The 72089-nt window shown below is 36.9% G+C and overlaps 1 protein-coding gene across 2 annotated transcripts; it reads left to right on the top strand.

Annotated features, from left to right (window-relative positions):
- Positions 1-38231: 38231 nt before the first annotated feature.
- On the top strand, positions 38232-56728 carry LOC105035440 (uncharacterized). Of its 2 annotated transcripts, none has more exons than XM_010910996.4 (6): positions 38232-38667; positions 39293-39488; positions 39762-39834; positions 42686-42735; positions 56218-56326; positions 56433-56696. In XM_010910996.4, exons 1-6 carry the CDS (start codon positions 38343-38345, stop codon positions 56436-56438), a joined length of 759 nt encoding a protein of 252 aa, XP_010909298.2. In that variant the 5' UTR covers positions 38232-38342; the 3' UTR covers positions 56439-56696. The 2 variants fall into 2 exon arrangements, with proteins under 2 accessions (XP_010909298.2, XP_010909297.2); XM_010910995.4 differs by having other exon boundaries at positions 38234-38667; positions 56218-56331; positions 56433-56728.
- Positions 56729-72089: the final 15361 nt, after the last annotated feature.

Genomic DNA, 72089 nt, shown 5'->3' with positions numbered 1-72089 from the left:
CTCCTCAACTGATTGCCTTGCATTGTCAGAAATATCCTTGTCCTTATAGAGGCTTCTTTCTTTGAAGATCACGTCCTTGCTTCTGATGAATTTTTTGTCTTGCTCGCTCCAAAATTTGTAGTCAAATTCATCAGTGCCATACCCAATGAAAAAGCACTTCTATGATTTCGCATCGGCTTATCTCTCCTTTCAGCATTCATGAGCATATAAGAGACATAGCCGAAAAACTTCAGGTGAGATAAATTTACTGACTTCCCTATCCACTCTTCTTCTGGTAGCTTGTTGTCAACAGGAACTAAGGGACCTCTATTTAATAGGTAGGCAGCAGTGCTAACTGTCTCAGCCCAACACATCTTGGGTAACCCAGAATGAATTCTCATGCTCTTAGCTCTTTTGTTCAAGGTTCGGTTCATACGCTCAGCTATCCCGTTCTGTTGTGGTCTGCTCGTGATGGTCTTCTTCATCTTAATTCCACTTGCTACGTAGAACTCCTTGAACTTGGTGCTGTCATATTCGCCTCCATTATCTAATCTCAGGTACTTAATTTTCTCGCCAGACTCTTCTAATTTCTGAAAGTAGAAAATATATCAGATTTATTCTTCAAAAAATAAACCTATACCTCTCTGGTGGAATCATCGATGAACATCACATAGTTTCACGAGCCTCCAAGGGATGTGACTAGAGAGGGACCCCACACGTATGTGTGTACAAGTTCCAACTTTCTTGTCTTTGGTGTTCTGTGAATTTTGGAGAAACTGACCTTCTTCTACTTTTCAAAAATACAATCCTTGCAAAGACCAACATCAAAAGACTTTAGACCTATCAGCTTGCCCTTTTTTAACAGCACTTGCATTCCTTTCTCGCTCGTGTGACCCAGTCTGCAATGCCACAACTCTAAATCTGCTAGTGCCAATGCCACTGAATCCTTGGCATTACTCATCATGTAGAGGGTATCTATCTTGTTTCTTCGTGCTATCATCATAGCACCTTGGGTGATCTTCCAAGAGCCACTAATAAAAATCATAATATATCCCTCAGCATCCAACTGTCCAACTGAAATCAGATTTCTCTTCAAACTTGGGACATATTTGACATTCTTGAGCTTCTATACCGACTGATTCAGCATCTTTATGTGCACATCACTTTTTCCCACAACATTCAATGGCTCATCATCAGCAAGATAATTTTTTTCAAAATCTCTGGCAGTGTAATTCAGCATACACTTCTTTTGTGAGGTGGAATGAAATGAAGCTTTGGAGTCTAGGATCCATGACTCCATCAGACTGTCCATGCTGAGGATTAGAGCATCAGCAACTACCTCTGTTGTTGCATTGACAAATTCTTCATTTTGTTCTTTATCCTTTCTTGCCCAGTAGTTCTTCTTGGTGTGCCCTTTCTTGCTGCAGTGCCAATAGCCATCATCTTTTGATCTTAATTGGCTCCTCTGTTTAGACTTGGATCTTGTTAGGATTGATGCCTCGAGATTCAGCTCACATTGAGCCTACAGCGAGGTTCGTGATGAAAAATGAAGTCCAACGAGACCAAGATCACCCGAAACGGAGCTTGGATGGAGGAGATACAAGCTTTTGAAGTCGGCACAAGATTCGAGGCGGTAGAGGACCGCCGGCGACCGGCGGCAGGCGGTAGTGGCGCGGTTGCAGGCGACGGTGCGCAGGACGTGCGACCCACGCGGGCGCGCGGCCCAGGCGCGCGCAGGCCCGCGTGCGGGAGCGGGCCGGCCCAGGCCCAACGGCCTGCCTGGACCTATTCTCCGGTCCACGGCTGGGCTTGTGGACCTCGTGGGCGTTTTCCACGTATTTTACGCAGTCCACGGTACTATTTCATGGACCGATCATGATCGGACGGCCCAGGGAGTTTCCGATGACGATCCGACAGTTCAAGAGGTTGATTTGGCTTGTTTAGGACTCTTAAACCTAATCTAATTAGGTTTTAAATCCTGCTTAAGCCTTTAAAAAGGCCTGTGACAACAGAGAGAGGTGGTTGGTTTTTTGCGCTGTATGAGAACCCAGAGAAGAGAGAGGCGAAAGAGTTGCTGTGAGAGAAGGAGTAGGGCTCCTGGACAGCGATCGCCAGACACTTCAGGGATTCAGGGGGTCTTCCAAGAGAGAGAGAGCTTTTGTGAGGGGAACTTCTAGTAAGAGAGAATTGGGTGTACAAGGGTTGAGGGTGAGGTCTCCTCTTGTAAAATTTATTTTTCATAGTGAAGTTTGCATGCCTCATGGAGGCGAGCCCTTTTGTGGCTGATCCACGTATTTTGATTATTTTTCCTTTTATTTTGTTTCTTCTTTCTTCCTGCTGCATCGCGTGGTACTGAAAAGATCTTGAGAAGTGGTGTCCTGACCAGACATCCACCCAACAAGTGGTATCAGAGCAAGGTGGTACAAGGACGCAGATTATAGTGGTGGTGAGCAAGACTAAAGATGGAGAAGACAGGAACAATCAAGATGGAGATCAACAAGTTCGATGGTAAGAGCAATTTCTCCTTGTGGCAGGCAAAGGTGAAGGACGTGCTCATCCAACAGGGGTTGATCGATGCTCTCTTGTGCGATGAGAAGTCGACCACCATGGAGGTGCGAGATCGGAAGCAGCTACAGATGCAGGCAGTGAGTACCATCCGCATGTACCTGGCGGATGAGGTGGTGATCCATGTGCTGAGCGAGACTTCCCTGACGGTGCTGTGGTCGAAGCTCGAGGAGTTGTATATGGTGAAGTCTCTCACCAACATACTTTTTCTCTGGAGGCAGTTTTACCAACTGCGGATGATTGAGGGACAGAGCATGCAGGAGCATCTAAGCCACTTCCAGAAGATCCTCACCGACCTTCTCAGCGTTGGCGAGAACGTTGAAGAGAAGATCAGGGCACTGGTTTTGCTGGCGTCGCTTCCCCCTTCGTACAAGTCCTTGGTGACTGCTCTTCTAGTGGGGAAGAGCACTATCAAGATGGATGAGGTCACCATGGCGATACTCCAGAACGAGATTCTCAGGAGGGAGAACGCAGCTTCGAGCTCAGGTGGCGGTAGCTCAGCTTTGGTGGCTTCTGGAAGAGCAGGAGGTGGTAGACGGAGCGACAAGAGATCGCAACGAGGGCGGTCTAAGTCCAGAAGGGACTTGAGCAAAATCAAGTGTTACCGGTGTGAGGAGTTGGGGCATCTAGCCAGAGATTGCCCTCAACTTAAAAATCGGACGGTGGCTGCTGTAGCGACGACCGGCAGCGATTCAGATGGAGATGTCCTGGAGATATCTGACGAGATATCTAATTCTTCCCAGCAGTGGATATTAGATTCTACATGCTCCTATCATGTATGTTGCAGAGAGGAGCAGTTTGACTCCCTGAAAAATAGTGAGGGCACTGTATATCTGCCGGATGGTTCGAGCTGTGCGATCAGAGGCATTGGGACGGTCAGCTGGAGGATGACGGTGCAGTGAGGAGATTGGGAGAGGTTCGATACATACCCAATTTCAGGTGAAATCTTATCTCACTTAGCAGACTGGATTCGAGAGGCTATAGGATGGTAGCTGGTGGAGGAATCCTGAGGGTATTACGCGGTGATAGGATTGTGCTGGAAGGGAAGAAGGGGAGCAGAGGACATTATTACCTAGCAGGGAGCCCAGTGTGAGATGGAGCTTCAGGAGCCAGGCGGAGCCCAGAGCGAGGTGGAGCTCCAGGAGGTGGATCAGGCACGAGACAGGAGACTCGGGAGGACGAGAGGCGACGTCACAAGGTAAGATTCCTATTGCCGCAGGATGATGCCCCGAGTAGGTCTCAGGTCAGGAGGAGCACAGCATACGACAGAGATTGGATCGAGCAGCCTGGCTCGACTCCCATGTTTGCCCATCCATGATCAGCAGGCGATTGCCCCAAGGCATGGGGGCGAGGAGATCCAAAAGCTCTCGGAGTTTGGAGGAGGCCGAATATCGAATCGAGATGAAGATTGTTAGGATTTGATGTCTCGAGATTCAGTCCACATTGAGCCCACAGCGAAGTTCGTGGTGAAAAATGGAGTCCAACGAGATCAAGATCATCTGAAACGGAGCTCGGATGGAGGAGATATGAGCTTTTGAAGTCGGCACGAGATTCGAGGTGGCGGAGGACCGGCGGCGACCGGCGGCAGCAGTGCAGCCGCAGGCGGCGGTGCGCGGGATGCGTGACCCAGGCCCGCGTGGGATGCACGACCCATGCGGGCGTGCGGCCCAGGCGGGCGCGCAGCCCAGCCGAGCGCGCGGCCCAGGTGCGCGCAGGCCCGCGCGCAGGAGCGGGCCGGCCCAGGCCCAGCGGCCTGCCTGGCCCTATTCTCCGGTCCATCATGGACTAGGCGGTCCACGGCTGGGCTTGTAGACCGCGTGGGCATTTTCCACACATTTCACGCTGTCCATGGCACTATTCCATGGACCGATCGCGATCGGATGGCCCAGGGAGTTTCCGGTGACGATCCAACAGTTCAGGAGGTTGATTTGGCTTGTTTAGGACTCTTAAACCTAATCTAATTAGGTTTTAAACCCTGCTTAAGCCTTTAAAAAGGCCTGTGACAACAGAGAGAGGTGGTTGGTTTTTTGCACCGTACGAGAACCCAGAGAAGAGAGAGGCGGAAGAGTTGCTGTGAGAGAAGGAGCAGGGCTCCTGGACAGCGGTCGCCAGGCACTTCAGAGGTTCAGGGGTCTTCCAAGAGAGAGAAAGCTTTTGTGAGGGAAACTTCTAGTGAGAGAGAATTGGGTGTACAAGGGTTGAGGGTGAGATCTCCTCTTGTAAAATTTTTTTTTCATAATGAAGTTTGCATGCTCCATGGAGGCGAGCTCTTTTGTGGCTGATCCACGTATTTTGATTATTTTTTCTTTTGTTTTGTTTCTTCTTTCTTCCTGCTGCATCACGTGGTACTAAAAAGATCTTGGAAGGTGATGTCCTGGCCTGACATCCACCCAACAGATCTCCTACGACCTTTTTTGCGTTGTGTAGTCCTTCCTCTATCTTCTTAGTAAGCAAAGCAGAACCAGAGTTTTCTTTGGATTCTTTTCTTCTGATATCTTCACTGAGAATCAGATTTCAGATTTTTTTCAAATTTTAGCTTGCTTGAGCCATAAGAACTACTCACTGCTGTCACAGTAGCACCCCAACTCTCGAGCAAAGAAGACAGTAAAATTAAAGTACGAACTTCATCCTCCAAACTAATATCAACAGAGCTTAATTGTCTAGTAATCAGATTGAATTCATTAATGTGATCAGTAACAGACGCACCTTTAAGCATCTTCAAATTGAATAAACGACGCATAAGGTATGCCTTGTTGGAGGCTGAAGGCTTCTCATATATGTCAAATAGAGCTTTCATCAAATCACTGTCATCTATTTTTTAGGATGTTGAATGTGACGTTCCTAGCCAATGTCAACCGGATGATTCTCAGAGCCTGGCGGTCTAGTAAATCCCAATCTACTTGTGACATGTCTTCAGGTTTCTTTTCTCTAAGGGTAGATGAAGTCTCTTCTGATACAAATAATCCTCAATCTGCATCTTTCAGAAATCAAAGTCTTTTTCATCGAACTTATCGATTTTGACCTTTCCTTCATCTCCTGCCATCACTCTCACTCTTCTCCTCAAGCTTGGTGCTTTGATATCAGTTGTTTGGGGGTGATGGGTAGTGGATTACGGTAGTCGCAGGAGAAAGAAAGAAAAAAATTGAAAAAAATAGACAAGTACAAAATAAAATACAAAGAATTTTACATGGTTTAGAGTCTCTTGCTGCTACATCCACGACCGTATGGAATATATATTTTTCTTTTATGTAATAGCAGGAGATTTATAGGAGTAAAATAGAAGAAGAGAAAAAAATAAGGGGAAAAACCTCTTCCTCTCTGCAGGTGGCACCTCCTAGAAGAAAATCCTTCCTCTAGCCTCGTACACTTTCTCTTCTTCTCTCTTGGAAGAAATCTTTCTTCTTTTTTTTGTGAACACCTCTCTTCCCTCTTGGAAGAACTCACACACACCCTTTACAAAAGGCACTCAAAAGATCCCATAGACTCTCTCTATTATCTCTATCACATTCTATTTCTCAGATTCTGCCCACAAGCCTTTTTAAAGGTCTCAAATCAAGCCAAAAATGAATTTGTATCGAAGTAACAATTCAATCACAACTCCAAAAGCCTTCCAACCATCCGATCGAGCTTTGATAAAATTCTGACCATCAGATCACACCAGATCAAGCCTTTGATCTCCTTAGGATGACTCATAGCCATTGGATCTTCACCAACGATGATTGTAGCCGTCGGATCACGCAAAAGCCTCAAAAATAGATGGAAAATGCTCTCCAATCTATCGTGGACTGCGAGAAGCGCTTGGGAAATGTCCGCCCAATCCATGTCTCCTCTCATGCACTGACGATCTGCGATGGACTGCATGAAGTCATGGGCCATGCCCTGCACACGCCTGCTAGGCCTCTCCCACGGCCGACCTGCATGCGTTGGCCTGTGTGCATGTCACCTGAGTCGGGTCGTGGCCAGGTCTGCTGGGCCTGTTTCTTTTTTTTTTCTTCTTTTTTTTTTCTTGCACATGGGTTTTTGCTTTTGGGCTTTTTTCTGGCTTCTTGGGTCTTAATTCTGTGGCCAGTTTGGATGGATTAGGCTCCACAACCCAACAAGGGGGTGAGTCTTTTTGGAAGTGTTTGGATCAATTTAAGAACCTCTTTAGTCAATGTGCACATCACGGAATAGAAACATAGAGGTTATGCCAAATCATATATGAAGGTCTAGACCCAAGTTCTAGAACTATGCTAGAGTCAATGTGTCAGGGCCAGTTTATGAATAAAGAATCCAATGAAGCCTGACAATTCTTAGAAGACCTAGCAGAAAAAGGTCTGCAGTGGGAAGCAACTAGAAAACCTATGCCAACAAGAGGTGGTATACACCAAGTCCCAACATTCCTAGCAGTAGAGGCCAAAATATTGACCTTGACCCATAGAATTGAGGCCCTAAAACTTCAAAGACAATCCCAAGTAAACCAAGTTGCTATACCCATGTGTAATAGATGTAGTGCATCTGATCATGTCTTGGAGGATTGCCCACTATTAAGAAGCCCAACTGAAAATAGTATAGCACAAGTCAATGCCGGCTATTAGAGTCCCATAAATGATTCTTATGCACAAACTTATAACCCAAGATAGAGGAACCATTCTAATATTTTTTTGTCACAAGGGTTAAACTCAAGTGGAACTGCCTTTAATCAGCCCCAACTAAGGCCTAATCAAGCTTTGAACAACCCACCAAGCTTTAATAATAATAATAACAAAAGAAAACTTAATTCTTTAGAGAAGAGCCTAGAAATCCTAGTTAAATCTAATATTGAATTTATGTAGACAACTGGCCAATTGCTAACTAATAAACACACAAGTGATAGCCCAATTAGAAATGCAATTAGGTCAGTGAGCCACTACCATTAGTGATAGAGAAAAGGATAGATTGCCAAGCCAATCCGAGGTTAACCCTAGGACTCAAAATAATCAGAAACCACAGTAAGGAGCCCAGATCAACCAATTAAATACTATCTACACACTAAGATCTAGAAAATAAATAGATAACCATATGGGTATATATAAAAAAATAATAGAAGAAATAGAAAATCTACTATCTGAACCTCTGTCTGACCAAGACCAGACTGAAGAACCTAAAAAAACAGAACCTGATTCACCAGCAGAGCCCTCACCAAAATTAGTTGGACCAATGCCTAAGGTTATTGCACCATTTTCCAATAGACTTAGGTCCAATCGAAACTCAACCTAATTAGATAAAATTTTGGAGGTTTTTAAGCAAGTTAAAGTAAATATTCCTTTATTAGATATGATCCAACAAGTCCCAACGTATGCTAAATTCCTTAAGAACTTGTGTACTAGGAAAAAGACCATCAATGTACCTAAGAGAGCCTTCCTACCAACCAGTGTGAGTTCATACCTATCAAACCATGTGCCGGTGAAATATAAAGATCCAGGGTCTCCCATCATGTCATGCATTGGAGGAAAAACCCTCATTGATAAGGCTCTGTTAGACTTAGGGAAGAGTGTAAATATACTATCATATTCAATTTATAAAAAATTAGAGTTGGAGGAATTAAAGCCTACAGGAATGATCTTACAATTAGCAAATCAATCTTTGAAAGTACCAAGGGGAATAGTAGAGGATGTGTTGATTAAGGTCAGTGATTTCATCTACTCAGTCAACTTCATGATTCCAAAAATTGAATCTATAAGAAACCCAAATGGCCATATATTAGTCATACTAGGTAGACCATTTCTAGCCATAGTCAATGCTCAAATCAACCGTCGAAATAGCTTAATGAAACTCTCCTTTGATAACATGTCAATAGATCTGAACATTTTTAATTTGATCGAAACAAACCAAGTGACTTGAACTAGATACAGGATAATGTTTATAAGTCCATTGACCTTAGTGATGAAGAATTCGACATAGAACTATAGATGAACCAAGATTGTGAAGAATTTGAGGAGGTCAATGAAGTAGCTGCAATCAGTATGGAACCTAGATGGGAGCCTCTAGTTCAACCATTGTCCAGACCATTAGTGGAGGAAACACCCAAGTGAGAATTAAAATCACTGCCCAAGCACCTGAAATATGCATATCTAGGCCCATCAGAAACTTTGCGAGTAATCATTTCAGTGGACTTAGATCCCATACAAGAGGGAGAATTATTGATCATCCTTGAGGAAAATAAAGAAGCATTAGGATGGACCATGGCTGATATAAAGGAGATTAGCCCTTCGATTGTTCAACATAGAATTCATCTATTGGAGGAAGCTAAGCCAATTAGAGATCCTCAAAGGAGACTTAACCTAGCCATGAAAGAAGTTGTGAAAAAAGAAATAATAAAACTCTTTGACAATGGAATAATATATCCAATCTCAGACAGTTCATGGGTAAGCCCAGTACAAATGGTACCCAAAAAGTCAGGAGTCATTGTAATTCAAAATAATAATAATGAATTGGTTCTAACTAGAGTTCAAACTAGATGGAGGGTCTGCATCGATTATAGAAAATTAAATACGGTCACCTGAAAGGACCATTTTTCTCTGTCCTTCATAGACCAAATGTTAGAATAATTAGCAGGGCATAGCTTTTACTATTTTCTAGATGGACACTCTAGCTGCAATCAGATTCCTACAGCCTTTAAGGATCAAGAAAAGACTATGTTTACCTATTCATTTGGAACTTTTGCCTACAAATGTATGCCCTTTGGGTTATGTAATGCACTAGCTGCTTTCTAAAGGTGCATGACTAGTATATTTTCAGAGATGGTTAAATAGTTTCTAGAAATTTTTATGGATGATTTTTTCATCTTTAAATCTACCTTCACTAATTATCTATATCATCTTAGATTAGTTTTAGAAAGATGTAAGGAGAAGCACCTTATTTTGAATTGGGAAAAATATCAATTTATGACTAAGGAAGGCATAGTCCTTGGTCATGTAATTTCAAAAAGGAGCATCGAAGTGGATAAAGCCAAGGTGGATTTAATTGAAAAACTTCCACCACCAAAATCAGTAAAAGAAATTCGCTCTTTCTTTGGACATGCTGGTTTTTATAGAAGATTTATCAAGAATTTTAGCAAAATAGCTCGACCATTAATGAATTTATTAGCCAAAGATATTAATTTTACTTCACACCTGAATGTCTCGAGTCTTTTGAAAATTTAAAGAAAGAATTAACTACAGCCCCAATTGTTCATCCTCCTATTTGGACTCAATATTTTGAGCTTATGTGTGATGCATCCGAACATGCCATAGGAGCTATCCTAGGTCAAAAGATCGATAATCTACCATGAGTAATTATGCAAGTAGGATTTTAAATGAAGCACAACTTAATTACTCGACCATTGAAAAGGAATTTTTAGCTGTGGTATTTGTACTAGAAAAATTTAGGTCCTATCTAGTGGGGTCTCATGTAATCATCTACACAGAACACTCGGCAATTAGGCACCTTCTCTCTAAAAAGGATGCTAAGGCATGCTTAGTTAGATGGATCCTGCTATTACAAGAATTTGATCTAGAGATCAGAGATAAAAAGGATACTAAAAATATAGTGGTTGATGACCAATCTCGTTTAACCGATACACCAACTGAAGAAACACCTGTTAACGAGTTCTTCCCTGATGAACAACTGATGTCAACAACCTCAGAACCATGGTATGCCAACATAGTAAATTTTCTAGCCACCGACCAAATTCCCATGCACTGGACCACTCAAGATAAGAACAAAGTTTTCTCTCAGGTAAAGTACTTTATTTGGGATGATCCATATTTATTTAAATAATGTCTCGATCAAATCATAAGAAGATGTGTCCCAGATCATGAAGTTGGGAGATTTTATCCTTCTGGCATGACCAAGCTTGTGGTGGTCATTTTGGAGCTAAAAAGATTGCAACTAAAGTGCTCCAATGTGGATTCTATTGGCCTAACCTATTCAAAGATGCCTGTGAATATTATAAAAGTTGTGTTAGATGCCAACAAATAAGATGGATCACCAAGAAAGATATGATGCCTATGAATCTAATTTTAATTGTAAAAATTTTTGACATGTGGGGAATAGACTTTGTGGGACCATTTTCAAAATCTTTTGGGAATGAGTTCATCTTGGTAGCCATAGATTATGTCTCTAAGTGGGCAGAGGCTGTGCCATGCAAGACCAATGATAGTAGGATTGTTGTAAAATTTCTTAAAGAAAATATCCTCTCCAGATTTGGTACTCCTAGAGCCATTATCAGTGATCGTAGAACCCATTTTTGCAACCGACCCTTTACATCACTAATAAAAAAATATAATATTACCCACAAACTGGCCACACCCTATCACTCACAGACGAGTGGACAAGTTGAGGTTTCTAATCGATAAATCAAACTCATCCTAGAGAAGACTGTAAGCACCAATAAGAAAAATGGGTCGTTTGAAATTGATAGATGCATTATGGCCATATCATACATCTTTCAAAACCAACTTAGGAATGTCTCCTTATAGGCTCGTATTTGGTAAACCATATCACTTATCAGTAGAACTAGAATATATGGCAATGTGGGCCATACAAAAATTAAGCATAGACTTGGATGCGGCCAGAGGTCAAAGGAAATTACAAATCAACGAACTTAAGAAAATTAGGAATGAAGCCTATGAAAATGCTAAAATTTATAAAAAGAAAATTAAAGCTTTCCATGACCAAGCAATTAGTAGAAGATCTTTTAAACCTAGACAAAAAGTTTTTTTATATAATTCTAGGCTACACCTATTCCTAGAAAAATTAAGATCTAGATGGACTAGGCCTTATATAGTCAAGGAAGTCTTCACGCATGGGGCCGTAGAAATTAAAAACTCAAGTAATGGTGCCACTTTTAAAGTTAACAGATAACAATTAAAACTACTCTTGGAGCTGGGCATGGAAGGAACTGAGGAGGTGATGATCCTATATGAACATCCATGATTAAAATTCTGTAGTTTGACTGAAGACGTTAAACTTAGTGCTGGTTGGGAAGCAACCCGATATTTATATTTTTTTCAATCACTTAGTTTTTATTTTATAAAAATTTAATAAACTGAGGGGAGAACATCATCAATATCAACCAATTGAAGAAGGACCTGCAGCAAGGACACATCAGGTGCTTTCCTTCTATGTTACATTTTTCATTAAGCTTTTCTCTTCTTCCATTGATTATAGAAATTAAGTTGGGGAGAATGACCAACTTAAATTTAAGTGAATCCTCAAAGTATGATTAGAAATAATTAGCTTTATGTACTTAAACTTTATTTTGATTAGAAGTTGATTAGGCACCTTAATTAAAAAGTGATGAACATTTAGATAATCTTAAAGATACTAAGGAGCAAATTATTAAAAAAACCCAATGAATGGTAGGGTTTAGATCAAATTTTAAGAGTGATTCCAGAACCCTCTTCTTACCGATCTCAATGAAGAATCTACTCCATGGGATTTAAGTGGAAAGATCGAGGTATGCAAAAAGTTTTTCTTAGTACTGATATTGAGAAAAAAAAGAGATTTTAGTATTATCTCACTGAGTAACCAGACCCTTCACCTAAGTAAGCATTGTGATTCGCATCAAAAGGTGAGGATGTAAGAAACCGATTGCAAGCATTTAAAAAGAAAAAAAGAGAGAGAGAATAATGGAACTATACTGTAAGAAGATATTACACTAAATCCATAGCAAGTTACAAGACTTAAAGAGTGAGGTAGGAGGTTGGTGAATGAAAAACTCTAAAAATTTATATGGGCTTCACTCAACTGCTAGATTGATAGAATTGATAATCCGATAAAGTATCTCTTTGATAGTCTGACCGGATATCAGCTATCTTTAGAAATGCCTAAGATAATTTTTAATTTAAGGATGAGTCGGTATATATTGCTGATTCTTTTATTTTACTCGAGGATGAGTAAAGTTCAAGTTGGAGAGTGTGATAAACAGTTAAATTAGGATACTAAAAACATCCGATTTATGATTAATTGATCATTATTATTAAAATTTTGATATTTTTTATCCTCTTGTGCAGGTAATTAGAAGATTGGGCCTAGATGATCAATTAAGCCTTAATTTGGCTCAATTTGAGGTGAACTGAGTACACAATTTAAATTCAAAATCAACCAGCAAAGTCAAACCCAAAAGAAGCTAACAGATAGCCCAAAATGAAGGCCGAGAGGGCAAAAAGGAAAGGAGGCTGGGCATTGGGTGCTTGAAATTTGAATGGAGCGAGCATTTAATGGAAGTGGGGACCCACGGGTGCATGAGGTGCTTGAAATTTGAATGGATGCGGGAAGACACAAATGAAGAAGGATGTGCATGAATGGGCCAGGTCCATGCGATTTTCACATGGGATCCGCACGAAATCAATGCACTCTCTGTGGGCATTCATGCAGGCTGATGACGCGTGGCTGAGGAAAGAGTGGATGCGGATGGGATGCAGAAAAATATCAATGTGAGCAGAGCTTCATGCGGAAAGAAGCCTGGGACGTGGACATACCATTTAAATTTCAACCGATGCACACAATTGAAATTTCAACTTGCGCACGCGGATTGGATGCTGGGAGTATGCTAAGATACTGTTATAGCCCAAACCAAGCCCACTAAAGCCATTAAACAAAAAAAAAAAAAAAAAAAAAACAGAGCAGGAAGACTCCCGATCGGAGTCTTCCTCTTCTCCGATCAAGAATCGGAGTCCTAGGGCCATTGAAAGATCCTAGGACGAGCTCTATAAGAACCCTTCCCCTCTCCTCTATGGGTAGACCCTTCCGTCGCCGTCGATTGCCGGAGATTTTTCTCCGATTTTCCCGTTTGAAGCCGTGACTCCTCGACCCGTGTTCGCCGCGATTTCTCGCCGGTGGTGGTCACCGGAGGTTGTGGTAAGGTCTCCCTCCTCTCCCTCTCTTCTCTCCCTTCTTTCCCGTGCCTGTGTGCACGATGGCCAGCGACGGGTGTCACCGGATTTAGTTGGAGAAAGAAACCCCCCTGTAAGCCGCCTCTTTCCTCTGATTTTCCGGCGCCGACGGTCACGCTAACCGCCGGCCCTGGTCTCTCCGAACCCGGGAGAGTCGGCCGTTGCCGCCGGCCACCTCCGGCCATAAGATGGCCGTGATCGGCCGATCAAGGCACGGGGACCTCTAGGTCCCCTGTTTCGGCCCAATGAAAGCCGGGAAGAAAAGAAGAAGAAGAAGAAGGAAAAGAAAAAGAAAAAGAAAAGAAAAAAAAAAAGAAAAGAAAAAAAAAGAAAAGAAAAAGAAGAAAAAGAAAAGAAAAAAAAAAGGAAAAAGAAAAAAAAAGAAAGAAGAAAAATAAAATAATAATAATATAATAATAATAAATAGGATTTTCTCTTCTCTCTCTTCAACTTGAATTAGTATTTTTCTCTCTCTAGAATTGGATTTTCTCTCTCTACTTTCTCTCTCTAGAATTCTCTCTCTAGATTATCTCTCCTAAGATTTCTAGAATTTTGAGAAGAATGATGATGAATTTAAATGATCCTCGTGATGGATTTTTGATCCGTGATCGTCGGACGGTACACCGACATCCACTTTGATCAGATCAAGTATTTTTAGATTTTATTTCTCATGATCTTATTTAATTATCCACATGATAATTTTAACATGATTTGATATGATCAATCAGAATTTGTTGAATCATATTGTCTGAAGAATTCAAGATGGATTTTCTCTCTCTAGAATTTTCTCTCTCTAGAATTTTTCTCTCTAACATATTCTCTCTCTTGATTGATTCTCTCTCTAAAAAAGGTTAGTGAATGAAGAAATTCTTTTAATAAGTCTGATCTGATTCTAATGAAGAACCTTGATCCATGATTGTCAGACAACGTACTGGCACCCACTCTAATCAGACCATGAATCTTTAGATTTGATCATCCATGATTTCGATCTAGCCATGACTTGATTTGATCACATTGATTTCACCAATCGAGATATTGGACCCATCGTAATGTTGGATTGTGTCACCTGATCAATTCGAATTGTACCTCATGAATTTCTCTCCTCTGATTTTTTCTCTCCACTTGATTTTATGAAATCGATGAAGAAACCTTGGTCCTATCACTTCGAATCCGATTTGATCTGATAGTCAAACTTTGGATCGTTTAGGTCTTAATTAGATTTTGATTAGATGAAATTAGATGATCGGACCCAATCTAAACCGTTGAAATATAGAATTCGTATTCTTTCTAATTATTCAAATTGATTCTGTATAGGATTGTGGATGTTTGATCATGGGATATCGCGATATGATCTACGAACAGAATTTTTGGAAGAAAATTTATAGAATTTTATGGATTTATTGGAATGCGTTCGAGGTAAGTAATGTTTCACCTTTTCTAGATTCATCGGCAAATTATAGTGTATTCTTCTGATATGATTTTGAAACGATGCATGAATTGGATGAATGGTATTTTTGTTATGAAAATATCTTATTTGAAATGTTATGATGAAGCATGATTGAATATATTGATTTCATGATGCATTATATTGATTGATTTCGATACTACATGATTATATGTTTTATTATCGAAATTAGAATATGAAACATGATTTATGAAGAATTATGATATAAGAAACAATAAGAATTGACAACCTGACTATGTTGAGGACCCCGCCAACGGGGGCATATACGTTGGCAATTGACTGTCCTGAGGATTTGGTGGCATGTCGCCAGATAGACCAGCGACAAAACCGCTAGTTAGACCAGCGGTTCCAAAGGACTTGGCTGCCAGATGATTCGCAGCCCACCGCAAGCAGATACGCGGTATTATGACCCTGCCACAGGGATAATGTGGTCATAGCTCATGGTTGACGAAAAGAAATCGAAGAACAAAAGAAATTGAAATCCCGAAAGAAACTTGAAATTTCGAAAAAGAAATGAATTTGACATGAATTATATTGCATAATTGAAATTGATTTCGAATTGATGAACTCTATATGCTTATTTTCTATAAATGATTATTTATTATATGCCTGATGAAATCTGTTGAGAAGTGATCGTTGCTTACTGGGCTGTCTAGCTCATTACCTCTTATTTTACTGTTTTTACAGATGTTGAGGAATTAAGATGATACAAGATATTAATAGAAGAGTGATCAGAAGCAGAATCTTCGTACTTTTATTTTAGGTTGGAAGGCTTATTGAATTTGATGCAAAGCCTTTGAATTATTGTTGAATTTATTAAGATATTAAAGAAAAAATTTAGATCGTTATATTTTGGATTTAAATTATTGACTAATTATTCCGCTGTTGTTTTAGGATAGTATGATAAGATGCCTTGCATGCTTATGGGAAGAGTTTTCTATGAGTATGCGGCGGTTGCCATGACCCTCGATTCACAATCTCGGGTCGGGGGCGTGACAGATACAGACACCTAAAACGTGAAAACAGAACTCTATTTAAAGACCTCTGAATATTTTATTTTTTTATTTGGCCACCACCATTCTCCATGCCTCCACACAAATCAACCGCCTATAGCCTCCCATACCACGTCTAAACCCCATACACGCCACCCTCTCTTCCTTTCTTCTAAAACCCTAGTTCTAGATCTCTGCCACCTCTACAAACCAGCCATCTACCATCCTTTCTTCCTCTTCCTTGCCATCCAAAGTCCTTCCATGCCTTCTATCCTACCTTCCTCCATAAAAGCTCCACACCAAGATTCAAGTTGAAGCAATCCTCAAGCATGCACGGCTAAAAGGCTGAGTTCTGAAGAAGTAGAAGAAGTCTTCTAACATGGGTTGAAATTTTTTTTTCTTTATCCCTTGTAATTCTTTTTTTTATGCAATGAATAACATGTTCTCTTGCTTAGTTTTAATGAAATTTTATTGCATAAGATTTTGTCTTTGTATTGATTAAGATCTAAATAGACTATATATTTTTAGGATGGATCGTGATCGGGCGATACGATCCATACTCAACTTAATAGTTTATATTAGAGAAATCATTGAAAGTCATGTTCTAAATTTTTAAAAATTAAGTATTGAATAACTTATGATTCTATAGGGATAGGTCGTGATCAAGAGAAACGATTCATGTTCTAAGAAGATAATTTATAGTCATAACTAAGTTCTTAAAATTTAAATTCTTGTATTAAAAAGAATTACCACAATCATGTTAAAGATGGATTCGAAAACTGCAAAATGCCTTCAAATGATTCTTGAATCCCCAATTAATAAGTACTTGCTTTCTCTTATTTTAATTTGCTAGATCTGAATTTTAAACTTGCTGGATTCTCTTTAATCTACTTGCTGAAATTTTCTCTTTAAAGTTTAATCTGAAATTCTATTTTTAATTAAAATTGGAGTAACATAGCCTACAATCTCCGAGAAAATCGACACCCAACCACTACTATTCTAACTAATAGTAGGATCAGTTTCATTTTATCTTTAGTGCTGTAATGACGAGCATCAATAACCAATGAAAATTCACTGGTCATTCTTTAGATCAAAAGTCTTTTCTTATGGGTTATAAACCTTGGCTTCAGCTGAATAACCCCATATATACATATATCTTAAACTAGATTTTCTACTAGTTTGTAACTCATAAGGAGTCTTTTGAACTGTCTTAGTACGGACCTTATATAAAATATATGCATAGTTGTCTTTACAGCCTCATCTCATAAGTAATTGGGTAGAGTAGAATAATTTATCATAGTCTGAACCATTTCTTTTAGGCATTCAATTTCTTCTTTCGGCTATACCATTTTGATCTAATGTGTTTTGATATTACGTACTAGAATACAATGCCTGTTTTTTTAAAAATTTTGCTAATGATTTTGATCTTTATTCTATCTCTATATATCTACCGTAGTACTTGCCATCTTCTTCTAATTAGACTTCTTTAATCGTTTTTCTTGATTGTATCCCTATATTTATTTTAAATTTCTTAAAGGTATCAAAATATCAGCCCTATCTTACAGAAAGTATAGATGCATATTGTGAATAGTCATTAATGAGTGTAACAAAATACTTATTAAATATAAAAAAGATTTGTATGCAATTATATGAATGATTTTCAAAGTTTTTTTACTTATCCTGGTATCTTTTCTTAAATGTCTATGACTGCTTTGCCATTATGCAGTCAATACACATTATAAAATTAGTAAAATTCGATGATCTTAAGATCCTATCTTTCACTATCCTTTTAACTCTTTCTTTTGGAGGTATACCTCAATCTCCAATGCTAATGTCATAATGTAGAAGAGTTTTCAAAAGAATATGAAAATAACTCTAGAATCTAAGATGATCATATAGCATCTAATGGTCTTAATAAGTAAACATACTTGATTTCCAATAAGAATGGATCATCTACTTTCAATCAAATGTCTTCTTAATAAAGAATCCTAAATATTGTTGGCAATGTGCACAAATGCACTAGAGTCAATGCACTAGATGGAATTAGAAATCTTTACAAAATTGAAAACAAAAACACACAAGAGTAAAGGATATTATTCTTTTGTAGTCACTTTTCATACTTGATGCAATTTTACTTAGATGTCCTTTCCTTTTGTAGAAGAAGTATTTGATAACTTTATTATTGGCTTACACCACAACTAATGCTTTCTTCTCTTTTGCTTTTGGGACATCTTTATCTTTATTTGCTTTTCCACTAACTTAATGTGAATCAAAGTTCACGCTTCTATATTTTTCTCTATCAATCTCTTCTCCACTTGTACAAAAATTATCAGTAATTATTAACTATCCAATCTTCATTGTGTGAATTATAGAAGACTTTAAAGAGATCATACACTGATAAAAGAGAAGTAAGAATAAAATGGATCAGAAAGTATCTAATATGAAAACTTTAATATCAGATAACTGTACTATAATTTTTCTCATATCTATAATATACTCACAGATGTGGGTCTTTGTCTTGTCAGAGCTTACTGGTTTCTGCTCCACAATATCTAAAACAATATGTGCCTTATGACATAAAGGGATGGATCCCTAATGTATCATGTTAAATTTCTCATGGAGCAAATTGAGGTGATTGAAACACTCACATATCTCAAAAGCTCTTTCATTCTGGTATACTATCTATAAGTAGTGAAGATTCATCTACTCGAAACATCAGATCAAGGTCAGCACATCCTAATATGAGCATTAATCTGTCTTTCTATTCTAAAAAATTCAATCCATTTAGAGAAAAATTTTTTCTATGCTACTATTAATAATTATGGGAATAAATGTTGCAAACATGCTCATATTATCATCAAATAATGAGATTTATTAAACTTTATCCAAAGTTAATAAATTTCTTGATATTTAACTTTAGCGGACTGCCAAATGCATCATTATGTCTCTCTTTTGGGCAAGTGCCATAACATACTATTGGCTATACCTATTTAGTAATATATCATATCACGAGTGAACCTAACAAGACATGTACATTAGGTATAAGCAAACATTAAACTTTTAGGTATGAAAATATCACTCGATCCAACATACAATTCTACCATTTCATCTATCTAAACATCGAATATGAAGATGTTCTTTTGGAAGCTGATCAATATTTCAGTAGCTTAGATGCAATTGTGACACCATTAAAACTTTATTGGATTATTATCCAAAATTATACTTTATAAAAATTTTTTGATTTTAAGAGTTCGTAGTCCCTTTGGTGATCGCACCGAACAATCAAACCAAAAACCTTCACTTCCTTATAGTATCAATAAACTTTATATGTATAACAAGACAATATATAATTAGGGTACTATTAAAACTTTATTGGCTAAATTATATTGATCCAAAATCAGATATTATAGAAAATTTCTAGTTTTAAAAAAGTTCATAGTCACTTTGATGATCACATTGAATCAATCAAACCAAAAATTTTTAATTCTTTATAAACAGTGTCAATAAACTTTACATGCTAAACATGGCATAAATACATTATAAAGAATATGATAATAGGTGTTCAATGCTTTATTTGCATATAAATAAATTAAATAGCACATAAAAATACGTAATGTATAAATTTATGGATCTTTATGTAATACAATCAGATGTTAGGGACCTTATCATAATTATCAGAGAATCTTTATGTAATAAAATTTATTATAGAGACTAAATAATAATCCAAAGATATTTATATAATAAACTTTATTATATGGGCCAAATGCAAATTTATAAGGATCTTTATGTGATAAGTATTTTACCAGGGGCTAAATTGCATAATACCCCTAAACCAAATCGAATTGGCTGAACATGGCCTAGTTTAGCCAATTATTAAAAAGGGCTTATTTATTTGTGCTTGATGGATCTGGGTTTATGGGTCAAACCAGAACCCCAAATCGAAAATCCATCCATCTTCTTCCTTTCTTTTCTGATTAGTAAATATTTTCTCAATCACAACCGAGAAGGCAGAAATGTCATGACATCCCCTTCTTCTTAATTAGTGCTGGTAGTCACTGGCTCTTCCCAACCATTGACGGCCTTCTCATGACTATCGATATGCCAGCAATATTGATGGGATATCATTGGGAGAAGGAAAGGGCAAGTCGGCACTTGCCCTATCTAAACATGGCCGGTAGCCACCGAAACACCAAATCAGAAGACTGCCGCCATTCCCCAAAGCCTTCCATCAGTTTCTTAGTGAGTATGCCAGCTATAGGTAGATCGCTTGGAGATCGGTAGGGGTTAAACCGTGGCTTCCCAAAAAAAAAATCCGATCAGCGGCCATCGATAAAAGCTCGAATCAGTGGACCATCATCGTCTCGCCAAGGCTTCGATTGATTTATTCCTGATGATTAAGAGGGAGGACTGTCGGTTTACCTAGATCCGTTGGGTCCTTCCTCTCCTTTTCCCTCCCTTTTTTTTTTCTTAAATGGTTATTGCCAGAGATCGGGGACTAATGCGATAGCTTGGCTATCGGAGGAGGGCTGGAATCCGACCATCTTGAATGGAGGAGGGAGGTGCATGGCGGCAGAAGAACCACCATCATGCTCCTTTTATTCCATAATTTTATTTCATTTATTATTGATTTATTTAAATATTAATTTCAGGCTTTTTTATAATAAATAAATAATATCATAGGTCCTCTATAAAATTTGGGAATTGATCCATGACTTTGATCACTAGCAGCCAACCAAGGTGGCCCGTCAAATCTATTTCCATTTAAACTTTTTATGGGTATGAAGATTTTAATCTTCAAGCCAAAAATCTATATAGCTATGTTACAACAATATAAAAACTTTATAGGGTAATAGAACTTACATAATAACAAAGCCATTGACGCCGTTGAAGATATTTTTCATCAGCCTATCGAATCAGCCTATAACCATAGTCTACAATCACTAGTGACCTACAACCAGAAGAGAACCAAGTCAAATGTGCTCTCATTATCGTCGAGGAGCACCTTAATTTTTTCAATCTTAACTACAAGAATTTTCAATGAGGAGAACCTCACAAACTCTCGAATGAGTTGGGGACCAAACCATAAGGGATGTCCTTTTATAATGTGCCTCACCCATCAAAGGCAATATCTGAATTAGTCTCAAAGATTGAAAGATGGATGTTATTTATGATGGTTGTGTAGAGGTTAATTTTATTACAAAAATCATCAAGTATATCCTCAATTTATTGGAGGCTTATCTTTAATCAGAGTCCAGATGAATAAAACTAATTAAAACAAATCCTGACACGTGTTAGTGTGGGCTACATCTAGATAGGACTTAATCAGATAAATTCCAACACTATTTTTTCTCATAGTCTCCAAGGCCTGGGTGCAATCAAAGTAAGCAGCAAAAGCAAATTCATTTTGAAATGTAGGATATAGCCAGATTCCCTCCCTTTATGATCTGTAGAAATAATGTTTTAGCTTGGTAACCATCAAGGAAAAGCCTTGTAAATCTTTGTCTCTTCATATGGATGGACCAATCCAAAACAAGGTCTAAAGCATTTAGAGCAACAGCTTCTAGGATTGCAGATTTGTGAAGGAAGATCAATACGAGCATTATGCTTAGGCTAAATGCACCAACAAAGGGCTGGAAAAACACATAATTCTACCCACCTCTCAAAATGAAAATTGACCTTCCTCCAAGAAGAAAAAAACTCTTTTGGAGTGCTTGCAGGAGAAAAATTATAATACAGGCACAAAACTGATTCTAGATAAAGGCGACAAAAGGACAAGAGATGAATAGATGGTCAATAGGTTCGGATACCTGATCACCAAGATTGCAATCGCTGCTATCCTTATCAAGTTTCCTTTGCAGATTAGCTTGAGTATTGCTTGTTTAAAAGAACTAGCAAAAGAAAACCTTTAACTTGGAGAGGGACAATAGAATTCTAGATCACATTAGCAAGAGACCATGTAATCCCTCTTTGAATGAGAAAGTTGTATGAGAAGGTAGAGAAATGACCATTGTTTTCAAGAAGCCAAGAAATTCTATCAAATACTTCAGAAAGAGTCTTACCCACTAGCAGAGAGAAAGAAAGTCTTTCTGGATAATTCCATCATCTGAGAGAGTAACAAATCTATGCCTCCAGGATGAGGAAACAGGGTTGACGCAAGATGCAATAGTACACAATATTGATTTGTAGGCCCTATAAAGATTTGGTAATAGATATTTAAGGGGATCGTTACAAAGCTACATATCAAGCTAGAAGTTGTCTCTCACATTTTCAACGAGAAACTTACATCCATTCCAAATAGAAGGTAAAGAGGCAACAATATTTTTTCAAAGTCTAGAGCATGAGTTTCCACGTTTCCAATATGGTGAGAGTTTATATTTCCTGAAGTAGAATAACAAGAGAGCCCTTCTCCAATTTCTAGGGTCATAATAGATGTATCTCCATCCCCATTTCACAAGAAGAGATTTATTAAATAGATGGAGATTCTTTACTCCAAGTCCTTTGTATCTAGCAGAAAAAATCTTATTCCACCTGACTTTACAAGAGAGGTTTGAAAACCAGCTAACGCCCATCATAGAAAATTATGCCAAATTTTATCTAAATGCTTGCCAACCTAGTGGGACAACTTATAAAGAGAAAGGAAATGAAAAGTACAAAAAGTAGGGGTGGCAATCAGGTCGGGTCAGATACGAGTTGACTCAAAAAACTCTGAATCCGAATCTGACTTGTTTATCTAAACAGGTCAGATTTCAAAATCCAAATCCAACCTACTTAATAAACAGATCACCTAACCCAATCTGTTTAGAACCCATTTATAATAATTCATTAAAAAAAAATCAACCGGACCAACCCGATAACCTGTTTAAAAAAAAAATTAAAAATTAAAAATCTAAGAGGGCTCTGCCCTACTGATCTTCGCCCAACCGCCCTCCTCCCGCTCCATCCGACCACCACACTATCGATCGCCTCCATCTTAGCTTGACCACCATGCTGTCGACGATTAACTACCTCTACTCCACTCGACCACTGTGCTGTTGACACCGACCACTCCAGCTCTGCCCAACCCCATGCCGTCGATACGCGACTGCCTCCAGCTCCGTCCAATTGCCGTGCTAACCCTAGATCCCTCCCCCCTCCCCACATCGCTGTCGAAACCCTAACCCTAGATCCCTCCATCTTCTCGATCGTCTCCGTCGCTCCCTCACCCTCCTCGACTGGTCCTTCCTCCACTGCCACCTCCCCCTCCCCCTCCGGATCCCCGCCTCCTTTGCCTCCCCTTCCTCCACCACTACCTACCCTTCCACCGCCCCTTGACTGATCCCTCCTCTTCCTCACGCTGGCCTGATGTCCGTGCGGTCGTGCCCCACATGAAGCCCCCCATCACGCTAGCCTCTGTGGTCTTCGTCTTTGGCAAGGGGAAGAGAAAAGAGAAATGGGTACAGGGAAATGGGTAGCATGGGATGAGAACAGGAAAAATGAGAAACGGACAGCATGGTGTGTTATCGACGGGATGGGACCGATGCGATCGATTTCCAACATGCAGGTGGATGAAATTCGAAAAAAAATAGCGCAAAGGTTAAACATTACATGGGTTAAATGAGTTATGTTACAACCCGACCCATCCTGATATGACCCAACCATTTATTAAATAGGTTAAACAGATTAACGGGTTAGCTGTTTGAAATTTGAATCTGATTCAATTATTAAATGGGTTAAATAGATCAATCCATTTATAATCCAAACAGTTTAATCCAAATGCAAACCTGTTTAAGGCAGATCGAATGCGGGTCGGATTGGCAGGTCAGATCGATTTTTGCCACCCCTATAGAAGAGAGCACTACATCGATCAGGAGTAGACGACCGTTGTAGCTAAGTAGTTTTTCTTTCCAAGTGGCCAACTTGGCCTTAAGTTTTTGTATTAGGGGCATCCAATCAGAATTCGATAGTCTTCCCAGTTTCAACGGCAGACCAAGTTATTTAAACGAAAGAGCGAAGACCTTACAGTTGATGTTGGGTTCCCGATCATGCAACGGAAGACTAGATTTCAATAAAAAAAAATATGAAATTCGATAAACCCGAAATCCAAAATTCTAGGATCTCCCTTGGTGTATTCAATCAAACATATATGCCTATAAGTGATGTTTAGATATGAAACCTTAGGTCGGTGAAGAATGAAAGAAGCCGGTATCCTTTTCTTTTCCACAAGGTGCCCAAATATTCACCCTCCAATAGGTGATGCACATGAAATCAGGTTCAAGGAAACGCTCCGCAGAACCTTGCCTTATCGAATTATCCTTTCGAGAACTGTCTTGCCTTGCTAGGACTAATTCCCAGCACTCCTTCATCAATTTCTCTTAAATGGCCTAAACCCCTCTCTTAGCCTTTCAAAAGGATCTTCCTAAACCCTTGTCCTAATGGAAGACTCCTTGTCTTGAAGTCTAAGACCTTGTCTGAAGAAGACTCCTTGTCTTAGCATTACATGACCTTGTCTTAACAAGGAAGGAAGAAGCTTTATCAGACTTCTTTGATTGATTTTTATCCGGGCCAAAGGGGGGGGGGTGGTATTTTTAACGTACGAATAGATGCTAATATGTCTATTCAGAAAGGCCTTGGATCTAGTTATTAACGTATCAAATACATCCTTCAAATAGAAGGACTGTTAGTTACGTCTTAAGAACCCATATGATGTTTAAGCATCGTATGGCTTCTTTTCAATAATCGGACCTCCTTATGATTCTTTTGACCAGGTCAAACATGATCCTAGCCTTCAAATCTCATGCCATAATTAGATTAAGGCCTTGGATTTAATTTAAAACCTTAGGAGAGAATTGATATGTGAAAAGTTATGAAGAGATTTTCAGCCTTCTAGAATTGGCACCACCAAGATCCTATCTTAGCCCTCCAAATGAATTTGGACTTGGTCAAATCACTCAACCAAAGGTGAGGATTAAATCTTGACCCTCTAATCCTTATCCAAAAAGGTGATTAACATGCAGAAGGATTCTTAGCCCTTCTACATGCCAAGATAAAATGCCGTGTGCCAAATCCATGCACCAATCCTTATCCAATTTTATCTTCATACCAACTTGGTATTTTAATCCCATTAAAATTCTACAAAATAGTGTGTAATAAGATAAAGGAGGGAGGTTAATTGGCATCAAAAATTGGGATTAGATCCTTCCATGAGAAGGACTCTAATCCTCTCACACGTCACAAGCCTTCATGCGCTAAATCCCAAACACCTCACCTGATTTCCATGCCCCATTAGCCAAAGATTTTAATCTCATTAAAATCCCATAAAATTAAGCATGGAACCTCATCAAATGAGGATTAAAATGGCATAGAAATTCGGACTAAAGTCCCTTTGGAGAAGGACTTCTTGCACATGCAAAAATCTTGCGCCAAACATTGTGGTGCCTTACACCAAGAGTCCTACCAACTTGGGACTCTTGGTAAATGATGTTAAAACCATGGAAAAATTCCCAATTAAGGCTGATTAAAATAGGAACTAACCAAATTAAGTCTCATTTAATTTTTTTTGATTTATTGGAAAGGTTCCAAACCTAAATAGATTAGGTTAGGAGCTTGGGTTAGCCAACAAGTGCTAGCTTGTCAATTAGGCACCCAATTAGGATCCAATATCCCATGATTAAATCAAATAAAATCCTTGACTGATTTCTTGATGTGAGTGACCCTTTGGGTTCCACATCTAGTCAGTAGTAGGTTTGAATTTATGTCGATCCAAATTGATTAGAGTCCATTTAATCGAATTAGGTCAAATCGATGCATATCCAAGTTGTCAAATTAGAACCCTTTCTAATTGACCCATGAACTAAACTCTTTAATTCATGAAAAGCTACAAACATGATTGACGTCTAGCAACGTGTTATGCCTACTCGAAAGATAAAAAATTTTTGATAGAAATATCAAAAATATCTTTCAGTGACAAGTTACCGTGTAATTCAATCCTTCGATCATCCAGCATCTCGAATATGATTATGGATATGAAACCAAGTCAAATCCAATTTTATTTTCATATTTCTCTCAATCATAAGATGATGATTCAATTAATAAAATATTAAAAATCTTTTCTAATTTTTATTCTGCTTTGATCAAAATCTTCTTGAATCATCTCTCGATCGGAACAAGTAGGATGCGATCTCCTTTTACTAGGAGTGATCGATTCTATGTTGACCTACTCATAACTCTATACATAATCCACCATATCCAGAATATTTGTACATGACTAAGTCATGAATGAGTATGAACCAAAATTATGATTTCGTATGCACAAGGTACCATGGTGGTCTCAGGTCTAAAGACCACATGCACAACCCCCACTAGAGAAGCATCTCTTCACATTAAAATTTCATAAGATATTTCTCATGTCGGATCAATTTAGTGAACTCATTCTTTAATGAGCATCCACACCCTTGTATTAGTGTCTCACACAAGTAGCTTATGAGATCAGCTACCCTATCTACCGAGCATATATAGGATGTGCTAGTTTTTTCGAAACATCGATCCCTGACTCAATATTTCTATAACTAGAAATGTTCTAGATCAAGATTTTAGGATTTTAGGTCTCATAGGTATGATCTCATCATAACTCTAAAATCATTGTCCTGATCTATGGAATTCATCATGATCTTAATTAAAAAATAAGATGCAGCACATGATGAAAAAAAAAATACTTTTATTAATATAAAATGTCATATAAGTCTGGAAGATTATAAAAAAAATCTCTTATATACATAAGTCGATTGGCTTGTAGGGCATATTCTTTTCAATCTCCCACCTACACTAAAGCCAATCGCTCTTATATTTTAACCCCATGCAATCGAGGCGGTGATCGAACTGCTACTGTGGTAGAGTCTTAATGAATGGATCTGCTATGTTGTTTTTGTATCTACTCGTTCAATGACTATATCTTGTCTTTCGACAATCTCATGAATGAGGTGAAGTGTCTTAGAATGTGCTTGGATTTATGATGAGACTTTGATTCCTTTGCTTGAGCAACAGCTCCAGTATTGTCACAGTAAAATGGTACTGGATTCTCAATCTCAGGAAAATACCCAATTCGGTGATGAACTTCTTCATCCAGACAGCTTCTTTGATGGCTTCACTTGCAGCAATGTATTCTGCCTCAGTAGTTGAATCAGCTACAATCTGTTGTTTAAATTTTTTTAGCTCACTGCTCTATTATTCAGAGTAAAAATATATCCTGAAGTGGATTTGCTATCATCAGGGTTTGACTGAAAACTAAAATCAGAATACCCTTCTAGTTTTAGATTAGATCCCCCATAAACTAGAAAAATATCCTTAGTTCTTCTCAAATACTTAAAAATATTCTTCACTGCTTTCCAATGATCCTCTCCTGGATCAGTCTGAAAACGACTAGCAATGCCTAAGGTACATGTAACATCAGGCTTGGTACATAGCATTGCATACATAATTGATCCTACTGTCGAAGTATAAGGAACAGAACTCATTCTTTTCCTCTCTTCAGGTATCTTAAGAGATATTTTTTTAGAGAGATGTATGTTTTGACTCATGGGTAAGTAACCTCTCTTACTCCTATCTATGTTAAATTTTTTCAGCACAAGGTCTATGTACCTTAATTGAGATAAGCCTAGCATCCTTTTAGATCTGTCCCTATAATCTTTATACCAAGTATAAAGGATGCTTCACCTAAGTCTTTCATGAAAAACTTAGATGATAGCCATAACTTGACGATTGTAATATTAGGATATCATTCCTAATGAGAAGTATGTCATCCACATATAAAACTAAGAAGACAATGGCACTCCCACTAATCTTCTTATATACACAAGGTTCATCTATATTTTTGATGAAGCCATATTCTCTGACTGTTACATTAAAATGGATGTTCCCGCTCCTCGAGGCCTGCTTTAATCCATAAATAGATTTTTTAAGCTTACATATTTGATTTGGTCTCCTACTTGAGACAAATCCTTCTGTTTGGACATATAGACTTCTTTCTCAAGATAACCATTAAGAAAGGCTGTCTTTACATCCATTTGTCAGATTTTATAATCATGGTATGCAACTATAGCAAACATAATTCGAATTGATTTGAGCATGGCAATAGATGAAAATATTTCATCATAATCGATGCCTTTTTTTGTTGAAATCTTTAGCCACCAATCTGACTTTGTAGGTTTCTACTTAGCCATTTGCTCCAATCTTTTTCTTATAGACCCATTTACACCCGATAAGGGTAACACCTCTGGTGGAGCAACCAAAGTCTATACTTGATTGGTATACATGGAATCCATTTCGAATTTTATAGCCTCTGGCCATTTGTCTAAGTCCCTACTCATGACAGCTTCTGTATAGGTCAGAGATTCATTATTTTCTATGATGTGGGCTTCATTATTCTCAATAACAAATTCATACCTCAAAGGTGCATTTCACACTCTATCTGACCTATGGAGAGGAGGTGTAACTTGTGATTGTACCTTGTCAATAAGTACTTCTGGTTGAAGAATATTTTGTACTTCATTTTGAACTTCTTTAAGTTCAATATTTCTCCCACCCTTCTTTCTAGGATAAATTTTTTTTCCATGAAAGTAGTATGTCTACTGACAAATATCTTTTGTTCAGTAGGATGGTAAAAAAGGTATCCCATACTCTCTTTAGGATATCCTATAAATAGACATTTATCTGTCCTAGCACTTAGCTTATGTTCAAAATTTTTTTGACATATACTAGACAGTCTCATATCTTAAGATACTTAAAATTGGGCTTCTTTCCTCTCCATAACTCATATGGAGTGCTAGGCACAGATTTTGAAGGTACCTTATTTAAAATATATATAGCAGTTTTTAAGGCATACCCCCAGAAGGAAATAGGTAAATCTGTAAGACATATCATGGACCGCACAATATCTAATAAAGTGCGATTCTTTCTTTCAGCTACACCATTCAACTGTGGTGTATAAGGAGGGATCCATTCAGAGAGAATTCTCTTTTTCTTAAGATGGTTCAAGAATTCACTAGAAAGATATTCTCCTCCTTGATCTAATCGAAGGATTTTAATATACTTTTTAGTTTGTTTCTCAATCATACTTTGATACTCTTTAAATTTATCAAAAACTTCAGATTTGTGTTTCATAAGATACACATATCCGAATCTAGATAAATCATCAGTGAACATTATAAAATAAGAGTATCCTCCTTTGGCTTCAGTTGTCATAGGACCACATATATTGTATGTATAAGTCCTAATAACTCATTTGCCCTTTTTCATGTCCACTAAATGAAGTTTTAGTCATTTTTTCCATAAGACAAGATTCACAAGTCCCTAATGATTCATAATCATAAGGTTCAAAGAATTCTTCTTAGTATAACTTATTAATTCTTATCTCACTAATGTGACCAAGTCAGCAATGTCAAAGTAAAATATTATTTATATATTCTCTCTTATATTTCTTATTTTTATCAACATGAAAAATATTGTCATTAAGAGAAAGAATAAGAAGATCATTATTAACAATGCCATCACAGATATGCTCATTAGAAAAAGAAATAGAGCATCTAGTGCCCTTTCCATTTATTTCAAAATCTCGTTATAATAACAATGATACAGAAATAATATTTCTGATGATCTTAGGTATATAATAATAATTCTCCAACTCTAAGATCTTCCTAGAGGATAACTTCAACATATAAGTTCCTATGGCTTCTGCTTGAATGGACTCTCCTCCAATGCCATATAGCTCGAAGTCACCCTTTTTCAAAACTTTAAGATTCTGCAGCCCCTGCAATGACTGGCATATATGAGAACTGCAGGCGGTATCCAATACCCAAGAGTCAGAATTAGAAAAACTTACTGACATAATTGGATGCATCTCATACATACCTTTTGGTGCATTGCTTGCACCAATCTTTACAGATGCAAGGTAAACTTACAATTTCTTTTTCAGTGTCCTGTCTTGCCGCAGTGAAAGCAGGTACCCTTCTCAAAAGCTTTTTTTCCCTTCTTCCTTTTCATAACACCTCCTTCAGGGTTTAGCTTCCTTTTTGAACCCTTCACGCATGATTTCTTCTTAGAGGTCTTACCCATAAGAAGAACTGGAGCCTTATCCTTTTTAATATGGCTCTCTGCTATTTTGAGCATATTCAACAGCTTAGGCAATGAAGCACTCAGTTTGTTCATATGAAAATTGACCACAAACTAGAAAATAATTTTGGGAGTGATTGCAAGATCAAATCCTGACTCAACTCTCCATCCATCACAAAATCTAACTGACCCAATCTGGTGATCAAGTCAATGACCTTAAGGACATGGTCTTGCACGGATGATCCTTTTATCATTCCAGCATGAAATAATTGCTTGGATATCTCATATCTTATAGTTCTATCCTGCTCTCCATACAACTTTAGATTGAGGAGTATGGAGTGAGTATTTATGATCTCATACTGCCTCTGTAGATCATTACTCATAAAGGCAAGTATGATGCATTTGACAGTAAGGGAATGATTTTTCTACATCTTGTATGTGGCTACTTCATCCTCAGTAGCATCATCTCCTAATGGTCCTGGGTTTGGCGTGTCAAAAATGTAGGAGATCTTCTCTTGCGTGAGTATAATTTTTAAATTCCTCAACTAATCCATATAATTATATTGGTCAATTTATTGGCATCCAAGATACCTCTCAGTGATAATGAAGATGTCATTTTTAATCTACAATAAATAAAGAATATAACATAAGCGACCAACTTACGATGACATGCACAATTAAACAAGATCTTGTATCTAATTGTGTCTCCCACTATTTTATCGAACACCATAGCCCTCATTATGATGATCTGGATAGTATAGAGTTATCCAAGTGGGGTTGAGGTCCTAATTCCTCATAAGAGTCTTGTGGTTACACAACAACCTAATAAATTCATAGGTAGGAAATCTTTCTAATTGCAACTCATACAATTCTCAACTCTATCCTGATCTCTAAATATTAATAGTCTTGTGGTTGCACAACAAACTATAATGTTCTAGTTAGTATGACCTTCATTTCTATACAGTCAAAATTGAATACAACTACTCTTGTGATAACACAACAAAGCAGTATATCCAAAATTATCATTAGCATCTTGTATGCCCAGGGCTACACTATATCAGTCCTACAGCAAATCTTATGGTTGCACAACAAACCTGCTATGATTCTTAACACAATATTGACTAGCATGAAGGAAGACCCTTAGTAGTATTTTCAACATTAAGTAATCCAAATTTAAGATTCAAATTAATACAATTGGTTAGAAAAGTGTAAAACAAGTTTGATGGAGTCTCCCATTATTTTTTAGACACCAACAAAGTTGGTCAAGCCAGCGAACGGAATCAATTAAATAACCACCGTACTTGAAACACTCATAGATACCAAAGGATTAATCATTTCAAGAATCAGCAAGCTTAATTGTTGTTATTACTACTGACTTAATATAATTTTTACGAGGGCTTGGACTAGTCTCATGCATATTTTAATAAAGAAGCATATAGCACATAACAAAGATGATAAACTACATGCTTCAAACAATCAATTATAACTATTGAATACTAGTCTACTAAGAGTTCAATTTTAACATATCATATATGTACTACATAACCATCTCATGACTATAGCATATGATCGATCAATTATAAAACATTATGTACAAACATAATATTTGTTATTTCATCATTCTAGGACAACTATCTATCACATAGCGGACATCCACCACTATGTCGGGCAACTTTACAGAATGATGAATAACAAAATCGATCATCAATAAATATCACATCTGATTGAATCGATCAAAGGAGGCTCTGATACCACTGTTGGGTTTTGGGTCACGCAACAGAAGACTGGATTTCAAAAAAAAAAATTTATGAAATTTGATAAACTTGAAATTCAAAATCCTAGGATCTCTCTTGGTGTATTCAATCAAACATATATGCCTATAAGTGAGGTTTAGATATGAAACGTTAGGTCGGTAAAGAATGGAAGAAGCGGTATCCTTTTTTTTCCATGAGGCACTCAAATATTTGCCCTCTAACAGGTGATCCACATGAAATCAAAATCAAGAAAATGCTCCGACAGAACCTTGTCTCATCGAATTATCCTCTCAAGAACTGTCTTACCTTGCTAGGACCAATTCCCAGCACTCCTTCACCAATTCTCTCTTAAATGGCCTAAACCCCTCTCTTAGCCTTTCAAAATGATCTTCCTAAACCCTTGTCCTAATGGAAGACTCCTTGTCTTGAAGTCTAAGACCTTGTCTGAAGGAAGACTCCTTGTCTTAGCATTACATGACCTTGTCTTAACAAGGGAAGGAAGAAGCTTTATCAGACTTCTTTGATTGATTTTTATCCAGGCCAAAGGGGGGATATTTATAACATATGAATAGACGCTAATATGTCTATTCAAAAGGCCTTGGATCTGGTTATTAATGTATCAAATACGTCCTTCAAACAGAAGGACTGTTAGTTATGTCTTAAGAATCCATTTGACATTTAAGCGTCGTATGACTTCTTTTCAATAACCGGACCTCCTTATGGTTCTTTTGACCTGGTCAAACCTGATCCTAGCCATCCAAATTCTATGCCATAATCAGATTAAGGCTTTGGATTTAATTTAAAACCCGGGAGAGAATTGATATGTGAAAAGTTACGAAGAGATTTTCAGCCTTCTAGAATTGGCACCACCAAGATCCTATCTTGGCCCTCCAAATGAATTTAGACTTGGTCAAATCACTTAACCAAAGGTGAGGATTAAATCTTGACCCTCTAATCCTTATCCCAAAAAGGTGATTAATATGCAGAAGGATCTTAGCCCTTTGCATGCCAAGATAAAATGCCGTGCGCCAAATCCTGCGCCAATACTTATCCAATTTTATCTTCACACCAACTTGGTATTTTAATCCCATTAAAATTCTACAAAATGGGTGTAACAAGATAAAGAAGGGAGGTTAATTGGAGTCAAAAATTAGAATTAGATCCTTCCATGAGAAGGACTCTAATCCTCTCACACGTCACAAGCCTTCATGCATTAAATCCCAAATGCCTCACCTGATTTCCATGCCCCATTAGCCAAATATTTTAATCTCATTAAAATCCCATAAAATTGAGTGCTGAACCTCATCAACTGAGGATTAAAGTCCCTTTGGAGAAGGACTTTTTGCACGTGCAAAAATCTTGCGCCAAACATTATGGCACCTTACACCAAGAGTCCTACCAACTTGGGACTCTTGGTAAATGGTGTTAAAACCATGAAAAAATTCCCAATTAAGGCTGATTAAAATATTTACTAACCAAATTAAGTCTCACTTAATTTTGATTGATTTATTGACAAGGTTCCAAACTCAAATAGATTAGGTTAGGAGCTTGGGTTAGCCAACAAGTGCTAGCTTGTCAATTAGGCACCCAATTAAGATCCAATATCCCATGATTAAATCAAATAAAATCCTTGATTGATTTTTGATGTGTGTGACCCTTCGAGTTCTACATCTATTCAGTAGTAGGTATGGATTTATGTTGATCCGAATTGATTAGAGTCTATTTAATCGAATTAGATCAAACTGATGCATATCCAAATTGTCAAATTTGAACCCTTTCTAATTGACCCATGAATTAAACTCTTTAATTCATGAAAACCTATAAGACATGATTTATGTCTAGCAACGTGTCATGTCTATCCAGAAGATGTGAATTTTCTGATAAAAATATCAAAAATACTCTTCAGTGGCAAGTTACCGTACAATTCAATCCTTCGATTATCCAGCATCCTGAATATGATTATGGATATGGAATCAAGTCAAATCCAATTTCATATTCATATTTCTCTCAATCACAAGATGATGATTCGATTAATGAAATATTAGAAATCCTTTCTAATTTTCATTCTGCTTTGTTGATCAAAGTCTTCTTGAATCATCTCTCGATCGAAATAAGTAGGATGCGATCTTCTTTTACTAGGAGCGATCGATTCTATGTTGACCTACTCATAACCTTCATACATAATCCACCATATCCAGAATATCCATACATGACTAAGTCATGAATAAGTATGAACCAAAACTATGTTTTGTATGCACGAGATACCATGGTGGTCTCAGGTCTAAGGACCACATGCACAACCCCCACTAGAGAAGCATCTCTTGACATTAAAATTTATAAGATGTTTCTCATGTCGGATCAATTCAGTGAACTTATTCTCTAATGAGCACCTACACCCTTGTATTAGTGTCTCACATAAGTAGCTTATGAGATCAGCTACTCTATCTACCGAGCATACATAGGATGTGCTAGTTCTTTCGGAACATCGATCCCCAACTCAATATCCCTCTAACTAGAAATGTTCTGGATCAGGATTTTAGAATTTTAGGTTTCATAGGTATGATCTCATTATAACCCTAAAATTATTGTCCTGATTTATGGGATTTATCACGATCTCAATTAAAAACATAAGATGCAGCACATGATGAAACAAAAAAATACTTTTTTTAATATAAAATGTCATGTAAGTCTGGAAGATTACAAGAAAAATTGTTTATATACATAAGTCGATTGGCTTGTAAAGTATATTCCTTTTAATTGAGTCATAAATAGTAAACAGTGCCAAAATGAGAAGAAGGTATAATTACAACTATCAAAATTTTGGAGAAGTAAATAGCCAAACCTAAAGATAGCTCAAAATAATAAAGCAACAATTTGGAAGCCTCAAAGAAATATTTTTCCCATTGAATGAAAAGAAGAGTATCATAAACTATTAAATATTGTCAATAGTGGAACTGATGTAGTTTAAAGCTAGGACAGTAAACTAAAGTAGCAGTAGATAAACCCTTAGTCTTACTAGAGTATGCTGGTTTAACCTAAGATGTTTAGATTTTGGAAGTCTCTACATTTGGTTATAGATAAAGTTTACTCATGTTGATTGATATTTGTAATCTAAGAAAAAAATTATCATTTTTGAGTGAAGAAATATTTTGGAAAGATGTAATGCCTAAGAATTATATATATAATCACATATGTAGTTTCTTCATATATACAACAATGAACCCAACAAAAAAAGAGTTTAATATTTTTCATATTTTATATTCAATGATAGAGCTTAGCGTTGGAAATGGTAAATTCATGATTAGATGGCTCACATTTGCAAGAATTATTCTTGCTCGGATAGCCAATACTAGTTTCCACATATTAATGTATCATAGCCTTATGGCATCTATTAATAATTTGCTAAGAAGATTAATACACCCAAATTGAAATCCCACTTGATAGTATAATATGAATAACAGTAGTCATTACTAATTCAGTGTTATTAAGCATCATATTTTAGCATTATTGTATCCAAACCTGATCAAGTAAGAAAAAAATATCAGAATTTGACTTGATAAACTTAGTGGGTCTACTTGGGGGAAAACTGACTACTTTGTAATGATTTTGTAAGTCATTGCTACTGAAAGAGTTAGTTACTATCCAATTAGGCACGATTGGGGTGAAGGACTGCATGCAAACCTAGAGGTAAAAATTTTGGGTGACCTATTGAGCTAATGCCTCAACACTATCACAAGTATAGGAAAATAAATTAACACAATAGAAATCTGCTGTAGTATTTCGATGATTATAGTTTCATTCAACTAGTAATCCTTCAAAACTATTCATTATTTGGCATGATCTTTTTTTTGTATATTACTATTTTCTTTATAAATAAAACTCGGGATGAGAGTAGTTTATTAGAATTCTAGGCATTTTTTAGTTCTGCTCTCTTTTTTACTATTTGTATATATTTATAACTATGTTGTGGATCTTTCAAGGATTGCATCACATTTAGCAAGGTCAAGGCACTTAAACTCATACCGCTTTCTATCCTCCATCCAACCCACACCTTTTTTATTAGCTCAGTGCTGGTGGTGGCATGCCTGTGCATACATGCAGACTTTGCTTGCTCAAGCTTCGTAGACTGTCTCTATCTCAATTAATCAAGCTCAAGCTTTATAGACTGTCTCTATCTCAATTAATCAAGCTTTCTAGGGATCTGAAGTTCCTTGGCGTGCTTGGAAATGGATAGAGAAAATGATGGAAACAAGTTTTCTAGCATGTCCAATAAGATTCTATGTAATCATCATCACATTATCTTCGGTGAGATGTGTAGTCATTGTCATGTTATTTTCGATAAGACAACAATCATGTCCATTTTATGATGAGCGTGTCAGCTTATTAGCTAGGACATGAAAGTACTCTGGTGCATAACGAACCAAAGTTGGAGGCTTCAGCTCATCAAGTGGTAATAATTGAGGACTATACAATATTAACCTTGAATATCTACTATTTGAGGTACCATGGTAGTTGCACCACTAAAATTGCAACAAGCCAAACCATCAAAAGATATTTTGGTCAGTGGCTAGCCAAAACTATAGTATTAGTGATGGAGAGATTCAAAGTGTCATTAGTGAGCCGACAAATCCTTGCTAATAATAATTCTTAATCATTTGCCTATCAGCTAAGAGCAAAAATATAATGGCCTCATAATATCGGCTATAAGCATCATAAGAGATGGGAGGCATCTTTAACAAAGAAAATTTCTAGAGGTTTTTTTGTATAGTGCGTGGCTCATATGCTAGAAGACAATACGACAACATAAGGGCCAATTTGGCCAGGTATCTGATGTTATGAATAGCAAAAACCCTCATATGGATTATGGATAATAAGGATTTCAATACTGTGCGGAATAACTGCTAAAAGATCGAAGAAGTGGTGAACTTGGTTTGAACGTAGAGTAAATAATACACGCATGCACATGAATTTCATACAAGTCATAGCTAATAGGCCAATGCAGATCATAATATTAGGAGTCCCATGGAGGTTTCGGCCAGCAGGCCCATATAAGTGCCCTACCATAGAGATGAGATCCATTCAAAGTCTTCTAGAGCTCTTCTGATCCTACTACCATTTGAAAGATTGAGATATGGAGCAATTCTACCTCAAATAATGTGGTTCGACTCAAGCTGTTACAGGCATATAAGAAATTATAATGGCCATGTTATTTTACTTACTTTTGGTTGATATATTTATACAAGCATGGTCACAAGGCTACTATAATAATTTCAGAGTGCTCAGTTCACTCTTGACATAGGCTATAGAAGCCTTCGCCGTTGTATGCCCATGGAAGTTTTAAGATAAATTGATATTTTACTTCAATATTTTTTGATGATGATAGCAGAGGTAGGATGACTGCAATATGCTTCAGGTTTAGGAGGCGGACATGGATGATAAAAGTGAAAATGCAGGTCTGTCTTAAGCCAGTTTGAAGTGGTGAAGGTATATCATCAATGGAGGATCGATTGAAAAGATGTTAACTTCTTGATTTGGAAGTCATCAACCAAATAGTAAGTCTATAATGACGGTATTCTAGTACGGTAACATAACTTATGATGCTTGATTAGAGACTTCATTCAAAGTTAGTTGGCTTAAATAAATAGGTAAGTCTGATCCATATCTCTTGAGCATCGAAGAAGGGCAATGAGCAATATATATTAAATAATATATGCATTGCGTGCGGAACGCTTGTTCCATATTTTGAACCTACCACATTGCACAAGGCAAACATCCCAATTTAATAATGAAAAACTTTTTATGCACAGCTGGTGGTATAGAAAATTTAACGTAGAGTGCACCATCTTATCTTATTGATCTACGTAGCCACCGCTTTTTAACATGCATTTAATATCTATAATTTTTTTTCATTTGATCATTTAAAATTTTGAATGATAAAAATATTTCTGCTCTTTGAAAAAAATTATGATATTTTATATCTATATTATGACATCCTATATATAGAAAGTCATAATTTAATATGCAGGGTGTCATAACTTGATATAAAATATCATAATATACCACAAGATATCATAATTTTTTTTAAAGAGTAAGAACATTTTCGTCATTCAAAATTTTGAAACGAAAAATCAGAACTGTATGCATTAAATACACATTGAAAAGTGGTTGAATAAAAATACTTCTCTCATATTATGATATCTTATATGCAAGAAGTCATAATTTGATGTAAAATGTCATAATATGTCAGATGTTATAATTTTTTAAATTATATTATAATATTCAAAAAATTATAATTTGGCGTAAGATATCATAATTTTTTAAAAAAATTAAAATTTAAAAAAATAAATTATAAATATTAAATATATTTAAAAAATAATTATCACGTGGATCAATCAGTCAAGGTGATGTATTCCGCGTCGGATTATATACACTGTCCGTAGCGCACAAAAAAGCAATTCTTGTATCAGCCCAACGTGATCCAAAGTAGAGGTTGGGCTGCAAACCTAGCCCAAATTGCAACGCTAATAGATGCTTCCGCCGTCACAGGAAGCCCCGAAACCCTCCTTTCCGAGCTAAAACCTCGCGAGCGAGAGAAACGCAGAGGGTAATGGCGAGCGAGAAACCAAAAACTCCCAAGCGAAAGAAGCCTCAAGACCACTCCCCCTCTAAACCCCTCTCACGCCATTCCATCAAGAAGAAGAAGACGAACAGGAGCAAAAACCCAAATCACATGCCTCTCGGCAAGAACAAAACCCTAGCCGAGAAGATGAAGAATAGAGAGGCGGAGGAGAAGAAGAAGAGCGGAGAAGCCAACCGTGATACCGTCCTCCTCTCAACTGCTCCGGCGGCCGAGCAGCTTCGCTTCTTCCTCAACCTGTTTCAATCCGCCAACAAAATCAAGCTCTCTCCTCTCGAGTTGGAGGCCTTCAAAGGTAACCAAACGTCGCTCAAATCATGATAATGTGGCATTTTCCATCAACTTTTCCGATTTATTTATTTATGCATGTGTTTATTTATTTGTCTTTTTTGTTTTACGAGATAAAATAACTCTAGGAATATGTTTGGAATTTTGTGTCTACTTGATGGTTGATCATTTTATTTATGCCCTTTTTTGTTTTGCAAATTATTTGTTGAAAATTTTGGCTGAAGTTTGATAATAGTACTGCACACTGATTTCAAATTTTTTAAAACTATTTTGATGTGTTGTTGAGATATTGATACTGGCTTCTCATTCATTATTTTCTAGTATCAATCCATTCCTTTTTTAATGTATTTGCATTTTTTAAAACTACTAAAAATTTTTAAGGCATCTAGAATCACTGGCATTGCAAATTTACATTCTTTTTTTTTTTCCAACATTTGATGAATAATTGACGCTGAAACATGGCTTCTGAGTGTCTTTGCAATATGTTGCAAACCTTGATCTTCTAATTAAATTATCTATAATTAGGAAGTAATTTGGGGTACATCATCATCATCATCATTATTTGGTGTGATTATGGAGTCTCTTTGGAGAAGCAAATGGAAAATTTAAGTGAGAATCTGGAAAAAATGCAGATACTTCCATGGTTAGACTTGCTGAAGATATGGATCAGGATGTGGAGAATTTGAGCAAGCATATGAAGGCTATTTTTGGAACTTCATGGAAGGAAGTTCTTTGTGAGGGGAAGCTTTCAGAGGGAACAATTGATGCAGGGAGTCCGGCAGTACTTATTATTAGCACATCTGCTTTGAGGTCATTAGAGCTTATCAGGTATAACATCCTCTCTCGAGACAGCACTGATGAATTAGTTTTTGTGAGAGTGGATTTGTTCAGTCCATTCATTATCATTGCAAATAATTCAGTGGCAAGTGATAAAATTATGTTGTCATGGATATTCTGCATTGGTTATCTTACATGTACTTATTATGTAAAGTAACTGATACACAATCAATTAATAAACTTTCTTTGTATACCTAACCAGTTAGTGAACTTTCTTTGTATTCTTTTTATCTGTAACAAAATGACATATTATTGGCTGTATAGAGGTTTGAAACCATTAACAAGAGAATGCCGCCCAGTGAAGCTTTTTGCGAAACATCTGAAAGTGGAAGACCAGGTTAGTTCTTTCCATTCATTTAGCTTTTCATTCAGTTACACTGAACATTTTATTTTCTTTTCTTACTCTTAATTAGTCTTACTATTTCATGAATACTACAGGTTTTAATATCTACTGTTGGTGTTTCCCTTGTGTTTTCTGATTTATAATAGCATTTAGTCAATACGATGCCTATTTTTGGGACTAGTATCCTTTCTTTGTAACTGCTGCCATCTTTCGCGGCTTTGCCATTTGCTTTGTGTTGTATCTCATGTTCTTTGATACAAGTTGCTTGAGCTCGAGCAGCTAAGCTTGTTTTGTTAATTGCCCTATCAGTGACTGTCTTGCTATTTGCTGATGGCCTTAAAGTGCTCTCACATCTTGACATTTACTGTTTAGCATGTAGTTTTTATAGATATAAAAAAAATGATGGCAAGAAGAAAACACAGTAACATAATGATTTGGTACAATCAAAAGGTGCATAAATGGCTTATATGAAATTGTTTATGGATCTTTTGTTTTCTTTAATTTTGATGATCTGCTACTAAGTTGCTATTAATTCATCATTGTTGATTGAAAATTTTGATGCACCTTCTCAATATTAATTTTTTGACACTTTGACTATTTAGTTTGAACTATTTCATTTAAACATACTATCTTCAATTTGGGCATCTGTCACCTAATTTATGCTGATCAACCAATGATTGCTAAATCATAGATTAATGTTCCCTTTTGATGAAATATGATATCTAAGAACGATATTGCAACTAATATAATTTGGCTTTTTTTTTATGTTGCTGGAATTTTTAGAAGAGTTACATTCCTATTCCTTTCCAATGACAAGGAATCTCACTAAGTTAGTCAATGGTCAAACCAAGTCTCCCTGCCAAAAATTAGAACTTTCCTGATTTAGTGAAATAGATAGTTCTTTTCTCCTAGTAATTTCAATGTCCAGTTTCAAACATAACAACTTAAAAAAAAAGTAAAAGAAACTGTCCCTATAATATTCAGGTAAAAAAAAAAAAAAAAACTTAACTCTATTGCCCAAATTTGAGCTGAAGGCTCCTAACCTCTAGAATTATACAATATTGGAGGACCTGTGAAAGGAAGCAAAGGGAGTGGGAAGTAATTAGCAACAGATGGGCAAAGCATTAAGACATAATCCCCCAGTTGAAGAGAGAAAGAGAGAAAGAGAGAAAGAGGGAGGAAGAAAGAAAAAGAGGGAGGGGGGTCCGTTGGAGGGGCCATCGGAGGGCCTCCGACGGGCCGTCGTGGCCCGCAGGCAGCGTTTACGCCCCCTGCGGCTCCATGGCGTGAAACAGGGGCGATCCGCTCCTGTTTTCATTTTTTTTAAAAATCTTTTTTTAAATGCTGTCGGTACTGGGTTTGCTGGCATCACTTAAGTGAAGTCGGCAAATCCCGTGCTAGCTTCATTTAAATTTTTTTTTAAAAAAAATATGGAAAACAAGGACGGATCATCCCTATTTCACGCTGCGGAGCTGCGGGAGGCATTTACGTCGCCCGACAGCCACGATGGCCCATCGGACCCCATCCCTCTTTTTCTTTCTCTCTCTTTCTCTTCATCTCTTTTCCTCTTTTTCTCTCTTTTCTTCTCCAGCACCGGCATGTGCCATTTTCCATACCAGAACTGTCTCGGTTCTCCACCGGTATGGTTCGACACATCATGTACCGGATGGTTCGGCCCGGTACGGCATTCTTTGATCGTCCTTATGTCATGATGCTCTCACAAATCAAACAATAGTAACTATGTGACTGTTGAGTTCCTTTTGCAAAAATGGGAATGAGGATGAGGCCCTAGTCAAACTTGATGAGCAAGAGATACCAAAGAGTGATTAGTTACATTATTCAACGTCTATTATACAAAATAATGAGGATATAGATGAAGATATGTCTAATAAAATTAAGTTTGGTTAGATGAAGTGGAAGATGCTTTTGGTGTAATATGATGTACGCAAGCATTGGGGACATGAGAGAAATATGGGATCATTGGAGATATAGGATCAGGTGCAATTAAATATGAGTGCAAGATAGAAACTCTACATCAAAGTGATTTCAGCTAAGCAATAATTATCCAAACAGGAAATTGTTGTTTATTTCATGATGAAAATTTATATTTAGAAACCAAGTAGAGCAAGTCTGATCTGAATTAATGTGTCATAATCACAAAATAAAAGAGATAAAGTAGCTTAATATTCAAGGACAAGACTATTGCTAGACATTTCAGCACCAAGTTTTAAGCTCTTACTGTCTTTTGGTGTGGATGTTTCTTTTATTATATGATATTGTCATCTATTATTAAGTATAAAGATATTAATAATTAAAATATACATAAATCATCCATATATTCCTAATAATTAGTCAAACCAAGGGTGGGATATCACGTTATTGCTCTCAAATTTACCTGCTTTTGAATGAGATTTTTGTAATCTTTAGAATCTCATAATACGGAGGAAATAACAACCAAAGTAGGATTAGGAAATGGTCAAGAACATGTGGCTCCAGAAAGCCTTAAATCTTGTAATCTCCAACTAATGTACCGGCTCAAAACTTGATCTACTCTTTTTATGTTTATTTTGGGCTTGCATGGCTTGTAATATTGTATGATTCAAAATGATAGGCAATAAAGAGACTCCAAAAATATAACAAATCATATGTAGTAGAAATGAGAATGTTGGCAGGGATGCATTGTTAAACTAGAACGGATAGAGTGAGGAGTTATAGGAGTTGAGAGTCAGTGGTTTCCTCAATTAAGAATGTCCCTATGCTAAATCATCGTTCATATTCAATTTTGTATGCATGCTTGGGATTGGATCTTAGCTTAATTTTGTAACTCTTGATTTTTACTTTGTAGGTTGCCTTGCTTAAGAATCGAGTAAATTTTGCTAGTGGTACACCAAGCAGGTATTTATTTTGGAGTTTCGTATTTCAGTCTTGGTTATTCTCTAATTTTTGGATCACAGATTTTTTTACCTGTATGTATTGCAAACTGGCACAAAAAATGCACTAATTTTACATAAGCTGTTAAGGCTGCCGATGCCATGGCCTTTCCTTACCCCACTGACATACTATTGACTTGTGAAGCCCAACTGTTAGTCTTATCTTCTGGAGTCTGGGATTATGGTCCACATGGTTGAGCAATAAAGATTTGTCGAGATTTATAATCATCTAAAAAAGCTTGTTTTAGGTTTGTATTGCCTCATGCTTACCATGAGGCTTCCTAAAAAGGCTTAATGCTGAAATTATGTAAATGCATTGCTGCATGCCCCGAGACAAGGCTCCATAGAAAGTCTGGAGGCTTCTTGATGAAGTTATATGGAATTAGGCTCATTGCTTACAGAAACTTATTTGATGCAAATTCACAAACCTTATTTTTTATGCCTTGTGGGGGGGACATGTAAATTAAACACTGATTATTTTCACAACAAATGTACAAAATTATCTTATGTTCATTTTTTAGTGATGTTTTATGTGGGCAAAATGCCAGACTTTGCCTTGGGTGTCATATGCACGAGTCATATGCTAATATATACTTGCTGACATGATCACTGATATATACAAACATATCTCTAATATAATAGATATCTTTTTAGATGCATAAGTTGGACTCCTTGAGGCTTGTGCCTCTTTTGTATGTTGGGACTTATTGTCAAGAAGGTTCCATGGAAGGGTTAAGTACACTTTTATGAGAGCTATGCTATTCAACACATGATTGGAAAATGATATGAGCAGTCCATTAGGATTTCTTATTCTAATGATTTTTAATATCTAAGGATTATGTTCTCACATGCTGTCCCAACACTGGTAAAGTACCAGCACCATACATGCCAATACATCTAAAACATGTATATTGGCATGCTAATATATTCTATTTATAACTTTTTTCAGTCCTAGGTTACTTTTAATTGCTTTCTATTATTATATGGGCATATTTTAGATTTCAAACTTTTTTTGAGTCATTAAAATAAATCTAGTATTATATAACTTTAATTGGCTGGTATGGGGCATACTGTACCAGCTCTATGGGGCATACAATACCAATCTAGCATGGGGTGTATCGTACCAAGTCAGCATTGTACTGATATTCATAAGTATGCACAAAGGCTCAGTGTGTCCCAAAATAACACATGGGGGTGTACTATGTGTCTATCCCAACACTGTACTATGTGTCTTTATGGGGGTGTACTTGACAACTTGACCATATCGATGAGGAACTAGTATGGCATCTGCAGCCAACACTACATGTTGCAGGGTGTAGAACGGACACTATATATTGCGCGCAATAATTGTTGTTCAATGGTACATTTGGATATGTATTCTATTATCTAAAGAAAACTATTGCACTTAGATAAATTGCAAACAACGATGAAGACAATAGGTTTAATGTTTAAGATAAATGCTACATGAACATACAAATTTGATGAAACATGTAACGATGACCCAAGTGAGAAGTATACATACATAAATGATAGAATGATATCGGGTATAATAGAATGTCAACATGGTTTTCTGATATCTTATGCAATTTCAAAATAATGTGGTGCATATTGAAGATATAGTTTCCATGCTATGTGATGAGTAGTTTAGTTCACGACCTTGTGGTTCATACTAAGAATGACCAATACTATTACAATAACATCTATTAAGGCAAGATGAAGATGATATCATGGGTAGCTATCACATGGTACCAGACATGATTTTGGCTTAGTGTGGCATGAGCTACACATCTGAATCATGGATGTTCTCTAAGAAGAGCAATGAAACCATAAGAAAAATGTTAATAGGTCCTAAATGAAACCATATGGATGTGACAGTAAAGATTTAGAGTACTGAGTACATGTGGCTGGTCTTCCTTTGGATGTATTTAAGGCCATTCCTAATAGCCTCCATCTTAAATAGACATGCTGAAATGACCAATAGTGCTTCTTCAGACTTTTATGTTAGAATATTTGTTCCCTTCTTGTCTTTATTTATGATGTCCTAGAAAATGAGAAGTACCCATGGTCACCGACATTGGCCTGAGTTCTGTGATTGACATCCTAGGTTTTGTTGTTTAATCCAAACTCTGTAGTTGACACTAAGCTTCACTTGGACTACATCTGTAGAACTTCACCAGTGCCACATCTAGTGGCCCTATAATCGTTGTCGCTACTATTGCCCTCATATATGAACATGGGATTTTGCTTTGTGAAGGGTTTAGTTTTGGACTCCCATAATCTGCCATAGAGACTAGGATAATATCGATGACTCAGAACTGGATCTTGTGTCTGTCGGTTGGTGGTACGAGTCGATATGCTCCTGTATCGAGCACGAACGGACACTGAAACGAGGGATGAATAGGGAAGAAAAAGAGAGAGAAAGAGAGAGGGGGGAGGGAAGAAGAGGGAGGGAAGGAAAGAGAACCTGGTGAAGACGCCGGTGGTGGCCACCAAAGGGCTGTGGAGGCCGTCGGAGGGCCATCGAAGCCTCCCCATCTCCACGGTCTTTCATGAGAGAAAATGAGAGCAAAGAGAGAGGAGAAGGGAGAGAAGATGAGGGAGGGGAAGGCGGTGGGAAGGCTGTTGGTTGGCCATCGTGGCCACCAAATGGCCCAAAATAGCCCCGTGGTCACTGTGGGTTGTTTTCGACCATCTGACGTTTATCCGATGGCCCTCTGATGGCCTTCCCACTATCTTTCCCTCCCTCCTCTTCTCTCCCTTCTTCTTTTTCCCTATCTCTCTCTCTCTCTCTCCTCACATCTCGTGGAGGATCGTGGGGCCCTGGAGGCCTCGGTAGCCCTTTGGTGGCCTTGATGGGCCACTGCTGGCTACCGCCGATCTTTTCATTTTCTTCCCCTCCCCTCCTCTCTCTCTTCTTCTCTTTTCTTCTCCCATGCTCCATTTTTGCCGGCATTCTGAATCTAACACCCGAATTACACTAGTTAGCTGTTGATTTGGTTCAGTACACCTCAAACTATCCAGTTTGGGGCTCTTTGGCGAATCATTTTTTAGGATTCTTTTGTGCAACTAGAGACGTTACCATTTAACAAGTCCTTTATGCTATATTGTTAGACATTGTTCACATGGTGAAACTAAGATAGGTTGCTCACAAATTAATATGGTTGTTGAATTGTCGTCATTTGCTGTGGAGAAGCGGTAGCTCTAAATCTTGAACATCATCATCACATTTTAGGCTCTTAGGAATGTGCTGCATGCTCCACTTTGTTGCCCGTTGGTTGACATCCTTGATCCTTGCCTCTGGAAGCCTTAGGTGGATTATCGGCTTCATTAATATACCTTGTAATTTATTTTTAATTTTAATTCAATTCCAAACTAATTAGAGTGATAAATTTTGAAGGTTCTTAGAGGTTTTCAAAACTTTAGTTGGTGAGATGAACAGTTCTGATTAGGGGGGAAGTTCTGTTCTCTTTTAAGGCCCATTCTTTTGTGGGTAAATGTGATAGGCAACTTTCCCATGGACCAACTTACCCATATTCTGATGCTTTTCAAAATGTGTAAGTTACTTCCATGGATAGCATTTACTCATGAAATAAGAGAAAAATCTTACTTACCTAAAGGGTGGCTAAATCATTTTTTCATTAGGCAGTAAAGTAGGCATTTAATGTTATTCCTAAAATGGCCCATTCTTAGTTCCAATTTCTTCATCATTCCATGCCCAATTAATCAGTCATCCATTTTCTCTAAATTTAAAAAGCATAAAGGGTACTATGAAAAATATGGATAAATTTTAGTAATTTACCCAGGAAAATAGTAATGCAAAAGAATATGGGTAAATTATTTTTCTATCTAAATATTGCCTAAGAAATATTTACCTAAGAAAATATGGATTCTCGGGTAATTTTTTTTACCCACAAAAGAACAGGCTGTTATATTCATTAATTGAACTATTTTAAGCATGTTCAAAATGGTCATAGCTAGGTTGGTTTATAAAGGTTAAATTTATTAAAATTACCATTCATTGTTTCTTCCTTTCTTTGTATAGAATATAACAAAATGCATTTCATTTCACCTTACATGCCAAACTGCAGCTGCATCTTTAGGACACCGTCAAGCCTAATCACCAGAATTCTGTCTTTCTTTCTTTCTTTCTTTCTTGCTTGTCTTGTCTTGTAACAAAAATATTTTGCATATTAATGTAAATGCCTAGCTGAAGCTGCATTCTTAGGACCCTCTCAAGCCTAATCAGCAGAATGTGAAGATAACCACAAATTCATCCATCCTGGCCAGTTTGCATTTATATTTAAGTCTAGATGTAGATACTATGCATTAGATCTTTGTATAAATATTTATATTTAGAATATAATAAATGATTTATATCCTAGAGCAATTTAAAGAATTAAATCCTTCCTAATGTATGTCACCGCCCACCTGTATATCTCATCTCCCATTTATATTATGAGATCCACTGAATCCTATCAAGCATTCATGACTTAGAAAATCTAATAGATGGGTTCAATGATTTGCAGTATCCTCCTCACACTATTGTAGAATCCGGTGTTTTCTTCTTTACTTTATGTCCTCAGTGATTCTTGGTGATTCTTGAATGTAGACATCTAGAGGCAATCTCTTGAATGCACACATAGCCCCTGGTTCCTTTCTTACTCTCAAGCATTCAAATGCAATAAAATTCATTCTCATGCAATTTACCGAGCAAGATGAAACATGGAAAATTTTGTAGCAACAGTATATGAAAAGATTGATGAGAGAGGAAGGATCCAATTAGAATTGTTTAAGTTAGAGGAGGCCTGAGAGTTGGATTAGTTGAGAATGGAGTGATAAAGGGCTGAATCAAATGGTATAAGCATGTGCAATGAAGATTTAAGGAATCCCCAAGGTTATCAAATGTATGTGATCATGAAATATGATAAGTCCTAAGCTCTCTAGTGAAAAATGTGAGAAAGAATAGGGAAAGAAATTGTTGCGACCACACTGGAGGTTTCTGATGACCAGAGGGTAGAAATGCATAAATACAATACCAGATATCTCAAGATGATCGTACCTTGGAAATATATTAAGAAATATGATGACACTCTTCAATAATCAATTCTTATTTATGCTAGGAAGATCAATTTGTTAAATGTCTTGACACCCATTCAGTGTTATGATTGCAGCTAATTTGTAGTCTATCCAAACAAAAGAGATAAATAATGTAACACAGTAAGTTACCTTAAATGGTTCACTGGCTTACCACATTGTGGTCTACCTTCACAATTTAAATACATCAAAACACTTCATTGTATATATTAGAAAGAGTGAGAATGAAACAAAGCACCCTTCACACTTGGAGGGAATAACCCTTTTCATTTGAAGATATTGTTCTCCCCCTTAACAAGACCACATCAAAGAGGTGAACATGAGTTAAGCGTCATAAGAACACTTGAAAAGTATTAATAAAAATCACTAAGCAAGAAAGTTAAGGGACTTTATTTAGTAGCAACTTGAGACTTTCTGTTATCAAAGATGAATGCATATCTTTAGTAAATGCTTATGAAATAGAACTCTTTCCTCTCCCATTATCTTTGATCTCTTTTAAATCTTTGTTGCACAACTCTTGCTTATTAGTTCTTTCTTAAACCTAAAGGCCTCTTAATGTAGTTCAGAGTCGGGGGTCCAAAGTCAGGCAAATTTATCATAAGGGATCTAATTTCAGTTATAAAATTTTCGGATTTCTTTTGTTATTTCTGTTTTTAGGGGATTAGTGTAGCTCTCTAGGCATCAGCAGCTGATATTAAATCTCAATCATGGACAGTTTTTGCAATGTTGCACTAGCTTTATGCACCACATCCTATTCAAGTCAGCCTAAGAAGGTGGTTGAGAGTGGCATGCACCTGCAGTAAAGAGAACATATAGGGCATCTGGTCTCAGCACATTTGTTGGCAGCAGTAAGAAGGTTGTAGCATTATTAAAAGAAAAAATGGAGAGAGGAGAAAATAGGGAGAGAAATAAAGAAGAAACAAATCAAGGAGACATGAAACAGGAATGAAGTTGAAAAAAGAAAACTAGCTGCCTTGGTTGGACAGGTCTGTGTTGGTCATCTATCTCGCATGTTCGGGGCTTTGGATGACAGGAAGACTTTAGCATTAGTTGAATTTGTTGAGATCATTTTTGGCTTAAGAAGGGAGGAGATGGAAGATGTGTAGGGGATTTTGATGGATTAACAGAATTTTCATTTCTGTCTTTCTCATTCTTTCATCCCGACTTTCTTCTTTGGGCTCAAGGAAACACACTAGATCATTGCTTAAAACCTGACTTGAATTTTGATCACATCACATATTTCAACTCTAGATACTTTTTTGATTTGATTACCTAGATTGCTACCTTACGTTGTTTTTTCTTCTCCTCATTTTCCCTCATCTCTCATTCTCTCGTTAAGAGAAAAGTATATTTTGTCTCTTTCCTTTTATCTCTGATATTTCTTGTGCTTATGTTTGCTCCAATAACCTTTATTCTGTAGGTCTTTATACGATGATCTTAATTTCCTGAAATAGTTAGATCCTTGTACAACATTCTTATTTCCCTAAAATAATTTTTAAAGAAATAATCTATTGACCTGGCATCTTGGTAGGGTTGCCTGAGCCACAGGTAAATGAATGTCTCTCAGTTTTTAGAGGCATGATGATGAACACCTAGTTAGTAATTCAATATGCTTGATGCCCATAGAAGAATTCAAGCCACTCGACAGATTAATTTCTTATCTATTAAGTAATGTAGGTTGATAAATATCAATTGCAGTAAAGGCTGGTAGCATATAGATGCATTGTGAAGCATTAGTTGATTTCTTAATGTCCAGCATGAAAACTGTGAGACATATTTAAGATGGACACTTCTGAAAATCAAAATGCAGCTATGCCAAGATTAAATCACCAATAACTTGTTTTGCTCATAATCAAATAAATTAGTGACAGTTAAGACGTTTGCCGATTTATATTATTTTATGGATTAAACATGCAAATTCTAAATCAGAATTTACAAAGTTTGTAGGATAAGGATCTAAAAAATCACTGTATTGAATTGCAACTTTTTATGGGAATAGAAATAATACAATGTCTGTAATGAATATCTTTATGGCCTATAGTTACCCATGGGAGATACCTTTTTCCAATGTTAAAGGTTTTATTGGTTGATCCACTTAATCCATCACACACAAACATCTAAAGGTTGGCTCAATATAACCATGTATTAGGATTACTTGCTTGACTAGTTGATGGTGGCTGTTCAGGGTAAACTAGTATTATCTATCTAGGTCAATACTGTAAAAAGTTAATAAAGAAAAACAAAAAGGGAAGGGCACTATGTCCTTATTTATATTGGAGAAAATTCTCCTTGTGCTTATGCTGACCTCTCCTTCTCTTTGCTATTGTTGCCAATGTCACCAAGACTAATTGCTTGAGCACCCTTCAATTTGGAAAGCTTTCCTTTGCATTCTTTATTGTCTTCTTGCTTAACCATTAGTCCTATTGACAACAGCAAGAGATGTTGCCTCGAGCAGTTGAGGCGGGACGTCTTGGGTTGGAGGTGGCGAAGTGCTCTAGAGGCAAATTCCTTGTCTCTTTTGAAGCTTTGAACCTCCTCATAGTTGAAGACCCTCGCTAATGGGTTTGCTAGGAAGGAGCCAAATCCTCTTGATGTTGGCAAAAGCAAAGAGGCCATGTCCATCTCTGACATGAGAAAGATGATTGTTGTTTGTGGGCAAGGGGGCTAGGGTAAAAATATGTAAATAAACTATAAACCAGTTGACTTGAAGTTGAATGGCGGACACATGACTTGGCAACCAATGTTGTTTGACCCCAACCGGTCTGTTTAAAAAACATTATAGTTATGTTCTTAAGTCATACCCAGAACAATGTAAAGGTAGATAAAATTGGATATAATTTCAATGGTAGTTGAAATGAATGGTTTAGCAATAGCAGCATGTCAGTGATGCTTTGTTTGGGAATACAAATCTTGCCCCTTGGAGCAAATCTATTAGGGAGATATTGGATACACATTCGAATTAGTTGGTGATCATCAAGTCAAATTCCCCTTACTAGGAAAGGTTTTATGTGGGTCATGACTTCTCATAGGCTAAGCAATCTATTGTTGATTACTTTTGAAATTAGGGCACCTTTGATTATGAGACTTTATTGGCAAGTGTTGGAAAAAGGACCAATATATATTACAAATTGAATTTCATATGTCGGAGATATTGAATTTCATTAATTTACCTAATATTCCATGGCATAACTGTGGAGGTAGATATCATTTACATTTGATGTGGATAGCACCAAAATTGCAGTATGGCTTGAATTTGTGCTCTTGGAGATCTGTTTTCATCTTGAAGTTGAGTTACTCATTTTACCATGAGAAGATTCATTGAACTTTTGAGCTTTTGGTTTTCCTATTTTAACAATAGTTAGGTTGATCTTGTTTTTAATTTACTAAGCTTAATGTTGTTGATTTTGATTGTGCTTTGTTTGGGGCTCAAAAGAACTAAATCCATCATGCTTTGATTAGGCTTGGAAGGCTAAAGCTGACTGAATTTGATTAGGCTCAAAAAAATAAATCCACTGCTTAATTTGACAAAGATCAGATGGCTAACTGGTTACATTATCTAGACTTAGGATTTCATTACCTTTTCTGCTTTAGAAACTAAACCCATTGATTTGGCTTAGATGCAAAGGATTATTGTAAGTAGGGGTGCTATTGGATAAACCCGGACCTAGACCACTGGGGATTTTGGATCTTTTGTTCCATATCTAGTCATTGAAGGATTATGTTAGGTCTGGTTTGAAAAGAAAAATATCATAAGATCCATCATGTCTTCAGGTCGAGTGTAGGTATGTTAAATCTGTATCTTGCTCAATGTGCATTGGGTTCGGGTCTATGCGGATTAGGTCCAGGTTCCCATCAGTTGGGAAACAACATAACTTGAGCAAAGCAATTAGTCAAGCTAAAACCATCCATGATTTGATTACTTAATCAATGAAACATCCAATTACATGCTCAAAAAAATAAATCATGGACAATAAGCACTTGATCATTAACTGTATAAGAATTATTGGCTAAAATTTGAAAAGATTTGACATGAAAAACAAATACCCAAACATGTTCTAATATGTGATTGTTTTTATTCTTTCTTCCCAATTAAGTTACAAAACAATGTCTCATATGCCACGAATTTAGAAATTGAAGGGTATGTAAATAATTGGTCAAGAGGGGGTCTGGTTGGGTCAAAAAACCTCAAACCTAGATCCCATCTGAAATTTACTTTATACCCATACCAACCCTTTTACAGGTCATCAGGTTTGGTGTGAGGTCAGTTCCTGGTTGGTACTGAGTTTGCAGGTTAGTGACAGCCTTAATTCTATATAAGAGGATTTACTCATTTGCATTTCGTGTAGAGCTACCAACCTTAGATAGTCAGATGGAGTCAGCAACAATTCCTTGTTGTGGTTCTAAAGTCTAAATATAATATGAATATAAGTTCCAATAATTCACCTTAAGTCCATTAATTTAAATTTGGTATGGATTAGGTTCCTAAGCTTTCAAGTAGTTCACTGCCATGGGGACTACCCTTCTTGGCTAATCACTTCTATTAAAATTTATTACGGATTAAATCTTAGCCCTTCAGGGAAGGATCACCCACTATGGAATGTGACTTCTTGCTGACAACAATTCCTTTCTCTGTTTCTGAACCAAATGAGTAGGAACCTAGGTTGTGGATTTTAAATATTATGTCTATGATATCAGATTTTGATGCTGCCTCACCATTTGAGATTCAAATTTGGAGTAAACCAAATTTCATGTTTTAAATAATCCAAATGGTTAGTGATTTAATTTGTTTTAGTTTGCCTCAAACTATTGACCTTGTGGAGTCTGCCTTGAAATTAAAATTTGTATACCACATTGAGAACTAGTTTCTATTAAATCTGGCTGAAATTGATCGAAACTAAGTTTCAAGAGTTAGTGTTAGCTTTGTTTTAGTCAAAATTTAAATCTTGGTTTGATATGCCTTGTTGAGCTTCTGACTCACACTTTAGATATGAGATCTTAACACATGCAATGCATGTGATTAGTTGTTAGGGTTTTCCCCCCTCAAAAAAAGGTACATATAAATTTTTTATTTAAGATTTCTTAATTCTTTTCCGAATTAGATTTGAGAGTTTTGGTTTTTCAAAAGAAGTAAGTGGCTTAAGAAATGTAGGAGCGGACCATGATGATCCCAACATGGTCTAGTTTTTTTTTTTTTTTTTTTTGGGGAAACTTTTTCTCAGATAAACCTATTTTTTATTTCTACATGATAGTTTTACTTGGAGTCAAGGCACTTCTGTTAGCATCCTGAGATCTTTTTATCCCCTCCCAGTCCATCTGTTCTCAAAATGCTTAGCTTCACTGCTCTTGCTTAGCAACCACTAAGACATCACATGATGGTGCACTGAACTAAGAACTAGCCAGAAATCCATACCACTTGTGGACTATCCAGAAGCTTGGGAACATAATCCACAAGATGGTTGGACTGAAGGACGTGAAGTGAAATCTTTGGAATCATAGTCTATAATTTCTTACTGCACTTGAACTTTGGTACTGAAAGGGAGAATGTTCCTAGCTTCATTTTTATGATCCCTAGTTGGTGACCTCTTCGAAAATGTATCATCTAATCCCAGCTAAACCAACTTTGGACTGTCTTTTTGAGTCCAATTGACTGACATGGATTTAGTCCTTCAAGCTTAGCCAAATAAATTGAGCTTTGCTTTTTGAGGTCTGGTTGTGCAACTTGGGTTAGTCCATTGAATCTTATGAGGCAATGACTCTAGAATTTACAGTCCAATTAGAACAAATCATGTTTGGTCTTCAACCTCATAAAAATCATGGTGTGTTTAGTCCTTCAAGCCTAACCAAAGCAAGATTGACCTCCCAAACAAAATTGATCTCCACATATTGAAACGAGGTAAACACTAAGGACATATTTGGTTGGGGGGGAGTTGGATGTTGGAATGGGAATGAGTGACTCTGTTCTGCCATTTGGTTGGAGGGGGATTTCCATTGCCATTCAAATTCCAGTGTGAAATGGGAATAATGTGCCAATTCCCTAGGATCCAATTCCTGCTCTCCCTTAGTATTCAAAGTCCATTTCGATTCCGATTCTAATTCCGGTCTTGAACCAAACATTTCGAGAGATATGGTCATTTTGATTCCCATTCTAATCTATTCAGATTTCAATTTCGATGCCGGTCTCGTATATTGTTTGGGGGATTAGGACTTTGTAATGGAAATGGGAATCAGTAACTCCTATTCTAGCTATTTGGTTGGGAGGAGTCCCATTCCTATTCTGATTCTAGGAGGGAATGAGAATGTCCCAATCCCCTAAAACTCAATCCCCACTCTCTACTAGAATACAAATTTCATTCCGATTCTTATTTCGATTTTGATCACAAACCAATCACGTTAGGTGATATGGCCATTCCGATTCTTACTCCAATCCATTCCAATTCTAATTCTAATTTTGATTTTGGTTGTGAACAAAACATGTCCTAAGTAGATTGACCTAGGTATAAGTGGAAGATTGGAACTTTAGAAGTACAATCGACCTTCACTCGTTAATTGAGTAGATTAAAATTTTCTTCAATGTTCTTGAGGGAATGCTTATCAACTTTTGATATTATCCAATCCATGGTTCGTAATACTGATATTAGTACCCATATCAGTACTATGCTTGTATAGTGTTGGTGTGGGTTGGTTTGTGGTATTGACACTTGATACGCCCCCTGTACCGTGTATTGGTTTGATATTTGTGTGATACATTATGTGGCCAGTATGGTGTGGTATAGAAACCATGATCTATACTAAATGATTTTTAATTCGTGTGCACTAGGGGTATGTTCCTAGTTTGGCCACAAGATGTTAATTAAATTAATATATATGATTATTATTTTAAATTTTGTCCTCATTTAGAGTTCTGAACTAGTCTGCCAATTCAGGGTACCTAAATTGCAGGGTTAATGGACAGCAGATTCTGGAATCCATAGACCCGCATAAACTTGGACCTTTTGTCACGGGATGAGTTTGTTGGGTTCATTACTAAATAATTGAACTATGCATCCTACATCTGCTTATAAACATTCCCTGCTGTGGGGCAGATTTGTGATCCCTTTTGATACATTTGTTAGATAGCATAAAGTTAGGTACTTTGTATGAGTGAGAACATTAGGTAGTAATGGTATAAACACTTGAGCATCATGGTCATTTTTCATGGTCGCCATGTCACTATCACATTAAAATGGACTAAACCTTTTGGCTAAATTCTTATTTAATTCTATATGGGAGCTGGCAGGAGAAATGATACTCAAGGCTACTTTTGAGGAAAGGAAGCATTTAGAAAGTGATCTTTTCAATTATATATTTTGAACTGCTTTCTTCCATTGTTGAAACAGTTGAAATGGTTCAATAGGTTCTCCATTGGGTTAGTAGCAAATGAAAAATTTACCGAAGTGGAGAAATGACATAAGAACTAGGGCTGCAATTTGGGCAAGAAGGGTTGTCATAAAGGTCATACCTCACCCAACCCAACCAAGAAACTCCCAGCACTAAACTGAACCAACTCCAAGATTTTGTACTTAAACACAACAGGTTCACTTTGTTAGGGCATATACAAGAAGAGCCCAGTTTAGATTAGATTTGGAGATTTGTTGCAGAAAGTATGGGTAAGTATAGGTTTAGAGGAGTCGTCAACTTGGGTTGGAAGCCCCACAAAAGTCAGGGTTTTGGTTCACGTTGGATCAAGTTATATTTCCTGTTATGAAAACTTATGTTGGGCCAAGTATGGTCAGGTTAGTCAAGTTTCCAACCTAAATCTGACGTAGGTTGAAATACGGTTATCATTTTTCAACCCAAGTGTAACCTGGTCGGGTATAAATTTGTCCAGCCTAGCCACTATGGGTTGGATAGAGTTGGACACCACTCATAAGATCTACTGATTGTAAATTTTCAGTTTCCAGATATTGGTGATACAATTAAGAGCATGATAGCTTAGGAAGATTAGTCAGTGGGATGGATTTCCTGGTGCATTTTGTCAAGCTATGGTTGCAGTGACCGTGTTCCAGTATAACATATTGAATATTCAATATACAACCAATCTGTTTCCATTTGCCAGTCAAATATTGAGTATATCTTTGTTACTTCATGATACCTTACTGTAACTTGAGCTCTCAATGTTAACTTGCTACGCTTGGAAGCACATGGCCTATAAGATGACCCCTCCAGTCACTCTCGCACGCTAAAGCACGGAGAAAAATAAATATTTCCCATCTGGTTAGATAGGATGCCCCCTGATTTGTCTAGATTATTTCATTTTGGGTCTAAGTAGCATTTCTTCTACATGCTAACCATATATATATATTTTTCTCTCCAGGATCAAGAAGTTAATTGACATGGATGCGTTGTCCCTTTCACGCTTAGCGGTGGTTGTTCTTGACATGCGCAGAGATGTCAAGGGTTATTCACTGTTGACACTACCACAAGTCAGGTTTAGCTGAGTTTAAACATTTCCAAGTCCTTGCATTGTTTGAGGTCTAATTGAATGCAGCTTAATGGTTCATTTTTTGTCTTTGAATTTTGTTTTTGCAGTGCTGAGTTTTGGGATTTGTATAGAAGTCATTTACTTCAAAGACTTCTCCAAGGTGATGTGCGGATATGTTTATATGGAGCGATCCCTGGTGATCAGATAAAAAAGGTGGTTAAGGATAATAATTGATCACCAGCCTATTTCGTACATGTGAATGCAATTTTGTTGTAGTGGTTCACATTTCCTTCTGTAGAATATTTTTTAGAAGACGTTTGTTGCCTGATCTCTATAGCTTTGTTTTAAATCAAAAGTTACAATTCGGGTAACTTTGTATGAAAGTAATATTTTCATGCCTTCCTGGATGCTTCCATACATTAATTAGCTTGATTCATAAATTGAAACTTTATATATTTTGAAATCTAATAAATATGCATGTAATATGTTAATTTTGCATAATTGTTTATCCATTGATCGTAGCAACTATATAGCAGACTATTGCAATCGAATCATGGTGATACATCTATTTTCACAATCTATATTCTTTTTATTTACTTGTTTCATTTCCATTAATTTTTGATATTCAAGTTTTGCATTTTCAATTCCCAGCAGTTGCTCTGCTCTTGCTTCTACATCTGGCCTTCTTCAGACCGATGGTCCAAAGTGAACTTGTTCATTCTCCCCATTTAAGAAATTTGGGCTAAATTTATGTTTGCCCAACTCAACCAAAATTGTCTGGTTTCGTCAGGTTACTACCTGCATCTTTTAAATGGTGTGGCTCAAATTGTGACACATCCTATGGTTGCAGCAGAAGATTATGCAATAATGATAGAAATGGCCAAAATTTTCCAAAAAAAAAATAGAGAATCATGGGGAGGGTATGGAAAGATGAGGATGTTTATTTTCCAAAGTCCTGTACATCAAGATGCTGTTCTGCTATATACCAAATTGGTGTGTGGGGGTTATGTCTTGCATGTGATGTAGGCATGGAGATATCATTACATAGAAATATGACATCACAAGTCAGTTCCATTTTAATTTGAATAGCTTGACGTGGAGAAGGCAACAGTGGGAGGTATGCATATAATTTGATGCTAGCACAGCAAAGCACCACCAGTTCAATGAAGTCACAGTCAATTATCTCACGAGATATTCAAAGTAAAATTATTGAGACTTAATAATTGGAAGCCAGAAAGGCACCCGATAGAGATTTTCTCAATTCTTTGTGTACATGGCTTTTTCTTGTTTCTTGGTAATCATTTGATGAAAGCAAGATGATGGTGTACTAGAATTTGAGAGCGGACAATATGATGCTTGACATTGCAACCATGGAGTTGTATCCAGGTAGTGCATAAGAACAATCAAATCGTAACCATTTTAATGGAAATGCCACAGTCATTAGAAAAAGATTAAGTTACGAATCTCCAAATTAAATAGAGAGAACTTTTCCCTGCGCTTTAACTCATTGTCTCAAAAATTCTTCCAAGTGACAATAACAAGTCCATGAATCATTGGAGTTTTATCTTCTAGGAGAACGTACAACAACTCAGCTATTCAATTTTGTAATAATCCACCAATAAATATGTGAGAAAAGGATGTTAAAGAGTTCTAGGCCTCGAATTCAATGAGGGAACTTTTCTTAGTATCCGTTTATCTTTCTCTTTCTCAGCTATGGCTTTGTCGCCACATGGATTAAGACAGTCTAACTACTCAAAAAAGTGGCTTTCCTTTCTCTAATCCTTTGTGGTCTTTTGCTCGATCGATCTACTAAAAAGGCTCATGACATGGTGCGTTAGGTAGTCTTACATGTTGGAGGCTGGTACATTGACGAAGGGGAGAAGCAAGCATAATCTTATGGTGAGATTTCTTGGCTGATAAAGTAGAAAGGACATTCATAAACATCTTTGTTTAGGTGCAGCTGGTGGTGTTTGATTAAGTTCTACACTTTCTACACTTACCCAACCATTGGGCATGGAAATGAAGAATAAATATAGTCATCAATTAGAATGTGAATTTGATTATGTTCACCAAAGATCGCGGCTAATCCAATCAATGCAAAACTCCAGTGCTAGAAAGGCACCAGGGATAATCTAGGCATATGGAACCACTAATGTATCCCAGATCACGATGCTAGGTTTATGTGTCATTTCGGATGCGTTAGACCTAGATCTTGCCTCACCTTCTTTACTGTTTATTAACACTGTAGTTGCCACTAAGAAGGATGATAGAAGTGGAGCAATGTTTCCTCAGAGAAGATTAGGGAAATTACAAGAGAAACACATCAAGCCATTAATGATTTCTTTACACCATTGTACGTACACTCATGGTTACAGCGTAGTTTCATGGCACAAGCTTGCTGATAAAATAATGCAATAGAAATAGGAAAGGGAACAGGTGCTTTTTGAGGAAAGAAAAAAAATGGGCTAAATTTGTGACGAAAGGTATCACACCTTGCCAATTGAGCAAGAAAGTGGGGTTCAATTTTGGTTAGAATCAGCTTTCAAGTGGGGAAGGATATAGAGTAAAAGACAAGATTAGCTCATCATCTAAAAAATAAAAAATAACTATGTGACAAGAAGTAAAAAGGTATGCTATGGTGCTCCTCACATTGAGGTCCTGGCGAGGCAGGAATGCAATATGTAGGATAGAGTAGGATGATGAGCAAAATGCTAATATTTGCGTCCTAATCATCAAATTCAGTTCAACAAAAGTTTGCATCCTAAAAATATTATTATGCATTGGATCTAATTGTATATCTTTGATACAAACTAATGCCAACAGAAAGCCTAATCCAGTAGCAAAAAAGCAGGTGATGACATTGACATCTGATGCTCGTAGTAGCTGATGTTTGGAGGTCGGGAGGCAGCATAGAAAGAGGACCGTGGTTGTATCCTTCATTGGAAAGAAGGATACACCTTCCTTCATGCCCATAATCTTTCTGGAACAATAGAATACCAATAAAAATCTTTTTGAAAAAACAGTTGACGGGGGCCCACCGCGGCGGCGGGGATGGGGCGGGGGACTTGTAGGATGAGTACAAGGTGCCACTAAAAGGTGTTCATTATTATACTTATAGAAATAAGAAAATTCAGCTTCTAAAGTGGATTGAATCTAGGGTTTTGATGATAATGTCTTTGGACTTTCAGGAGGATATGGACCACATGGATTTGGTCCTATCTTTCCATTTGAAGTCAAATTAGATCCCAATGGAAGAAGAAAAAGATAAAATAGAGTAAAGTAAATCTAAACCATGAGACTATAGATCAATGCTTTAAACTATGAAGCAAAAGATTTAAACAAAGGAAGACAACAATACAAGACCTATATAAAATTTCTTCATTAAAGCAAAATTCATAGATTACATAATTTCATAAGCAAAAAATGACAAATTCAACACAAGAGCTAATGGGATCAAAGTCATAGTTGAAGATCTCCTCCTTTGGAGAAGGGTGGTCCTTGTGCAACTCTTCACACACACTTTTTTTTTTTTTTGTGTGTGGCCCTTAGCTTGCAAGATCTTGGACAATTCAAAGCTCAATGAAAATAGATATACTAGAATTGGAGAGTGGATTTAGGGCTTTGAAGGCTAGATCTAGGAGAGGAGGAACGAGTTGAAAGACTATTTTGGTGGAGCTTCCCTTCTTGTTTCCAATTTCTCTTAAATTCTAAGCTAAAAGAAACTAAGGGTTTCAAAAGTTAAAAAAGAAGGATCTTTCTTGCTCACATGGAGTAGGGTATGCATAGTTATTGGAGAGTAGATCCTAAAACCATACAACATGCAACATCATTTAGAATTGAAATAATATAAATAAGTTAGAGAATGTTACATTTGGAATGGATCAAAGACTTCTTAAAGTGGATGTGGTAAGATTTTTTAACCCAAATATGTTACCTGTAATGAAATTTTGAGAAAACAAAAATAGCTACTCGGAGCTACTTGAAACTTGTCATTTCTGCTGAGAATTTAAAGAAAGAATTGCTCCATTTTTCCTTGGATATTCATGAACACATAATATTTTCTAGAATTTTCTGGAACACTTGGCTCAATATGACAAAGATGCTTTAAACTTCCTGCACCTTGCCATCTTAATTTGCAATGCAATATTGGAAAAAAGATGCTCAAATGCTACTTGTAACTTGCCATCTTTATTGAGTCCTAGCTTACCAAAGAAAGAGATGGCTTGTTGCAAGCAGCTTTGAGCATCTATTCTTCCCATGTTGCATTGCATATTATGGTAGCAGAGGTTGTAAAGTTCAAGCAGCACCAAGAATCCTTTTTCATGATAAGCAAAGTATTCTAGAAAACTTTAGAAAGTATACTATTAGTGGTCATGAATATATTATGAATAAAAGGGTAGTCTCTATCTCTAGTAAAGGTAATACTTAGAGTAAAACTAGCAAGTAACTTATTTTTCAAAGTGTCTTTTCATCTAACATCACATTGCAAGTATTATTTCTTGGATTAAAATAATTTTCCACATCCACTCTAGAAAGATTTTTACATCTATTCAAAAGATAATATTCCCTACCTTATTTTTTTTGTCAATTTTGAAAGGTGTGTATTGCAAGGTATGATGATCTATGGTGCTAGTAGGATCATTCTATTTTTATCTTTTGGTTAAGGTTTTCTTGTCTTGCTTGTAATTTGCTAGTTGTGTTAGTTAGACTGGGATGGAATTAGCAAACCATTGCTGCTTGGTGGAAGATATAGAAAGAAAGAAATGTTAGAGCTTCAAATTTTTTGTCAAAGATGAAACCTTGTTATCCAAAGAAATTAAAACATAGGCATTGTTGGGCTTTGTCATACTATTAATAAAATGTTCCTGGACATTTGCCTATTGTTTTTGACAAGAAAAACTTCCCACTTCTTATAATCTACCCAAAGCCCTTCAACCAAAAGAAGTTTGTCAAATCATATGTAAAATTACATGTTCTGATCATCTCAAGAGAGAAGAAATGGTAGTAGTTTAGGATGGATTTGGAGTTGCCACTAACCCTTTAGATAAGGCAAGGCCAAAAATAAAAAGAAGGAAAAATTATAAAGACACGCATTAAAATTTGACCATTTTACACTTAGACGCCCAAAGAAAAAGTTTCAACCACTCACCAAAACTTTAAAAATATTGCAAAGAGTCCCAGTCATTTGTCTTTAGCCCAACAGCATTAATAGAAGAGATGAAATGACTAAAATATTCTCAGTTCATACTTGATTTTTTTTCATTTTTTTTCTTGTGGATCAGGTGCAATTGGACCATGCGAAATCCCACGGTGGATAACACGCCACGTTACCCCTTGTATTTCACTGATTTCTGATTGTGCGCCGTCCACCATGTATATACTCCACGATTTGCCCTGGTTCACTTCGACCTCCTCCCTGCTCTCCCGCTGCCACCTCCCATCGGTCTCCACCATCGCCTTCCTTCCCATCATCACCGACGTCGACCTTTCCCTTCACCTCCCTCAGGTGCTTTCCTTCTCATTGTCACCACCGTCGCCTTCTTTCCTATCATCACCACCCTCGTAGATGCCCACCTCTCATTGATCTTTGCCATTGCCTTCCCCTCATGGATGCCCTCACTTGCAGATGCCCACCTCTTGTCGGTCTTCCCATCCGTTCTCCCTTTCAGACATCCACCTCCTGTCCATCTCCACCATCGCCTTCTCTTTCATGAATGCCCTCATTGGCGTTGGCCTTCCCCCTGCGGATGCCCACCTCCCGCCAGTCTTTGTCGTCGCCTTCCCCTCACGGACACTCGCCTCCCATTAGTCTTCACCATTGCCTTCCCCTTACAGATGCCGACCTCCTACTGTCTCCATCATTGTTTTCCCCTTATGGATGCCCTCATCGATGTCGGCCTTCTCCCTTGTGGACGCCCACCTCCCATCGATCTCCGCTATTGCCTTCCCCCTTGCAGATGCTCACCTCCCATCGGTCTCCACCATCGTCTTCTTCCTTATGGACACCCTCACCAGGTCGGCATTCCCCCTCTAATTTTCCTCCGTGCTTTACTTCCCACAGATCTTCGACAAAGAGAGAAATGAGAAAAAAAAAGAAAAAAGAAAAAATTTGATCAATCTACGTGGGAAAAGGAAAAACTTTTCCTTTTTCCACCCTTCTTTTTATTTTTTTTCAAAATTTTCCTTTATTTTTTCCATTCTCTAGAGTAACTAGAAGGGAAGGGTATTTATGATATTTAATAAAATTTAACCTCTCAGTTATTCTCACGTTATAACATTGTCTAACAGAGATAGATGGCTGGATCCTTTTGCAACATTTTCAATTTTTGGTGGGTGGTTAAAACTTTTTTTTTTAGGGTCTAAGTATAAAATGATCAAATTTTAAGGGATATCTTTGTAATTTTTTTTTAAAAAAAATCAATGGATAAAGATGGCTAATGTATAGAACCAGAGCCTAGAATAAGAATTGAGCATATCATTTGGAAAAGCTTAATGTGAGGCATCTCCTCTAACCTAGGCATGAAGGTCTAGACCTATACTTTATTACATGGTAGGGGCTCAGAGCATGCCCACAGCCAGATATCTATAAACTAAAATTCTAGCCTCTCAAGCATAGTCTAGAGTGCTAAAATTAGAAGTTAAATAGCAAAAGAGCTTTCTAGGTGGCTAGATCAAGAGATCTTGGATTTTACTCATCCACATAGATGCCCTAAAAACAAAAGAAAACAAAGATCTACAAGCTACTCAATTAGTACATAACAATTAAGATAAAATAAGAAAAAAAGAAAGATAAAGTCAATTTCATCATCAAAGACTAAGAAACTTCACCTAGAACAAGTAAATTACTTGGTTATCATGGATATCACGAGATCAAAATTCAGAAACACAAGATTATGAAAAGAAAAAGAGAGGATCTTTGCAGTTGGAGGATGCCCATTGGGGATTTATCCTAGTTTAGACTCCTATTTGCTTTAAACTTTTTTAGCTCTCAGATGGAGTTACTGCTTGAGTTTTCAAATCTAGATATAAGAGAATTGGGATAGATAGATGAAGTAGGGGGGAGAGAGAGAGTAAGAGAGAAAGTGAAATACCTAAGCTAAAGCTAGGAAATCAAATGGATTAGCTTAAAGGAATCGAATAAGGGATCAAAGAGACAAGAAAGGGATAATGGGGAAGGAATCCAATTCCCTACTATAAGGGGTATTTATAGCTGGAGCAAGGAGAAATCAATGGCAGAGCTCAAATTGTTTTGAATTGAAGAATGTTTGATATGATGCTAAGTAATATCCTAAGATTGGCTTAAGAAGAGAGCCATGGACTAAAGCCTACTTTAAGGGATGGGGTGCTCTTTAATTCCTAGATATGATGGCTAATATATTTTATTTTATTTTTTTAACATTATAAGGAAAAGTTTGAAAGAACTTAAGAATATTATATCTATTTGTAATGCTCATATTTTCTTAATATTTAATGCTTTTATAGTGAATTTTCATATTTCTTCGGTGATTTTTGTTGCTAGGGGTATAGATATGCAAAAGGTTTTAGCTAGCATACTTAGGTTATAAGAGGAGGCCAAGGTTTAACTTTTGTACTTAATTTGAGCTCATTTGACCTAGTTTGAAAAATATTCAATAAGAGATGTGCAAAAGTTTTTAATTAGCAACTTAGATTATAAGAGATGGCTAATAATCAACTTTTACGCTTAATTTGAGCTCATTTGATCTAGTTTGAAAAATCATCAATATTTGGTTGAAAAGTAAATCGAGTCATATATAAATTAATATGGGTCAAATTTGGCTTATGAAGTCTATTTAAATTTTGCTATTGTTAGCTAGAATAGCAGAAAGATTGAATTTACAAGTAATTTTGAGAGAATTAGATTACAATAATAAATCAATCTAGATCAAGTGAACTCGATAGTTCGTTCAGATCAATTAAAAGAATTAGTCTAGATTTTGCTTAGTGGACGCCACTATTGGTCCATTCAAACTGGAGTTAGATGAATGATGAAGTAAAATGTATTTGAAATGAATTAAAGTAGGTGGAATATGGAGAAAATATGTGGATTAGGGTTTATAAGTGGGGGAATATATCAATCGATCAAGAGAATGCATTTGGTCTAATTGATGGTACAATTGATTAGTTGAAAGTATAATTGAGCAATATTTTTGGCTCACTAAAGCAAAGGAAAAGGAGTTAGTGGAATAAATTATATCAAAATTAAGAAGATTTTATTTCAGGAACATGACTTTTTATGATTTTTGGCTTAAAGAGTGTAAGTGTCTAGGGGTGTCTACAAATGTATAACCAATTGCTAGTTCTAACTAAAATTTTCATATCCTTAATGGTGGCTTATCAATTTTATCCTATAAACTTATAAATTTATGCAGTATTCTTTAGCCCATTGATTCATATAAAAAGTCAATGAAAAAGATTATCATATTAGAGTAGTATAATATAATACCAATGAAAATTATTGAATCTTCTATTTATATCAAATTCATTGAACCAAACAAATTACTCATAGGAATTACAAGATTATATCTAAATTCTGCATATCTACTGTTGCCCAGCTATGCAACCCAAGAGGGGGGGTGAATTGGGTTTCTAAAAATTTAGACTTAATTTATAACATATGATGAACAAGACAAAGATTTTAATTCAATATTAATTACCTGAAGCAGAATTGCAAGGATATAATAAAGAAATAAGGTAAAGCGATAAAGCACACCACAAACACAAAGATTTATAGTGGTTCGGTGCCAACCTTGCACCTACATCCACTCCCCAAGCTCCTACTTGAGAATTTCAATCCACTATACTTTGTATTCAACCCGAATACAAAACGTCGGAAACTCCGACACTAGCTATCCCAAGCTAGATCACTTGTTTCTCGGGTACAAGTAAACCCAAAACACTCCGATTTCAGGTTCGGATCAACCTTTCCTTGTTTTGAAAATCCTCCAAAATCAAGAACAAAAACTCACAAAGAGTTAGAAAATTTTGAGCACAGATTAATACAATAACAGCTCCTTAAATGAGCAATATAACAATAAAAACTTTACTCAAATGAAGAACCCCTTTTCGGATTTTCTCAAGGTGGATGAATGCTTGAACGAATGCTTGAGAAGAGGTTGATTGTTGATTGAAGATCTCTTGAAAGCTTTGAAAGATCTCTAGATCAAGTTTGAACAATAGGCTTGAAAGATCCTCTTGAATGCTCTTGCTTTTCTCTTTCACAATCTCTCTTGTATATTGTGGATCCTCTCTCTTTTTCTTTTTGGATATTTCGTTGATCTCAGACTTTTTCGTGTAATTTCGGATCCTCTCTTCTATTTTTCTCATGTTTGATTTCACGTTTGATCTGCTATTTAATCTGCAATTTCTTTCACCATTTAAAGCATTTTATGACATTAGAAGTAAGAGAAAATAATTTAGGCAGATAAAGAGCCGTTAGAGCAATTTTAGGAAGCATAAAAGGCAATTAAAACGGGCAAAAAAATAGCCGTTGCTGATATTTTCCGTCGCAGGGGTCGACTCATGAGTCGACTCATGCTTCAGGGGTCGACTCATGAGTCGACCTCTGTTGCAAAAACCAGAGAATGCGTTTCTGAAATTTTTGGCTCAAATCAGCAGGGGTCGACTCATGAGTCGACTCATGCCTTGTGGGTCGACTCATGAGTCGACTCACAGGTCGTGCCAAGCCAGAAAACTAGTGTGCCAAGGAGAATTTTTGCGTGCCAATCAGCTCACAGTGCCATGAGTTGACTCATGAGTCGACTCATGCACTTCAAACCTTCATAACTTCAAAAATATAAGTCCAAACACAATGAAATCTTCACCAATAGATTTCAAATCATTTGTTCTACCAAATGGTACTATCAAATCAGGATTTTAGTGAAATTATGATTTTACCCTTGAAGAGCATAAGGACTTTTTCATTTTAAAATTATTTGTATCCCTTCAATCTGCTTTGTAATCATCAAAATCAATCTAGGAGCAACAATCTCCCCCTTTTTGATGATGACAAAATACTTGAACAAAAGCATTTATGTGAATGCATTAATTTCAAAAGAATGCACTATAGGTGTATATGCTTGAAAAGAGTATGATTCTTTTGGCATGTGATATAAATGGTCATATGCAAAAATAGTTTGTCCATTTTCATAAACATTTGAAAAGAGTATTAGATCATTTTGAGTTTAAGATATATCAGAGCAAGAGAGAAAAATAAATTTTTCAATATATCAGAGCAAGAAAAAATAATTTTTACAATGTTATCCGAAAAGATTTTACAATGTATCAGAGTAAATGTTATAATATAACAGAGAAAATTTTACACTGTATCAGAGCAAATTTTATAATGTATCAGAGCAAGTTAAAAGAAATTTTAGGGAGTATCAGAGTAAGTTAAATTTCTTAAGATGTATCAAGGTAAATTTCAAAAGATGTATCAGAGCAAGTCTGAATTTTGAAATATATCAGAGCATATTTAAATTTTTAAAGTAAATCAGAGCATATGTAAAGAAGTAATTTAAAAGTTACATAATTGCATTGTACTTAGCATTGTACTTTTGGTATTGTTCTTTAAATTCTTCAATTAATTTCTCATAATTTGTAATTTTGCTTTTGATGGGTTGCTTTTTGTTTAATTTCTCAATAATTGAATTGCTTTTTGTTTAATTTCTGTTTGATGCCAAATTTCTCATAATTTGTAATTTTGCTTTTGGGGTTTTGCCTTTGATGAGTTGCTTTTTGTTTAATTTCTCCCCCTTTTTCTTGCTTTTTGTTTAATTTCTCCCCCTTTTTCTTTCATAATTTAGGGTTTTGCTTTTAATGAGTTGCTTGCTTTTTGTTTAATTGTTTACTTTCTCCCCCTTTTTGACATCATCAGACATGGTTAACTTTTCCTTTTTCAGAAATATTCTTTAATTTCTCCCTTTTAGAGTATATCACAGATGTTTGCTCCCCCTTAATATAGCAATTATCAACAGCAAACAACAACAAAGAGAAGACAATATTTCAACAAGGAGAATATATATAACCAAATATGATCAATATCATTACAAAAGGTAGAAATATAGGTAAAAGATGATTCCATTAATATCATAATTGTTTCAATACATAGTTCTTAAAATAAAATTCAACCAGCTAATTGTCAATACATGGCCCCAAGGTATAGATCCTAGAACAAGATACTAACACCTAGGATCTAGTAAAGATCAAGATAAGTCAATGATCGGAGTCATCAGAGATAGGGTGAGGAGATGATGGATCAGAAGTGCGTCCTCTACCCCGTCTGCCTCTGCCACGAGCAGGAGAGCGAGATGAACTGGGTGGCTGAGAACGCTGAGATGCTAAGGACTGAACAGAAAGGGTGAGTCTGATAGAATCAAGTACGTTCAGTGCTCTTGAAACAGATTGAAGTAGAGCAGTGAACTGAGTGGTAGCATGCTCACTCGATCCTCGGATTTCTTTCCTCAGCAATTCATATCCACCTTCTAGTGCTCCTCTGAGCCTGCCAGCCTCTGCAGTGAGGTCTGTGACCTCAATAGTAGACTCCTGTGGCTGGGGATGGGCCAAAGCAAGGACTTGCCCCTGCAAGTCTAGAACTCTGCCAGTCAATCTCCAGACTGTGTCTTCAAGTTGCTGTATCCTGATGGACTGATCTGAAATCATCTGAAATACAGTGGAGATGTGGGGAGTAATGGTCTGATCAGAAGAGGTAGCTCCAGGTGCAAAAGAAGTACTACTCCACTGGCTAGACAGCAAAGAAGCCACACGCTGAGATATATGCTCGATCTGATCGTCAGCCAGTCTGAACTCTGAATGAGGTGCTCTGCTCTCTGGCTGATACACTGGTGTGGGCATCCTAGTAAACTCTGAAGGGCCAGCCTCAGTATCAGGAATGAACTGGGTATCTGGTGAAGCTGCCCTGAAGTCATGTACAGGAGAAGATGGACCTTCTTCTTCTACTCTGCCTTCAGTTCTGTCTTCAGCTCTTATTTCAGCTCTATCCTCAGCTCTTTCTTCAGAGCCCTTGATCCAACCACCATCAGTCTTTGTAATTCCCATTCGGTGCAGGCTGTGTTGATTGAAAGTGTCCACATGTGAGAGCTTGGTAGGTGCCTCCCCCTCACAGCTAACTCCAAACCTCCTAAATACTCTAGTAAGGGCCATACCATAAGGCAAGTGTGCCTTGGATCTGTTCAAAGTTTCTCTCATGGCCTCTATCATAAGTGCAGGGAGGTTCAGGGGGGTCTGAGTGATGACATGAAACATGACACATACATCTCTGCTGGAAAGTAAGTCATGTCTACCACTCCTAGGAAAGAAGAGCTTTGAAACTATCTGATGCAGCACCCTCATCTCAATGGACAAAATCTTTGCTTCTAACTTGTTTAAACTTCCTGAATAAGTTTCTCCTAAGATAATTCTGATCCCCTCTTCTTTAATTGGGAGTTCCATATATGAGTATCCTTCACTAGGCAACTGAAGTATTTCTCCCAATATCCTAGAATCCAAGCAGATATCAATTCCCTTTACAGTTGAAGTCACTGACCCGTTTCCATAATGTAGATTCTGGTAGAATTCTCTAACTAGGTCAACATAGGTGACTTCCTTAAGAGAGCAATAGAGTTCCCATCCTTGGTTTTTAATTTTGGTAGCAAAAGTAAAACCTTCTTTCTCAAAGAACCGAAAATCTATATTTTTCCCGGTTTCTACTTTTCTATCAGAAAGAGGATTCACACTGGGGCTTATGGAGGATTGAGAGGGACCTTGAGTAGGTACTGAAACTGGAGTGGGAGCAGTTGAAGACTGAGCATGCCTTTTCTTTCGGACAATTTCTTCAGGCTCACGGATTGATTTCCTTCTTTGGGGAAGCTTCATCTTTGGAGCCATATCCACTAAAGTAGCAGACAAGAAGACTTGAATTGAGTGGAGGAGGGATCACAAGAGAGTGAAGAAGGATTTTGGTGGAGAAAAGAAGTGGATTTTGGAAGTTCGGTAAAGTGCTAGGGCACGTTCCAACCGCGCCAAGCAAAGCGAGAAAGCACAGAAAATCCTTTTGAAGGAGGCGATTTTTGGTGGAGAGGAGGAGGGAGAATTGCCTCGAAATTAATCCTTGGATTTGGAGCAAGAAGAGTTGGAGAAGATGGCTTTTGGAAGAAGAACGATGGGAAGATGAGTCGTCTCACAAACAGTAACCCTTATAAAAATAATGAACCCGTTGAAAGTTGGTGGATTTACAAGTTTGCCATTGAGTCGACTCATGGGGGTCGACTCATGAAGTTCAGAAAGTCAGGAAAAATATGAATAAATTCCAGAAAAATTTGAAATTTTGAGTGAAGGAATTTTGCTCAATGATAAGTTCTTAGAATGATAAATTTGAGCTTTTGGGACCAGGATAGATGTTGAAAATTGAGCTTTAATCAATTCTTTGGAAATTGAGAAATTTTAGGCAAATGGATCTAGAATTCTAGATTTCTCCTAATTTCACAGAATCTATCCTCACTAAGGGCCTTTGTAAAGATATCAGCTAATTGATTCTCAGTGCAAACATATTCAAGAATTATATTTTTTTTTGAACATGTTCTCTTATGAAATGATGTCTTATTTCAATATGTTTGGATCTTGAGTGTTGAATTGGATTTTTAGATAGATTTATGGACTTGTGTTGTCACATCTTATTGGTGTTTCATTAAGTTTGATTCCAAAGTCTTCGAGTTGTTGCTTAATCCACAAGATTTGAGCACAACAACTTCGGCTGCAATGTATTCGGCCTCAGCCGTAGACAGTGCCACCGAATTTTGTTTCTTGCTAAACCATGAGATTAGGTTAACTCCAAGAAATTGCAAGTTCACTTGTGCTTTTTCTATCTAATTTACATCCAGCAAAATCAGCATCTGAATATCCTAATAAATTAATTTGTGAGTCCTTAGAGTACCATAACCCTAGAGTTTGAGTACCATTTAAGTATCTAAGGATTCTTTTAACAGCATTCAAATGAGATTCTTTAGGATTAGATTGATATCTAGCACATAAGCAAACACTAAACATTATATCAGGCCTACTTGCAGTTAAATATAATAATGAGCCAATCATACCTCTATAGTATTTTAAGTCTACACTTTTACCTTCATCATCCTTGTCAAGCTTACATGAGGGACTCATTGGTGTGCCAATTGGTTTGCAGTTCTCCATTCCAAATCTTTTGAGTAGTTCCTTGGTGTACTTGCTTTGGGTGATGGAGATTCCCTCTTTTGATTGTTTGATTTGGAGTCCGAGGAAGAAGGTGAGTTCTCCCATCATGCTCATCTCGAACTCCCCCTGCATAAGCTTAGCGAAGTCTTGACAAAGGATTCATTAGTAGACCCAAAAATTATGTCATCAACATAAATTTGTATAATTAGCATATCATTTTGATTTCTTTTAATAAATAGGTTGTATCTACATTGCCTCTTGAAAAATCATTATTTAGTAGAAATTTGCTTAGCCTTTCATACCATGCTCTAGGTGCTTGTTTTAATCCATATAAAGCTTTATTTAATCTAAAGACATGATTAGGAAAAGCATGATTTTCAAATCCAGGGGTTGTTCTACATATACTTCTTCAGAGATATATCCATTTAAAAATGCATTTTAACATCCATTTGAAATAACTTGAAATTCATAAAGCAAGCATATGCAAGTAGAAGTCTAATAGCTTCTAATCTAGCAACAGGTGCAAAGTTTCATCAAAATCAATTCCTTCTTCTTGATTATATCCCTTAGCAACCAGTCTTGCTTTATTTCTAATTACATTTCCATGCTCATCTAATTTGTTTCTAAAGACCATTTTGTGCCAATTATTGAATAATCTTTAGGTCTTGATACTAAGGTCCAAACATTATTTCTTTCAAATTGATTAAGTTCCTCTTGCATAGCATTAATCCAGTTATGATCATTTTCAGCTTCTTCAAAAGTTTTAGGTTCAAGTTAGATACAAAAGCACAATGATTAAGTACATCTCTAAGTGAAGAACGTGTTTTTACCCCATGCATAGGATCACCGATAATTAACTCCTTAGGGTGGTTGTGAACATACCTCCATTCCTTGGGTAGGTCATTTGTACCTTGAGGTTGTTCTTGAATTTCTTCACTTCTCTCATCTTGTTTATCTTCTTGATCCTTGTCTTCTGGAGTTGCTGAGTCTTTCAGAGTGATCTCCTTCATACCTTCTATTAGTGGCTCTGCATCATCAACACCCTCATTCTTCCTTGAAGGAAGATCGTTAGATTCATCAAAAACAACATGTATGGACTCCTCAATTACTTTTGTTGAAAACTCTAAATGCTTTACTAGTGGAGGAGTAACCTAAAAAGATTGCTTCATCTGATTTTGCATCAAATTTACCAAGTTTTTCTTTTCCATTATTTAATACAAAACATCGGCAACCAAAGACATGAAAATATGCAATATTTGGTTTTCTTCCTTTCCAAAGTTCATAGGGGGTTTTCTTTAAAAATTATCTAATTAAAGCACGATTTAAAATGTAACATGCTGTGTTAATAGCTTCCGCCCAAAAATATCTTGGAAGGTTGCTTTCACAAAGCATGGTACGGGCCATTTCTTCTAAGGTTCTGTTTTTCCTTTCAACTACCCATTTTGTTGGGGTGTCCTAGGAGCAGAGAAGTTATGGCCAATTCCATTTTCATCACAAAAATTTTCAAAATCTTGATTTTCAAATTCAGTTCCATGATCACTTCTAATATTTTGAATTAA

The sequence above is a fragment of the Elaeis guineensis genome, chromosome 9, assembly GCF_000442705.2.
Source record: "Elaeis guineensis isolate ETL-2024a chromosome 9, EG11, whole genome shotgun sequence".
NCBI classification, from domain to species: domain Eukaryota; kingdom Viridiplantae; phylum Streptophyta; class Magnoliopsida; order Arecales; family Arecaceae; genus Elaeis; species Elaeis guineensis.
Note: the sequence above shows the minus strand (reverse complement) of the source record. Positions and strands in the feature narration are given on the sequence as shown.

Excerpts from the sequence above, each read along its gene's own strand:
- LOC105035440 (XM_010910995.4), top strand. The coding sequence starts at position 38,343 with ATGGCGAGCGAGAAACCAAAAACTCCCAAGCGAAAGAAGCCTCAAGAC. Across the intron at positions 39,489-39,761 it reads AGGTCATTAGAGCTTATCAG|AGGTTTGAAACCATTAACAA; the intron begins GTATAACATCCT and ends TTGGCTGTATAG. Across the intron at positions 42,736-56,217 it reads GCTAGTGGTACACCAAGCAG|GATCAAGAAGTTAATTGACA; the intron begins GTATTTATTTTG and ends TTTTCTCTCCAG.